This window comes from Takifugu rubripes, chromosome 1 (assembly GCF_901000725.2).
Source record: "Takifugu rubripes chromosome 1, fTakRub1.2, whole genome shotgun sequence".
Classification (NCBI taxonomy): domain Eukaryota; kingdom Metazoa; phylum Chordata; class Actinopteri; order Tetraodontiformes; family Tetraodontidae; genus Takifugu; species Takifugu rubripes.
The window spans coordinates 20,133,085-20,194,124 of NC_042285.1; the positions used below are offsets into that span (position 1 = coordinate 20,133,085).

At 44.8% G+C, this 61,040-nt stretch overlaps 7 protein-coding genes across 13 annotated transcripts in view; 4 read left to right on the forward strand and 3 right to left on the reverse strand.

Annotated features, from left to right (window-relative positions):
- Window positions 1–75, forward strand: part of LOC101076561 (potassium voltage-gated channel subfamily H member 7) — a 25,502-nt gene extending 25,427 nt beyond the window's left edge. Inside the window, exon 16 of the mRNA XM_029847504.1 lies at window positions 1–75. This exon is cut by the window's left edge and continues 213 nt beyond it. Within this exon, the coding sequence (XP_029703364.1) occupies window positions 1–75 (75 nt within the window).
- A 2,548-nt stretch (window positions 76–2,623) lies between these two features.
- ifih1 (interferon induced with helicase C domain 1) lies at window positions 2,624–10,141 on the forward strand. Of its 3 annotated transcripts, none has more exons than XM_011610265.2 (16): window positions 2,624–3,106; window positions 3,421–3,595; window positions 3,697–3,780; window positions 5,353–5,579; window positions 5,954–6,164; window positions 6,858–7,075; window positions 7,351–7,452; window positions 7,539–7,662; window positions 7,748–7,963; window positions 8,299–8,555; window positions 8,659–8,808; window positions 8,939–9,100; window positions 9,169–9,362; window positions 9,462–9,555; window positions 9,702–9,944; window positions 10,008–10,141. In XM_011610265.2, exons 1-15 carry the CDS (start codon window positions 2,672–2,674, stop codon window positions 9,894–9,896), a joined length of 2,844 nt encoding a protein of 947 aa, XP_011608567.2. In that variant the 5' UTR covers window positions 2,624–2,671; the 3' UTR covers window positions 9,897–9,944; window positions 10,008–10,141. The 3 variants fall into 3 exon arrangements, with proteins under 3 accessions (XP_011608567.2, XP_029695122.1, XP_029695126.1); XM_029839262.1 differs by having other exon boundaries at window positions 9,702–9,908; window positions 9,975–10,141; XM_029839266.1 differs by having other exon boundaries at window positions 9,702–9,884; window positions 9,951–10,141.
- Window positions 10,142–10,275: 134 nt separating this feature from the next.
- On the forward strand, window positions 10,276–17,012 carry fap (fibroblast activation protein, alpha). The gene is made up of 26 exons (XM_011610277.2): window positions 10,276–10,848; window positions 11,053–11,134; window positions 11,502–11,591; window positions 11,668–11,762; window positions 11,838–11,912; window positions 12,023–12,075; window positions 12,179–12,251; window positions 12,371–12,491; window positions 12,616–12,770; window positions 12,883–12,980; window positions 13,124–13,253; window positions 13,362–13,400; window positions 13,473–13,571; window positions 13,648–13,718; window positions 13,799–13,852; window positions 13,999–14,123; window positions 14,214–14,264; window positions 14,520–14,618; window positions 14,682–14,751; window positions 14,825–15,019; window positions 15,135–15,189; window positions 15,276–15,375; window positions 16,011–16,069; window positions 16,150–16,222; window positions 16,402–16,475; window positions 16,636–17,012. Exons 1-26 carry the CDS (start codon window positions 10,846–10,848, stop codon window positions 16,735–16,737), a joined length of 2,241 nt encoding a protein of 746 aa, XP_011608579.1. The 5' UTR covers window positions 10,276–10,845; the 3' UTR covers window positions 16,738–17,012.
- Window positions 17,013–17,361: 349 nt separating this feature from the next.
- gcgb (glucagon b) lies at window positions 17,362–18,635 on the forward strand. 2 transcript variants are annotated; one of them, XM_003961933.3, is made up of 4 exons: window positions 17,362–17,445; window positions 17,516–17,615; window positions 17,970–18,125; window positions 18,195–18,635. In XM_003961933.3, the coding sequence occupies exons 2-4, from the start codon at window positions 17,527–17,529 to the stop codon at window positions 18,313–18,315; spliced, it is 366 nt and encodes a 121-aa protein (XP_003961982.1). In that variant the 5' UTR covers window positions 17,362–17,445; window positions 17,516–17,526; the 3' UTR covers window positions 18,316–18,635. The 2 variants fall into 2 exon arrangements, with proteins under 2 accessions (XP_003961982.1, XP_011608598.1); XM_011610296.2 differs by having other exon boundaries at window positions 18,207–18,635.
- An 807-nt stretch (window positions 18,636–19,442) lies between these two features.
- slc4a10b (solute carrier family 4 member 10b) lies at window positions 19,443–34,966 on the reverse strand. Of its 4 annotated transcripts, XM_029849799.1 has the most exons (27): window positions 34,694–34,966; window positions 33,887–33,928; window positions 31,167–31,248; window positions 30,185–30,340; window positions 29,962–30,100; window positions 29,484–29,644; window positions 29,164–29,349; window positions 27,877–27,965; window positions 26,578–26,735; window positions 25,901–25,988; window positions 25,504–25,650; window positions 25,321–25,424; window positions 24,351–24,525; window positions 24,132–24,265; window positions 23,832–23,928; window positions 23,683–23,762; window positions 23,442–23,547; window positions 22,906–23,067; window positions 22,573–22,686; window positions 22,327–22,488; window positions 22,006–22,257; window positions 21,802–21,870; window positions 21,032–21,205; window positions 20,775–20,894; window positions 20,632–20,699; window positions 20,453–20,558; window positions 19,443–20,222 (listed from the first exon to the last, which is right to left on the reverse strand). In XM_029849799.1, the coding sequence occupies exons 1-26, from the start codon at window positions 34,925–34,927 to the stop codon at window positions 20,483–20,485; spliced, it is 3,375 nt and encodes a 1,124-aa protein (XP_029705659.1). In that variant the 5' UTR covers window positions 34,928–34,966; the 3' UTR covers window positions 19,443–20,222; window positions 20,453–20,482. The 4 variants fall into 4 exon arrangements, with proteins under 4 accessions (XP_029705659.1, XP_029705650.1, XP_029705654.1 ...); XM_029849790.1 differs by having other exon boundaries at window positions 23,683–23,928; XM_029849794.1 differs by lacking the exon at window positions 33,887–33,928 and having other exon boundaries at window positions 23,683–23,928.
- Window positions 34,967–36,312: 1,346 nt separating this feature from the next.
- tbr1b (T-box brain transcription factor 1b) lies at window positions 36,313–40,377 on the reverse strand. The gene is made up of 6 exons (XM_003961934.2): window positions 39,603–40,377; window positions 39,288–39,442; window positions 39,019–39,140; window positions 38,633–38,791; window positions 38,245–38,306; window positions 36,313–37,775 (listed from the first exon to the last, which is right to left on the reverse strand). Exons 1-6 carry the CDS (start codon window positions 40,292–40,294, stop codon window positions 36,932–36,934), a joined length of 2,034 nt encoding a protein of 677 aa, XP_003961983.1. The 5' UTR covers window positions 40,295–40,377; the 3' UTR covers window positions 36,313–36,931.
- Window positions 40,378–52,068: 11,691 nt separating this feature from the next.
- Window positions 52,069–56,549, reverse strand: tank (TRAF family member-associated NFKB activator). Its single transcript, XM_003961963.3, has 8 exons — window positions 56,386–56,549; window positions 55,075–55,216; window positions 54,849–54,957; window positions 54,659–54,726; window positions 54,060–54,118; window positions 53,858–53,976; window positions 53,022–53,419; window positions 52,069–52,499 (listed from the first exon to the last, which is right to left on the reverse strand). Exons 2-8 carry the CDS (start codon window positions 55,171–55,173, stop codon window positions 52,329–52,331), a joined length of 1,023 nt encoding a protein of 340 aa, XP_003962012.1. The 5' UTR covers window positions 55,174–55,216; window positions 56,386–56,549; the 3' UTR covers window positions 52,069–52,328.
- Between the last annotated feature and the right edge of the window lie 4,491 nt (window positions 56,550–61,040).

Sequence of the window (61,040 nt, forward strand, 5' to 3'; positions counted from 1 at the left end):
TCGCCGTTCCCCGCCGACTTCGGCACCGGTGACCTCCATCGGCCCTCCTCCGACCCCGACTTCCCCAAGCCATGAACTCTATTGTTCTGAAAATGGGAGTGGTATTGCTGTAATGACGGCATTCTTTTTCATCAGCATGCTGACACAGACACTTGTGTTGTTCATTTGCAATTGCTTGGTGAGATAGATAGATTCTTTTTTTAAACACATGCATGTGTATAAAATATTGTTTGCTGCAGATAACTGTGTTTTCTGCAGTCAGCAGTGCAATTTTACAGTAGTTACATATTGTAACAGTAGTTCTAATAACACCAAACTAGTTTCTCCACTAAATTCTACTTAATCAGCAGGATTCCTGGTTAAAGAAGCCCACCTGGTTGTGGTACGTTCACCTCTGCAGCACATTTCATGGGTATTCTTAATGTCAAGTCGTGCAAAACTGAATTCAGGGGGGAAAAAGGGCAGAGCCACAACTGAATCTTTCTGCCATCATTACTTGATAAGCCTGAATCCAGAAACACGCATCACATGAGCGGTCCTCACGCAGATCCGGGATCAGCTGGGCTCTGCATCACCCAGCTCGGAGCCAAGGTGTCACACCAATATGTGAAGCAGATGGAGGGTGTGTAAAAGGGAGCAGCAAACCATGAACGGAGCAACTGGAAGCAACCAAACCCAAACTACCTCTGGTTGCTGATCCAGCTTGCAAAGGATCAAGGGAAACAGCCCGAAATGAGAAATGATGCTTCAACAAGTCATCGATCTCTGTGTCTGGGTGCTCAGGTAGCTCAACAGGTGGTAGTACGAGGCCAGTCAGACAGCAACTGTATGTTCGGAATTTGTCCAGCGATGCCAGTAAAGATTCACCAGTCAAGCTCTTGAATGCGTTCAACCGTAAAGGGAAAGAGAGGAGCGACTCTGCAATGTAAGCAAATTCCCCGTCCAGAGCCGAAAGAGAATCTTAGCGTCACAAAGGAAACCATTTTGCTTTCACATTCATCTTCGGGCTCCAGTTTTGCTTTTCAGACCTGGAAAAAGTTCAAATAGAAAGTGGAATGCACCTGTATCTGTGGGGTGGTGAGACCTTTGTAGGGCCCCGCCCATTTCCAGTTCCCTCTCCAGAATCCTCCTCCCTTCAGTCAGAACAATGCAATGCTCAAACAACATGTGCAGCACTCTCACCAAGGGCACCTGTGACGCTGCACGACAGGAAGTGAATGATACGTCCCAAGCCATCGTTCCCCTACTGCAGGAGCACCAGAGGGCCAGACGACCTGGCCTGAGAAAAGCCACAATGCTTTCATTGATTATTATTATTATTGATTATTGCAATTACAGCCTGTCAGGGTTGGAAGCAATATAGAGACTCTGAGCATGCATATGAATATCAGTTCTTTAAGTAATACACCATGATTACAAAGTTGTAAGAAGACTTTTGTTACTCCTCATTGTTTGCCTGTCTTCTCTGAAGTGCGACTCAGGGGTTATGGACAATTGCACTGCAATATTGACAACAGTATCGAGCATACTGGAATATTCCTCTTTTCAACAATGTGCATTATTACTGCAGTCACAAACGTGCACCTACTGTCCAACACCGAGCCCGCAGAACACTCCGTATGTGCTTGTTCTGGCAGAAATCATATCAGGACCTCAGAGGCGGCCGCTGCCGTCCCAGAACTGGACCTCTGACCAACAAGTAACGTGGAGGTGTTTCTGCGTGGCCGTCCGTGTGTGTGTGTGTGTGGTAGCTCATCGTTGACTAGTTTTTCGCTGCTCAACAGCCCAAAGTACCACATGAGAATATAAAAAGGTGGCAGCATGCTGTCTCTTTAGTCACAGGTTTGGGAGGGGGTGGACGTAGAACGATGACCTGTGTATAATCAGGCCTCAGATATGGTTTTGTGCCTACACATTCGGTCCAAACACTAATTTAGCATCCTCATGTTTAATAACCATGAGAAAGTTCGTGTCATTTCCCTGCAGTGTTTTTGTTCGCACTGGATGTTTTGAGTTTTAATGATATTAGAAGGAATATATAGTCTTGCTAGATGTTAAAAAAAAAGTATTTTTTTAACTGAGTATATGAAAAAGTCTTTAGCAAACCAGTAGTGCAGTATTTGTTTTGAAGCTGTGAGAGCAATACAAATAAAAAAGATGAAATAAATTGATAATACTCTGAAAGATGAGTCACTGGGTCTTAAGTAATGACTATATGAGCAAACGAGAAACATACCATGACAGTAGATAATATAGCCGAGATTCAAAACTTAAAACTCTGCAAGAGTTCATTATTAAGAGGTGTGTGTGTGTGTGTGTGTGTGTGTGTGTGTGTGTGTGTGTGTGTGTGTGTGTGTGTGCACTGCCTTTAAAATAAAGGCAACCCTAATTTTAACCTTTTATCTGTACCACATTATTGACCAAGAGCATTATGAACTAAGACTCTTTAAAAAAGTCTTCAGTAAACTTCCAAAAGTGCTTTTTATTTTTACTATTTTGCTATAAATCGTGTTGCTTTGTGAGCTTCATAAGCTAAATCACACCAGACGCCTATACTGACACCTAGTGGCCAGCTCGATAACTTACTTTAGATTTTGAAGAAACGAAACCGAAAGTTTTCTGTGTTCGATAAAGGTGAAGCTCCGTATTCTCGGGAGATCAGTGCTCCACAATGGCGGCCGACAGCGATGAGATGCACGAACGGCTGATTAAATCCTTCCAGCCGAGGCTGCGAAACCTCATTGCTGTCCAACAGGTTCTGGATCTTTTGGACTTCGTCACGCCGGACCAGAAGGAGCGAATCCGACAAAAGAACACCAACGAAGGTAACCGGGCGGCTGCGGACGCCCTCGTCACCGCTGTCATCCAGAAGCCGCACCAGGCCGGATGGTTCAGGGCGTTCGTGGACGCGCTGGAGGGTTCGGGATGCGGATACGCTGCCGATTACATCCAAAACAAGATCCCCGAACCGGAGGTGGAGACCGAGAACGATAATTGCGTCCGACTTATACAGATCCTGTCACCGAGTCTGGTGGACATGAAGGTTGCAGAGGTGCGCGTCCACTGTTTATCCCAGGAGTTGATCACCCAAGACGACTCTGAGATTGTGAGTATTTCTTTAGCAAGAACACTATTGTACACGTACATTTACATCGTCTGCTTACACTTTCATTCATAGACCAATATTGTGCTTTTACCACTTTAGTATGTTGAGAGCATATAGAAAATGACTTCATAGTTAAAGAAGACGTTATTGGATGGATTCATTCACCTATTCTTAACTTGCATGTTCTTTAAGGAAAATCGTCTGTACATTTGTTCGGGTGTACTTCTGCGGATTGGCCACAAGGTGGCAGCCGCATCCCTGTGTTTGCACAAACCTTTTCAGCCAGCGTGGCCTCTGCCGTCTTCCTCTGTCAGATCGCTGCTGCGACTAGAAACCACGGAGCCAAGACGGGAGCCCGAGAACTTCTGGGAAGAATCGTGAGAGGGCGACCAGGATGGTTTTCAAAGTTCCTCAGCATTCTCCTTGAAACACAGCACACAAAGCTGTACTATGAGTTGACGGGAGGCTCCCCTGACTGTGACAAGCAAGGTGACTGAATTCAGCACAGACAGTGAATATCTATAACTGTCAGTTAATCTTAATACACAGATCTAAAAGGCAGAAAATGATCGTGATCTTTGCACCCACAGGAAATGAAGCTGCCACAGAGGTGAGTCAAGAAGCCGGCGACTGCTGCAGCGTCCCAGAGTCTAATGAGCCTGCAGATAAAGAAGGCACGGACCTCCGTCTCAAACACATTTTCACATACGCTGAGTGGCATCAGACCATATAGATCATTTCTAACTTGCACCATTAGATAAACGTGTCCATCAAACGTGATTAAAACGGAGCTGTCATTTCAGTGTCAATGTTTTAGAATCGACTTCAGATGCTTTGCTGAAGTTGGAGTTCCAGCACAGGCAGGTTCTAGCTCAGCACGCTGCCTTTCCAGAGCACCAGATTCAGCCCCTGGTCTCTCTTTGAAGGCCTTTACCAAGGGGCAGCTGCCAGATGGACTGTCTGACAATGACGTCACGTCTGTATTTCAGCTCAGCTTCGCCACAAACTCGCCACAGTACATCCACGCGTCTGGTTTTCTCCGTTCTGAACACATTCCGCGTGTGTGACTTGATGAACCACACAGCGGTCAAAGGGGAGAGCAGATATGCACTTCAAATCTGAAACACATGCTGACCTCAGTGTGGAGCACAACAGAATGAGAGACAGCTTCCAATCAACTCTGTTTACACCCCCCAGGCTCACAGCTTGATTTATCTGATTATTTCAGTCGCCGTGGCGGCAGCAACACACGGCCTCTGTATGCTCTGTCCCTAGCCGCAGGGTCCACGTATAAAGAACAGTGTTTTCTGTAGGAATCAGGAGCTGCAAGAGGGTTAATGACACAGAAGAAGCACAAAAGGAATAAAACGGAGGAAGAGTTGTTTGTTTTCTTAACAGGCTACGGCCCAGTTAGTCTGAGGAAAACCATCAGCCCAGCTGCTCACGCAGAACTGATTCCACGTACAATTGTTCCATCAGCGGCGCTGCAATCAGTGGCAGGGAAACATACGTTCGTGGAGTTTCTGTTCTTTTTGGAACAGTATCAAACACAGCTGAGTTAGCTCAACATCCGGCGACTGGAACACGTCTCTCCTGGACTGTGTTTGCTTCCATGTAGCGGTCTGAAAGCCCACTTTTAACCTCTGGCATGCTGAGTCTGGGGGGAAAATTAAAATCTGTCTGCACGCAGAGAGAAAATAAACTTTTGGGGGAAGCTCATAATGAGGGGAAATGTCAGACCTTGACTCCAGAGGAGGAGGTAAGAGTGAGGGAGCTCCGTGCACATTGTGCGAGGTAGTCCGGTTTTATCCCCAGCTGAGACAGAGCTGGTGAGTCAGAGACTCCAAGTCTGACTCAAGAGGATCCTTGCAAGTCTTCTGTCCTTGCAGGCCGGAAAATAAGACAACAGATACAGACAAGAGGGGAATATAAGGGTGAGATGTGCGGAAATAAACAGAACGGTAGTGGTGTGTGAAAGTTTAAAACAAGAGTCAGAGTGGAAGTCACAGAAGGAAAGATTAGATACACACACTTGTTGTTGGACTCTGTTGCGATTGTTAGTTTTCCACCCTAATAGCTCAGATTGGACAAATATTGGGCTGCAGTTCCTCTCAGCCAAATGATTTGTAGACACAAATGGGACCAGATGTGCAGCTGAAGCATGTGGTTTACGGGTGGGCTGTCAGTGGCGCATTCTGCTATAAAAAAAATAATCTAAGCAATAATCCTTCCGCTCTGTGTTTCAGACGGAGCTCGGTGTGCAGGAGCAGCTAGAGATGGAGAAGCAGACGACATCACTCTACGGGATTATCAGATGAAGGTCGTCAGACCTGCCTTGGAGGGGAAAAATATAATCATATGCCTCCCAACAGGATGGGGTAAAACCAGAGCTGCGGTTTATGTTGCCAAAAAACATCTGGACAGCAGGAAGGCAGCGGGCCAGACAGGGAAAGTGGCTGTGCTGGTGAACAAGGTACCAAAGGCCACAGGTCTGCACTCTTCTCATAACCTACTTTTCCCCCTCAGAACCCAAGAAGGTTCCGTTTTTCACTCTGCGCATGTGGGTTTGCTCGCGGCAGAGCTGGGTCATCAGCTCGGGGTGTTTTCCTTCACATTGTTGCAACAGCATTTCATCTGTGTGGAGAGGGAAACTGATGGGGGCTCAGTTTTAGAGAGACCAGAGTACAGTTCAGTCGCAGGGCTGCAGATGTGTAATCTGACCTGCTTTCACCAACCACACCCTGAGCATTCAAACCCAAACCCCCAAAGCATCGGCAGGGCTGTAGGAACGTTCAGGTTCCGCGGTCTGTACTCCATCATAAATCTCTGCTGTTTTGTTCCTGGCAGATTCCTCTTGTGGAGCAGCACTACTCCGCAGAGTTCCTGCCATTTTTGAAGCCCATGTACAAAGTGGAGCGAGTCAGCGGAGCCTCGCAGCTCAAGATCTCTTTCGTCGACACGCTGAGAAAAAATGATGTCATCATTTGCACTGCTCAGATTCTTGAGAACTACCTAGACAGGTCAAGAACGGGAGAGGACGAGGGGGTGAACTTGAGCGGTATGACGTTTCACGCGTTTACTTCGTCTCAAAGCAGAATCAGCGGTTCCGCTCAGTTAATTCTGGTCTGCATATTTTTTTTAAGACAAGAATATGAAAGCTCAAAACTATCCAAGCTGAAACCGCTGTCATTGACAGCTATTGGAGGGAGAAACGGCACTCAGGGGGACTCCTGATTTCCCCCCTGAGGACACCTGACACAGGCTCGTCAGAGTCTCCTGGCTCTGCCGTTTGCTCTTGCTGGCACTCACCAGTCCTGGGTGGAAGCTCCAAATCAGTGAAACATATGCTGTTTGTTAAAAGCCTGAGACAGCCTGAGAGCCTGTCCTTTATTTTGTTTTCCAGGGCACACGTCTGTTCAAGCCATCAGCGTGTGGATGATCAAATTCACAGGAGGCTCTCGCTTTTCCCCAGAGAGAGCTGGTTAAACTTCCTCCCTTTGAAAAGAGTACAGATAGCGTTTAAGCTAATTTGATAAAGATCTCCTGCATGTTATTGTGTGGTAAACTGCTGTGCTGTTCCAAGAAAAGCACTGGTTTGTGTGGGAGGAAAGATTCAATAATGTGGAATTTTAACTTTGGACATAATTAGGCGACACTGGTTACTTGAGAAATTGCGTGTTGGGATGTTTCTGCAGGTTTCTTTGTCCTTGTTCCGGGACCACGTGAGCTCTTTCTGTTCCATGTCGTGCAGATCTGAGCCTGATCATCGTAGACGAGTGTCACCACACTCAGAAAGAAGGCGTCTACAACGAGATCATGGTGCGCTACCTGAAGCAGAAGATCAAGAACGCCAAGCTGAAGAAAGAGCAGAAGCCCACCGTGCCCCTCCCCCAGATCCTGGGCTTGACCGCCTCGCCGGGGGTTGGGGGGGCCACGAAGCTAGACAAGGCCGTGGAGCACATACTGCGAGTAAATCCTGTTCTCAGTTTTGGCTTCTTTTCCACCTGGACTTTAGCTCAACTCTGTCTCCCACCCCAGTTATTCTGACGCAGTCAAGCAGGATCTTTTTCATCCATCCAAGCTGTTTCCAATGTTCTAATCTGAGCCTCCACTCAGGAGCTGCCAGATAGTTTACTACTGCTATAAAAGGGAAAAATTCAAGACAGGCCTGTGGCTTTGGTGCTGAATCAGACACGGAGAAATGGAGCGGTTCGTTTACCTGTAATGCTGTTAATCTGTCTTAGATCTGTGCAAACTTGGATGCTTCCAAGATCATGACATTGCCCCCCGATCAGTTGAAGAGGGACTCAAAGAAAACAGTCAAACCAGTGGAGGACAGAAAGGAGGTACGCCTGTGTCAGGAAAAAGGGCTGATTCTTTAATGGTGCTGTAGTCAGCAGCAGCGTGTTACATGTATTCTGGTGCTCCTCAGGACCCCTTTGGTGATGTCATAAAGAAAATCATGAATGCCATCCATTACCACGCCCAGCTGAAGCCCAACGGTGACCTCGGCTCTCAGATCTATGAGCAGTGGGTCGTTCAGATGGAGCGCAAAGGTCAGTGCGGCATTTTCACCTCGCCGGGACATCTACCTGTTTTCATAAGGACAGTAAAACAAGTCTGAATCGACTCGATCTGCAGCTGTGTTAGAGGGGGACCACAAAGTGCGTGCCTGCGCCGAACACCTTCGACAGTACAACGAGGGCCTGGGCCTCAGCAACACCATCCGCATGTGGGACGCCTTAAATTTCCTGAACAAATACCACGAGGAGGAAATGAAGAATAAAACAACACCAGATGAGGAGCAGGTCATTCAAATCACAGACACTGAGAGGTTCCTCTTCAATCTCTTTAAAGGTAAGGGGTTTTGTTTGCTTGTTTGTTTGTTTGTTTTGACTCTGGAAAAAAGCAAAGATTTTATTAATACAGTAAAAATACCAAAAGGTCTCTTTATTCAATACTGTCAATGTGAAAGTTAAGATGTAATAGCTTTTAAATAAATATACTTTCTGCCATGACAACAGGTGACAGTTGTGAAAGTGTAAATATACATTAGCTGAGAGGCGTGATGCTAATGAGCTCACCGTGTTTCATTTAAAAAACAAGGAATGCGGTTTGTCTTGGTCTAACTCTGCCTCAGCGGGAATTTCCTTGCACTTGTCTGGCTTCAGTAAATGAACTCTGTCTTGCAGAATACAAAGAGGAGCTGCACAAGTTGGCGAACAATCCGGACTATGAAAATAAAAGCCTGTCTATACTAAGAACCAAAATCCTACAAGAGTTTAGCACCAGGCAAGATGCCAGGGGGATCGTTTTCACCAAAACGCGCCGCGTTGCCATTGCTCTGACTCAGTGGATTCAAGAGAACCCCAAATTTGCTGACCTGGATGTGAAAGCGGCGTATGTGATTGGCGGCGGAGACCAGAGTGTTGTGAAACCAATGACAGCTGTGAGTCCCATGGCAGATGGGAACCTGCCCTGTGTTTGTTCCTGCTAGGCTGCGGTGATTCAAACCCAGTTCTTGTTTAACCTGAAGCAACTTTGTTGATCAGGCGGAGCAGAAGGACGTGTTGACCAAATTTCGCAGCGGTGAAGTCAATTTGTTGATCGCTACCTCTGTGGCAGAGGAGGGTCTGGATATCCCCAAGTGTAATGTTGTTATCCGGTACGGCCATGTGGGCAATGAGATTTCTATGATTCAGGTAAGAGTGGTTATTCTTTAAACATAAGCTCCATAAATAGGTCAAACGCCCCCTAGTGGCAGCCTATAGGAGGGTTATTTAGTCGTCGTCCAAATTTTGTTTCATGTGAATTGGTGATTGGTATTGGTAGACTGAAGGCAGAGGACGAGCTGAGGACAGCACCTACACTGTGGTGGATGTGAAGGACTCTGGGGTGGCTGAGAAGGAGTGTGTCAACGAGTACCGCAAAGACATGATGAACAAGGCCATTGATAAAATCGGAGCCTTAAAACAGGATGCCTATGATAAAAAGGTGCGTTAATCTAAAAACCTTCGGTCATGAAGGCCAGTGACAACAGTAACTTGTTGTGGTTTTTCCAGATCCAGGAATTTCAGATTCAGGCTATCATGGAGTACAGGTTGAGAATGAAAATGAAGCAGAAGGAGGACATTAAAAACGAGGACCCGTCGGAGGTGAAATTCAGCTGCAGGGGCTGCAGCCAAGAGGTTTGCACCGGCGAAGACATTGAGGTCATTGAGGACATTCACAGGGTCAACGTGACACCACAGTTCAGGTGGGAACGGCTCCATTCACAGGCCACAGCCCAATGCACTCGCCTGCATTTCTGCCCCTTCGGGCTGATTCGTTCAAACAAAAATCTTGATTCTTTCAGGGAACTTTTCATCCGGAAGGAAAGCACCAAACGTAAAGACAGTCTGTTGGATTATGAGACTAATGGCTACATAGTCTGTGGGAAATGTGGACAGGTAAGCTTTTTAGGATATTTAATGCAGTTCAACACACACCATAAGTATGTTATGAATGAGTGTGACTAATTCAGCCCAGTGTGGATACACAGGGAGATTCCCTTTGTGCATCGGTTCTGTTCACCCTCTTTTGAATTCTGCTGCAGAGGTGGGGTTCCATGATGTACTTCCGTGGGATTCAGTGCCCCTCCCTCCACGTGAAAAACTTTGTTGTGGCGATAAGTGGAAAGAATATGCCCAAATGCTCAAAGTGGACGGACGTTCCCGCCAGGTTTTCTGCTTTTGACTATGTCGCGCACGCCGACCAACTGGTGGAGAGCTCCGATGAGGAGGACGCGTAGCTCCGGTGAGGAGGACGCGTAGCTCCGGTGAGGAGGACACGTAGCTCCGATGAGGAGGACGCGTAGCTCCGGTGAGGCGGACGCGTAGCTCCGATGAGGACGCGTAGCTCCTCAGCACTGACCACTGGCTTCGGGGAGCGGGTGCCTGCTACAATAAACAAAGCATCGCATCATCAGTGGCCAATCGAGAGAGCAGTAAATTCGATTGAACTCATCTGAATGCACAATAAAACATATTGCAGTCATGTTTTGGCAATTGTTTATTCATTATTAATACTGCAGGATGAAAGACGGTGTTTAAGTATTCCTGTGGGGGAGAGATGAATTCTTTAAACCCCTGTGGTGTCATGAAACGAGGCTGAGTCTGTGATGGCCCCTCAGAGCCCACCTGTCAACACTCTTGCTGACAAGTGTTGGTGATTTTCCATTACATTAAACTGATAATGACTCTCTATTGTTCATGCATCCAGCTGTTCAAAGTGAAATCTGACTCACTGACCAAGGCAAGAGGCTGCGGATGCACGTCTCCCTGCGTTTATCCGGTCCATTATACATATGAGTTAATAGTAAATGAACACATTTACAAGTGTGAATTGTGAATCAACTAGTGATGAAATCGGAGCGTTTGGGTGTGTGTCAGAGAGAATTATGAAACTGGTCCTCGGTGAAGGGAAGGGGGAAAAAAACTCTTCCCCAATACCAGCAAGTTGCGCGCTCTTGGAAAGTTGTCCAGCCTGCTGACTTCAGGGAGTCAGTGTGGTTTTGGACTCTGCAGGAATGCAACGGGAAGTGTGAGAAGCAAGCAAAGCAGGACGGATCATACTTGTTTGCGTTTTTCTGTTTCGAGATTATGATAACCAGGCTGCGCGACCGAAAACAACTTTAAACTTCGCCTCGTCGAGCCCGGAGGACCGTGTCAGAGCGTCGCGGAGGCTTCTTCTTCAGCACCATGGTCAGTAATGAGATTAATCATCCTCCAGTGACTTGAAAAGTTAGATACACCCAGATAAACCCTTCGTGTGCTTTGACTGTGCATGGATCGGCGTCTGCGGACGGACCGAATGGGGCTTCACTGTGCGCAAAGCTGGTTAGGGGGGTTTGGAGCGTATCCGGTCATTTCTAAGACGTTTTACAACTTTTGTGTCACCTTTTGCAGGGCTGCAACAAGGTGGTGTTGGGGGCGGTGGGGGCGGCTGTCGTCATCACGTTGATAACCATCATGGCGGTTTATGTCAGCAGTAAGTGGAAACTCACGGGCCCGAGTGTGTGTATGCGTTTGACTGTCTGTGCGTGTGCTTCCAGTTGGAGAGGAGTGTATAAAGAAACAACCAGAGTTTTAAACAGATCCAATCTGGACCTGGATGAAGCGTGAATTCAGGCGGGGTTGGAAACAGCCTAATCAAACCTAATTATTTCCTTGATGAAGCAATAAACCTGCCAGCGATCAGACAATGGCCACATGATTCCTAAATTCCTTCTACGTGGATTAACCGGGCACGCTGCTGGACGTTTTAACCGTAACAGCGCCACCCCGTGACGCACAGCTGGATTCATGTATTGAGTTTTACGTTTCCTTAAACTGACTCAAAAGTGTGCTGGTTTCAGGATCTAATGGTGCTCAAAGGCCGTTCACCTTTGAAGATTACTTCAACGACAGCATCAGGTGGAAATCCTACAATTTGTACTGGATTTCAGGTATGCCAGCGGCGCCAGTGTGCAGGACGGGTCACACTTCCTGGCGCACTTCTTATTTTTATATTCATATTTACAGACAGAGAGTATCTGCACAAAGGTCAGGATGGGAACGTCTTTCTGCACAATGCTGAAACAAGCGAGGAGTCCCTGTACCTGAGCAATTCAACATTTGTGAGATGCTTTTAACGGCTACACATTACTCATAATGGAAAGACTATTTCAGACTTTTCCATCATTTCATCGCAGGCTCAGGTGGAGGCCACAGATTATCTGCTGTCAGGCGATTACAGATATGTTGCCTTTGAAAGTAACTACACGAAGGTGAGAAAATGTCCTTGATTTAAAACTTTTCCAACACTTAAATTCAAACATAAAGAAACAGTCCTGACGACAGTCCTGAAGGATGACACCCGTTTTTGTGTTTGCAACAGAAATGGAGGCATTCGTTCACTTCCTCCTACTCCATCTACGACAGGGAATCCTCGTAAGTGTTTAAACGACCTTTGGTGATTCAACAGTTTTTCCCTCCATAACAGACAAGCAAAAAGGTCTTTTGCACCTATACAGTTTTCTCCTGTCTTTCCCAGAACATTTGTTACGCCTGTTAACTTCCCCACCGTTATTCAGTACTTTGCCTGGGCGCCAAAAGAAAACAAATATGTAAGTTTATATCTCCTAATATTTCACTTACTCCAGGACTTCTGGACCGCGCACGTCCTCTTTTGTGTTGGATTCGTCAGTGAACTCCTCAGAAACTCAGCTGTGTTTGTGTTTTTCAGGTTTATGTTTCCGACTACAACATATTTCTCAAATCAGACGTAACCGCTGACGCTGTGCAGGTGACCACCAACGGTAAAAGGAACGAGATCCTTAACGGCATCCCCGACTGGGTGTATGAGGGTAAGTATGACACAACAGGGCAGCCTGATCTGGATCCGTTGGACCACTGCCCATACCTACAGCTGTGAGCTGTCAAAAGGATATTAACCTGGTCAAGAAATAAGACCTTTGCTTTCACTTTCAGAGGAGGTTTTTGCATCAAACGGAGCAATATGGTGGTCGCCAAGCGGGAGATACTTTGCTTATGCTGAGTTTAATGACACTGAAGTTCAGAAGGTGGAGTTCTCCTGGTATGGATCGGAACAGTATCCTGAAACAGTGGCCGTCCCGTATCCAAAGGTGCATTCTGACCTGTGTCGCAAACGCCGTCATTCATGTGTTTTCTGTTTCTAATTTCACCTGAGGGATGTAGGCTTTACCGTCAACGTGACGGCTTGTTGTGTCGTCACAGGCAGGGTCGGCCCTCACTAAGGTGAAGCTGTTCGTGGTCGACACGGCCGATCCTTCACGCCGGACGCAGGTGGCTGCCTCCGCGTCTGTTGCTTCAAGGTGAGTTTCCTTCATAAACAGGCACCTGGGAGTAGTGAAGTGCCATCCCAGATCCACACTCTGAGGCGGAATAATGATTCCGTACCGAACAGCAAGGGGAATTGTGTGAAAATCTTGTCACTTTCTGTTGCCGTTTTCCTCAGTGATCACATTTTGTGCTCGGTGACCTGGCCTACAGACACCCGCATCGCTGTTCAGTGGCTCACGAGGAAGCAGAACTACGTGATCGTGCAGATCTACGACTTTGACGGGAGCAGCTGGAAAGAAAAGCAGGTAGCTGTCACTTTTCAGGGAAGTTGTGGCTGCCTAACCACTGTCAATAGTGTATAATCACAGTATTAAGTTCTGAATAATGCAGCCGCTTGTATTTTCTCCCTCAAGAAATTCGAGCAAACCAGCAAAACAGGCTGGATTGGACACGTAAGTTACCCCATTGATGTTGTTTATCAGCTAGCTGTTTGGCTCAGATGATAAGAGCTCCTTATTTTCCAGTATGTTCCCTTACCTATCTTCTTTGCTGAGGACAAACTCAGCTTCTACAAAGTGATGAGCGACGCTCAGGGATACAAGCACATCCATTATGTGAAAGACGTAAGTGGTACCGAGGACACAGACGGGAGCTGCCCCCCTGGCATCTGCTGCCAGTTAAACTGACTCTTCTGTTCAGGGCAAAGCCACACCTGTTACATCCGGGAACTGGGAGGTCATCTACATTTCCAAACTAACAAAAGACTCCCTGTGAGTGATGATACGTGCACATTTCTGGGAATCACACCCAGATTTCTGAGGGCAATAAATGCATTTTTGCTTTTCCTCAGATACTTTGTGAGTAATCAGCACCAGGGCTCCCCAATAAAGAGGAATCTTTACAAGTAAAGAATTCTTAAATCTGGGACACGGTTATCTCCTTTTTTAATATATTAAAATGTATTATTTAGAATTAGCAGCTAATTTTAGCCTTTTGTTTGAACAAATCTACTGTAATCACATAAGCAGCTGTCACATGTCTGTTGGTCAGGCTCCTGATCGGTAGCGGTCCAGCCACCCCTCAGTGTCTCACCTGCGACTTGAATCCGGACAGGTGTCAGTACAACTCTGCTTACTTCAGCTTTGACGCCTCCTATTACCGAATGGACTGCTACGGTGAGCCAGGTCACCCGTGCTCGTCAGTGTTGGCCAGCACCACTGAACAATCGGATGTCTAATGTCCCGTTTGTGCATCTTCTATATCAGGGCCTGGTTTCCCCCTCTACACTCTCAGAGACAACCGGGGCTCAGGTGCAGGTCAGTGGCAGTTCTGCTCAAAGGCCCGTCTGCGCCTCCATCGCGGAGCTGCACGCCCGATTTACCCAGATCAAGCTAGGCCCAATTAACATGGAAAATCTGATCAGATACGTTGGGCTCAAATTTAAAATACTGCGATTGATTTTGGAATCAACCATCCATCCACCATCCACATTTATTTTTAAATAGCGTTGATATAAAGTAAAAGAGATAGAAACTGTCAATTTCAGAGTGATATTATATTATTTTTTCTAGAACTTGCAGTTCTTGAAGACAACAAGGAACTAAAAGATACCCTGGCAGAGTTCCAAATGCCAACAATGCAGTATGGCACGCTAAAGATCGCAGGATTTGGTAAGACACATAGAAATGCTGTGAAAATGACCACACATTTAATGTCCTTTTATTTGTCCCCAGATCTTTGGTACCAAATGATGTTGCCGCCAAACTTCAAGAAGTCGAAAAAATACCCTCTCCTGGTCGACGTGTAAGTAGCTCACCTCGCCTCACCCTGCGATGGCGCTGCTGTGCTGCCACCACCTGCGCTGTTTGCTGTGCAGGTACGGGGGCCCCTGCAGCCAGCGGGTCAGCTACAGGTTCAAGCTGAACTGGGGCACGTACCTCTCCAGCTCGCAGGGCATCATTTTTGCGAGCTTTGACGGGAGAGGAAGCGGATACCAAGGCGACCAAATCCTTCACGCGATCTACAAGCAGCTCGGAACGCTGGAAGTGGAAGACCAGATAACAGCTGTGAGGTAGAGGTGGACGCCCTTCCTCCCAGAAACCGAGCCAATCTGCTATAGATGAGTAAATAGTGCGGTTCCTGTTGGGGGTTGGTTTGGAGGTTTCTGCTGTTTTTGTGTGTTGCAGAAAATTCCTAGACATGGGTTTTATAGACAAGGACAGGATAGCAATCTGGGGCTGGGTGAGTTTTCATTTCTCCCACACGTTTGCATCTTTTTGCATGTAAGATCTCTGTGCTCGCTGACGTCCCTGTACTCTAACCTCCAGTCATACGGCGGTTACGTCAGCTCCATGGCGTTGGGTGCTGGAACTGGACTCTTCAAATGTGGAATAGCCGTCGCCCCGGTCGCCAAGTGGGAATATTATGGTTTGTGCGCGTCCCTGCATGACTTTACACACAAATGCAAAGATGTGGTGCTGACCTGGAAGTGATCTTCATCACGTGACCACAGAAGTGGGTGGCAAACAGTCAATGTGCAACCTCAAATGTTGTTTTTGAATATAACGGTTACCGTGGCAAAATGTGGTGGGGGCGGGGCATCTAAAGTCAAAGCTGAACCCCATATGATTGCTGTGAGGGTATCAGAAAGCCTCCTTCCTGTTTTTAAAATATAGATATTAGGGCTTCTTATAATTCTCTTTTAAAACAGGACACAGCAAACCCAAACACATCATGAGGTTAAAATGATGACAATGTATTTAAAAGGATCCTGTTGAATCAGAATAGTTACATTTTACCAATTAAAACAAGAGATGTGCCGACTTAATAAAGAACACAGCTCACAAATATGTAAATACAAAAACTACACTGAAATTGGGTTGATTTAGTTCTTATGTGTACTAATGCACACTGACTTTTCAATTTTCCAGTCTAATGAGGGAGTTCCTCAAAGCTGTAGAGATATGAAAGCTTTTTTCCTCCATGAATTCAATCAAATTTAATGTGCCAGACTTGTAAATAAGCTTTCAAGTGTCAAATCAGTTTTTGTACCAATTTTCCAGATGCTGTGTACACTGAACGCTACATGGGCACCCCCGCAGAAAACGGGGACTCTTATAAAGTAAGTCAAACTCTTCAGACGCGTATAATCTAAGCTATGACCTCCGACCTGAACTGAGACGAACCCTGCGGTCTTAACAGAATTCCTCAGTGACAGCCAGAGCCAAGAACTTTAAAACGGTGGACTATCTTTTGGTTCACGGAACAGCAGATGGTACGTTCCGTCGTCTCATCCACACACTTGTTATTTTCAGTTACTGAGCATGAGTGTATCCTTCAGTGCTCCTTCAGGGCAACGTGGTAAAAGCCTCGCACCGGCGAGCAGTATTTGCTTTGATGAAAGCATTAGCTTTGATGTTTGGTCACGTAGTGAAGCCACTGTGTTTCCTCCAGATAACGTCCATTTCCAGCAGGCAGCGCAGATCTCCAAAGCTCTGGTGGACGAGCAGGTGGACTTTGAGGCGATGGTAAATATTGGCTGAGGAAGCGGCTCTAATATTGGCCTTGATGGTGTTGATTTAATGAATGCTTCAAATGGGGGGAAAATACCTCCTGCAGACGGTTTTACCGATGGTGATTCCGACACCGAGAATCTGATTGCTTGATTGGATTTTTGCTTTATTGCAGTGGTACACCGACAAGGACCATGGCCTCAGAGGATCAGCCAGCCGTCATACGTACAACCTCATGAGCCACTTCCTGCAGAAATGCCTCCTGGGTCCCAAATAGAGGCCAAGAATGCGGCAGCATTTAGAGTGACCATTACCAGATTTTCCCTTTTTTTTCTCCACGTTTCCTTAAATGGCTGATGTACATCTGTTTCCCTGTGCGGCGGATGTTAGATTGCCTGTAACAGTGAATTTGTCGACATGTTGGAATTCAGAGTCCTATCAAATGCATGCATTTTCTGTTGAATATGAATCTAAATGCACTGGTTTATTGTCAAGTGTTGCCGTTGGTGTTGCTGTCATGAAAAGAATAAATATTGTTTCAATATTTTCAATTTTAGAGACCAAATGATTTTTCCCCTCCATCACGCATCAGAAAAGACACTATCACACAAATAACCTGCATTTGCGTATTTGTCTTCATAAAAATGTAATTTTGAGAGGACAGCGTGTAAACTGCACTAAACTTTCTGTATCTCCATAGCAACATGTCACATTTGATGAACATTTTAAGTAGCAGCACTGGCCTCACAACAGTATTCTTACACATAAAGTCAAATACAGTCAGACGGAAGGTGACTAATGGGCCGAGCGTAACGGCAGATAAGATGAGGTTTCTGTGACGGGGGGAGTCACCTGGGAGGACGCTGCTCAGCTCTGCTATAAAAGACCCAACTCACCAGGAGGAGACCATGAAACGGCTCCAGAAGCCAGGGGAGGAAACTGTTGAGCCACCTCAGAACCCAGCGCTCCACAGCCGCGACCACAGGTGAGTCTTCCACTTCTTTTCTTTCAGCATGAAGCCTTCATCCTCACCGTCTCCTTCCACCCCCTCTCAGAAGCTCACACGATGAATAGTGCTTACTCTTTGGCTGGACTCCTGCTCTTCATCACCATCCAAAGCAGCTGGCAGTTTCCCGAACAGGACAGAAACTCCATGTAAGATCTTCCATCAGTCTTTTATTTGAACTCAGCCTTCATGGTTACAAAACAATCCCAAATGAACATGACAGTTATTCTTTAAAAGGTTGATTTAAAAAAGAAAAAGAATGGTGTGAAAGCAGCACCAACAGGTGGAATTACAGCAAATACTTAAGATCGGGAACTTCTTTTTAGCTTTCTATCACTAATAAAGAAGGAAATGTTTTGTATAAAGTGTTGCATCTTGTTACTAATTGACTATTAAATGTGAATATTGAAAGTCACTTGTTATACTGGACCCTGCATGAGAGATGAGGGACTCTGATCCTGGGACAGATTGTCTTCAATGGTCTCTATAATGGTTACTTCCAGGCTACTGAATGAAAACTCGGTGCTGACTGAACCCAGTGAGCTCTCAAACATGAAGAGACATTCAGAGGGGACCTTTTCCAACGACTACAGTAAATACCTCGAGACGAGGAGGGCGCAGGACTTTGTCCAGTGGCTGAAGAACTCAAAGAGAAATGGGTGAGTCTGCCTCCGTCTCCAAAACGGCCAACTAGCGTGAGCACAACTCTCACCTGTGTGTTCCGACAGGAGCCTGTTTAGACGGCACGCTGACGGCACCTACACCAGCGACGTCAGCACCTACCTGCAGGACCAGGCAGCCAAGGAGTTTGTGTCCTGGCTGAAGACCGGCCCAGGCAGGAGAGAGTGAACCCGGCCACGTCCCAGATCTCCCCACCGACTCTGTTATCGTTTGTTTCAGTCTGTACTAAAACTTTTTTCCATCATGAATTACCCCCAGAAAAATTATAATAATAAAGAAAGAAAAACCGTCAAGGACGTGTCATAGAAAAGCACCACAGAAAGATGATGTCTCCTGTGTCTCCATCTTGTACGGAAGTGTGTCCCACCCTCGGCACCGTCATCTTCTTTTCCAAGGATTTGTAAGGACGTGTCATGTCATTAGATTTTCTTAATATGCAGATAAAAGACAAACAGTATTTAGTTTTCAATAAAGAAATGTGTACAATCCTCAAGTTTCCGCTTCCCTGCTTTGAAACGTGACTCTTTGAAGAATAAAAGATGCACTTCTCGGTCTGAACTACAGGCTGCAAAGAGTGCAGATGGAGTGATTCAATAATCATGATTGTGTTAAGCAGCATTCTGGTTTTAATCCCAATAGAGATGAAAGCAGCCCCATTCTCCAGGGAGGGCCGTGCTCTGGGACCTCCACCAGGTACCAGCATGAAGCGTGTCACCTGTCAGCGCTGCTCAGGCAGCTCGCCAACCAGGGTTACGGCAAACAGACGAGCAACGAAATGCCAATCAGCCCGGACCCGTTGAGCAGCGACTGGCCCGCCAGTCCTCCTGGCACCGAGACCAAGCAGCAATTCACATGAGCCAGCGTCTTGACACGCTTTGGGATGTGCCGCCTCTCCGAGCTGTCATCTGCAGCGCGTCACACCATCTGCTGGTTGCAGGAACCTCTGCCTACTTCAGTTTATTTTGGGATGGAGTCTCTCCAGGGGAAAAATCGGACACTTAGGATCCGCAACACTGGTAATGTATGTTTCTCTGGTGTCACCGTGTGTGCAGCTGTCTAATCAGCTCCCAACTCATCTGGAATGTGATTTCAAATGTGGATGAATGATTCTGTTTGCTACTGACACCAAATATGGACAAATGTGGTCACAAAAGCTCATTCTTATATCGAGTTGTGCTAAATTAAAGTTGATGGTAAAGACCCGTAAAAAAATAAAATTATATATGTAAACATATTTACATAAACACATACACACACACACTAATATATATTAGAACATTTATTTTAATGGACGATTTAACCAAAAGCTTTGTACGCGATTCATATTGGACTATATTTATAACAAAAACGAGCAAGTGATTTCATTCAACTTTATTTATCTTCAAATAACACTATAAAAGTGATAATGAAGTACAAATCTTTTAAAAACCATTTCAACACGATTCACTCAAAATGTGGCTGCTAGAATGTTTTGTGCTGTTTGGATGTGTGACAAAACCTGGGTCTAGTCTATATAGTCTACAGTATATTGCATAAATGTATATATGAACACCAAAACCAGTTAAAATATCATCTCATTTCATTCCACAATAAATATAAATATTTAAGCTCTCATACATGCTCTCATATAACAAAAGAGCTAAACGTGTTGGTTTATGCATTGCTTTTACAATAAATAAATAAATAAATAAATTAGGATTTCCCCGTCAGTTTTGGTATGATTTCCATACCCCTTTCGCATCTATAGTCTGTAATTACCACCTAGGTTAACCCTGTATTTTCATCACATACATTAAATGCTTATCTAGGAAGAAATTATGTGGAACAAATAAAGCTATCATGTATTAAATAAAAACAAAGCTCTAAAGTCGGCAGAAAAATGAAACGGGAAGATTATTCGGGGATAGAAAATGATCACAGCAGGTTTTACTGACGTACCAGATAACACAGGTCTGAGGGACAAGAGGGAAATGGACATTTCTTTAGGAGAGTTTACAGAGACCGAGACCGGGGATGTTGTCCTCCACCTCCGTGTTCTTACAACCAGCAGAGTGGGCGCCAGCGTTGTGACTGAGCTGCATCAAAAAAGAGAGACCAGAGTGTTACTAGCAGCAGATGTACGTATATATTTCAGGATATCATCGCAAACATAGAAGGAATATTGGCAATGCTTCTGAAGCTCATGTGTGTATGTTTCCTCTGCGTTGGAAGCACAACGCGACTGTTTCCTGTAGATGTCAGGGGAGTTTCCTCTAACAGAGCACCATCTTGTTCTGGAATAAACAAGTCAAGGTCAAAGTCTGACCTTCGACTTCTGAGGACTTGACCCTTTCCCTCAACCGTTGGCGTTCCAAGTGTTCCCAAATGACCCTTTTGACATCTCGTCCGTGATGTTGATGATGGGAATGCCTCTGCGAGTAGACGATTCGTATGGATGTTAGAGCTGAAGCGAGCGAGTCAAACTGTTTCACAAAGGAAACTCACTTGTAGCCCTCTAATGGCACTTGCACCCCTCCGTCCTCATCCTCCCCCGTCATGCTCTGCCCCTCCTCCTGCAGAGTGAGACACAGTTAGTGGGAGCTCACGTCTATGTGAGGAAGTGATGTTTCCACTGTGAGCGACGTCACCTCTTCAGCATCCTCCAGCTTCTTCTTCTTGCTCTCCGGCATGAGGTCGTCCAGCCAGCTCAGCTCTCTCTTAGTAAAGATGCAGTCCAGCAGCTTTCTGATGAACACCAGAGCCAAAACCTGCAGAAACAGCACACAGGCCACCACCATCATCATCATCATCATCATCATCTTAATCATCATCCTCATCATCATTACATTTCTATACCTGTATTTGTGACAGGAATGCAGATGGGAGAATTAGCATGTTTATTTACCATCATGGGAAAGACGATGGCGGCTCTGGAGGTCTTGATGATCCAGAGTAGAATCAAACAGCTGAGCTGGATGATGGTGAAGAGGTGCACCTTCCTCAGGGGTACGTGTCGCAGGTAGATGAAGTCTGGCTGGTGCTTGGCTGGCATGCCGAAAAGTGTGAGACGGTCGAAGAACTGGAGAAGATAAATCAACAAGCACATGGTTACTGACCTTTTCCCTCCACATGGGGGCGATGAACAGAAAAACAACAGAAAAGCAGTAAGCGGGGAAACTACACTGACGTATTACTGCATCACATCAAGAACAGCCTAAAAAAACTGTATCTTTTTTGACATTTTAATATTCATTTTAATCTGTGCCACATTTTTTTTAAATGTTTGTTTTAAATTAAATACGATTTTCAAAGACGACAAATAAAGCCAGTAAAATGAAGAATGTGGGGAGAAACAAGGCAATTAAAAAACAGTCTTAGGTGTTCTGTAAATACTAGAAACTCACAAGAGGCCAATTAACACTTTTAATCTGGGCAGCCAGACAATATGGAGCGATTCCCTACCATGGCTTAGTGAGAATTTCAAAGCTGCACAGATCCAGAGTGTCTATAAATTTAAAACTTCAGCATGCAGACCAAATGTCTGTCTCATCTCAGCGTTCACTCAACAAAAGTTTAAGAACAAGACTAAGTGCCTGAAGTCAGAGTGAGGAATGTACATTTCTTTATTTGCCAATTTGTGGGGGAACAAAAGATGACTAATGTAATAGATTTTACCTGAATGCCTTTGAGAGATGACGCCCCCATGTACAGGAAGACTCCATACAGCACTGGCATCGGAATGAACTGAGGAATCGCAAACAAGTATCACTGTTAGCAGATAAAACTTGCTGCTTGATGCTTATTATAAAGAGAATGCTCATCCGGTTTAACCACGGTGGTCACCAGGTAACTCGGCCTACTAAACACCATCAGTCTGACCTGCAGCACAGAGGTCATGAAGACTGAGGAGCCCATAAGGGTGAAGATCATGAGGCCTGTGAGCCGCTGCTCTCTGATTCCCAGAAACTTGGGCTGCTCCCCAGGAGCAGAACACTCCGATTCGAGCTTCAGGCTGTTGACGTGGGTGATGGAGAGGACGGTGGCTGCTACAAACCAAGGCAAGCCCATTAAAGAGCACACACCCAGCATGAGCCCCACCATGAACAGATCCAGGTGGTACCCACAGCCTTTCTGAATGGACCACAGAACCAGTTAGTGACAGCATAGTTACAGCAAAGGCAGCACGGGAACGGGCTTTACTTTGAGTTTGTGCTCCTTCCTGTTGATGATGACAGCTGTGATCTGCTGGTCCATGAAAATGAGGATGGTGCAGAGCAGAGCTGGGACCACGGTGATCACCGCAGTCCACCAGGGGTTGGGCCCCAGCGGGTTGATGAACCAGCCCCGGTCATCTCTGGTTGGCTGGTTGCAAACAGAAAGAACACGCGACTTGAAGCCTGTTTAAGAATAACGACAGCCAAGCTTTTTTTTGTTTCCACAGTTCACCTTAAAAACACTGGGAACCTTTAGTTTTGGAGAGGGAATCCCTAAAGAATAGTCGACTAAAACCATGGTAACGATGGTGAAGAAAACAGCAAAGTCACTGATGACGGACCTCACCTAATAAAACAAAGAAAAACTTGATTTTCTTCTTTTATTAAAATGAAACATGTATGTGAGCCGATGTAGAATCAAGCACTAGTTACTCCGCAAATGTTTGACATAAAAGTTGAAATTCATAGTTTTGACCACTAGAGAGCAGCACATTACAAAGTATGATAAAAAAAAGTTTGTTTAATCAATACAATAGATTGTGACGTAATAAATGACCACTGGTACCTTTGTGGGAAAGTAATTACTGAACTTGAACCCCTTGAGAAAGGCCGACATGATAACCGTGGAAAAGAAAAGAATGACACACCAGAAGAGGACGTCGGGGACGTAGGGGCCCTTGGGACCGCACGCGCTGCCGACAAACTCCCCACGCTTTTCAACACAGTCCTGCAGAATCATTTGGCAAGTAATTAGCAATATAGCAAAATCAAAGGGTGAGCATCAGTGTCAGCCCAAAACCTTGCTTTTATCATGATTTGCAGTGGGTAATCCAATGTAATCCAACCCGCATGGCCTTAATCTCTGCTGTCCATCTTCCTCCATCTGGGAGCGCGTGCCACTTTAAGGTGGGACGTGCATCTTTTTCAACAGCGACTTTTTAATTCTATGATATAAAAGCTGGTTTGTGACCATGACAATAGAAGACTGAAAGAAAGAAAGAAAGAAAGAAAGAAAGAAAGAAAGAAAGAAAGAAAGAAAGAAAGAAAGAAAGAAAGAAAGAAAGAAAGAAAGAAAGAAAGAAAGAATAGAGTAGATAATACCTTGACCTCCAGTGCTTCCCAGTAGATTTCAGAGACTGTGACATTGTTCATCTCCCAGTACTTCAGGGTTCCATTGGTGGGATCAGAAGGCTCAAAGCACGAACATCTGCGGAAACACATGAACATCTGGGTGACCCGGTAATCCCTCAGTTTGCACGGATTTACCTCGAAGAAATGAACTGTCCACAGCGATTATCTCCGCACTGAACAGTAGGTTATTGTGCGAGAACGGCCTGCATACGAGTACGTGGTGAGCTTGTCCAGGTTGTTGTTCCTGTTGAAGGGGTAGTACTTGTCCAGGTAGATCAGCTTCTCCAAGGCCTCGTAGATGAAAATGATACAGATGAGCGAGGCAAAGGCTTCCTCCGTGAATCGCGTGATGTAACACACCAGGGAGCTAGCATCGGTGGCCACCAGCAGGATGCAGAGGAAAGCTGTCCACAGACCGATGCAGGTCCTCAGTGACAGGTAGGACAAGCCGTATTCTCTGAGTTATGAGAGACAAGAAGGAACAATTAAAACTGCATCACATTCTGGTTGTTGAATGGGATGGCAGGAAGCCATCATTACAACGTAAGCAATGAGAGGGTGAGGAATGTGCTACAGGGGACCAGATGTGTCAGAGACGCTTCAATCATGTCTCAGATGAAGCTAATCAAACTCATCACGACGCAAAAATCAAGAACCTACTTGCAGAACTTGAACAGTATCTTCTCAAACACGAGCACGGGTCCAGTGCTGCCCAGGATGGTGAGAGGCTGCCCGGCGAACAGGGAATATGCTATTCCGGTCAGGGAGGCTCCAAACAGCGACTCTATGGCACTCTGGCGAACAAGAAGACACACAGCGTTACCTTTAAAACTGTCCCACCGCTTCGGAATGTCTACAACAGGACGGGGAAGGATTTACGATGCGGCCCTCCGTGGCCTCGCCCAGCAGTCCGCCGAAGGTGATGACGGGAGACATGCAGGCGCAGTAGAGGAAGAGGAACGAGGCCACACACTGAAGGTTACAGGCGTCAGTGTAGTCCGACAGATAGTGGGGAAACTTCCTCTTGATGTCCAGAAACAGTCCACCGAACCACCTGCCAATACACACAGGAAGACGTTTGCCACACGTGCTGCATCCATGCACGGACTATTTATCTCTAATCTGTCAAAGGCGAGATTATCCCAGTCTGGGCCACAAGGAGTTCAGGGGTTGCCGGGCAACAAGCAGTACCACACAAACCTGGACAGGTTACCAGGCTGACACAGGACACACACACACACACACCATTAGACACACAACCCCAGTAGATCAAAATATAGTCTGTGGGAGGAGGCTGGAGTACCTGAGAGAACCAAAATCACATCACAAAACTGTAAAAAAAATCACATTACAAACTGAGTCATTTAATTTTAAACAACTAAACTTAGTTTCTACCTTCAGAATTATTGTTTTCATCTGAATATTATATAATACTGAAAAAATCTCATCACCGTAAATAGAGATATTGAGGCAGCACGTTTCCATGGAAACTGCTTTGTGACTAACCGCAGACCCAGTCGAGCAGCACCTTGTGATCATTTCTTTCAATATTCCGGGTTGTAATGAAACTTGTGTGGGTAACAGACCAGACAACCGGCAAACATTCAAACCTCTGACAAGAGAAATTAAAAAGTATTGATGCATCACTTTGGAGCTTTTACATCTAACAACATCCCATCTTGATTCTAAACACTCCAGGACGCCCTCAGAGGTGCCCAGACCCTGTTCTGGTGGGTCAAAGCGGTTTTGTTGGCAGGAGAGGAGCAAAGACACTATTTGGTTGAGGTTTTGTAGCTCTAACGCTAAATGTGGTGATCTGACAGGGCTGTGCACGTTCTTGACTCCACACCTGCCAGTGCGTTGAAGTTCTGGACCACCGTGGCCGCCAGGCTCCTCTTCTTCCTCACCCTCCACTAATCCGTTAGGTAAAAGGTTACTTTTCTTCCTCTTCTCCTATTGAACAAACAATCAACAGCAGTTAAGTTCTTCTGGTTCTGAGGTCTAACAGCTCAGCTGCCGGGCTCGGACCCACCTGTGACGGTACGTTCTTTGGAGGTTCTATACGTATGGATGGGTCCCACTCTCCCGGAGGAAGGACGGTCACTTGGTCCAGGAATTCATCGATCCCGGCAATTAGATCGTTGCGGTCTTTCGCTTTGTAAGCGACATCGTGGAAAACCTGAAGATAGATAGATGAAAGAGGCTCAACTCCCATAGAGAGTAATGGCTGACTAATCAAACGATTGTCATAAAAACTTGGAGCCGCGTCTCATGCTGTGAAATGTCCCGCCACTTCAGAGATCTGTCACTTTGTGCTAACCTGTGAATTTATGCAACGCGCCTGCACAACCAAGCAACAGTGGACAGCAACTTTAAGACAGCGGAGCATCATGAAGAGCAAAGTGAAAACCATCAAGTACATTTGTTACCTCATCTGTCATCAGCGTCGCCATGGATCTGCCAATTTCATGATACTGAGGGCCCCTGCCCGAAGGCCCAAGGAGGAGGAACAGAAACCTGGAATCAAAAAGGTTTGGTTCAAATAAAGACAGATAATAAATATGATGACAAATGTTCTCTAATCAACTAAAATTGTCACAAATGCATCAGTATACGTTCCATTCATACAGCATTTGGATTAAGGTCAAAGGTCAATTGAGGTTGTTGGGTAAGATTATAGTTTTTTTTTCACAACTGAAATATGCAAAGTTTGTTAAATAAGCACTATTACTATGTAATAACAGATGCATTTCATATTAACATAGCGAAATGACAAATTAGGCAAATTAGGCAAATGATGCATTGATGACTCAGATTTGAAATTAAACCGTGGCCAAAAGGATTAGGACGCTGGAGAGGTCTCCCTTTTTTCTCGGTGAATTGGGCATTAAAATAAACATTAATCCACTGGAGGCAGAAAGAAACTACATGAAACATGTTTCAGAGGCAAGAAAATGTAAATATTCCCTATTCAGACGTGTCAGGGGTTCTAATAGTCCTGGCCACCACTGAACATGGAATAAAATATACTTGACCAAAGTATAGCAGTCCAGTTTCCAGGTTTTCACCACCATAATCCCGACTATATTTAGAATCTGCCACATACCTGGTGGTGATGGGGACTTCTGCCAGACCGCTGAGAAGAACCGCCGGCGACAGGCGGACAAACGCCACCATGGGCCTGTTCAGAAAGTCCGCCTCTCCCACTAAGACGTTGCAGGCCTCCGCCCCGGCCGGGATCTTTTTCATGAAGTGAAGATCTATCTGGAAGGAAAGCACTGATCGTTTAAAATATCCCCCATAATGCTCTCTGGCTCCGTCAGGTCAAAGCTGCTTTAACTTGAAAGCACATTATGAAAAGTTAGAACCAGCCACATTATGTCACGACTGAAATCTGTCAATAAATGAATCATTATTTTGCCCTTAATCCCCACATTAAACCTGGAATAAAAAAGAGGCATTACTGGATCTTCTCTAAATACAGTCGTGACGCTCCGATTTAACGTCATATGTGACGAACTCTGAAATTTCGACATTAGTTTGACCAGATCCAGATGTAAATCAGCTGACAGGTTGCATTTTCCTCCAATATGAAGCCTAGAAGCACGAAAAGCTGCTGGATCTCAACTGCTCGCTGATGCGGAAGGTTTTGGACTGTCGGACGTTTTCAGCGTTAATGATGTGACAAGAGATGACTGGAGTGTTGCCTGTTCCACATGTGGTCCTCCATCTCTGAGGCTGGATCCACCCGGGAGGAACATTTTTAATATCACGCAAAACATCTCTCACACACACACACACACTCAAAGATATGGGATTTGTTGCTTTTTAGAGGTTCTCAGATTATTCTGTGATGAGACACAACACATGAGACGCTTTATATACTGGCCTCAGCAGGAGGGTGAACCCGCAGATATTTGTGCCAGGAGATTTTATCTTTGTCTTTGCTGTGTGTGCTCATTATTGGCACTGAAGGACTCATATAATGGTCATAATCCTAATCCCTGACTATAGTAGATGACTGCAGGAGAAAGGGATGTACCGGAATTTGGGTTACAAGCCTGTTAAACAGTCACTCTGTGCGTGCATGTGTGTGTGTGTGTGTGTGTGTGTGTGTGTGTGTGTGTGTGTGTGGGTGTGGGTGTGGGTGGGTGCCTGCACATACTTGTAATTCCAATACTATTGCATATAAGATGAGTATACAACATTTTCATTGCAATAGAGGGAGAAAACACTTCTTATATTTTAATATTTGGTTAAATCTGATGATCCTTGTGTCCTAAAATAATGGTAATCAAATATTAATATTTACTCATGCAAACATATTTATTAAATGTGAAATTTCCCAAAATGAAAGCTCATTCAGCCTTTGAAGGTTGGAGGTCATCGGCCTACACGGCTTTACCTTACTAAAGTCCACAAAACTGTTGTCTTTGCTCTGCTCCGCTTTCCCCTCTGGACCCGCCAACTGGGACTGGGAGGATGTCATCTGATCTGGATGAGCCACAAAAGAGAGAACACGATCAACGGAAGGAGACCAGATACAAACATTTCCATCACTCCTCAGCTCCTTCCAGCTCTACACTTCATACATCAGTTTCAGCTAGGAACAAACATATCTGACTCCAACATATCACCAGGGATTAGGGCTCTCAGGGGCAGATGCTCATGGTCAGAGAGCATCGAATCACGAATGGAATTCTGATCTAGCCTGTGAGCTACTGTTAGCCTAGTTAGCCTATGGTCCTGGAACATATACAAAACTAGCATCTCCTTCGCTGGGGTTCAGGTGTGTAGTTCGGTCTTCTAATGTTTCAGCTGAAGAACCTTAACAAGGTAAATAAATAAATAAAGTCATTCAGAGTTTTGTCAGCAACAACGTCACTTATGGGATTTTCTTAGCAATATGTTATTTAAGCGTAAGCTGGTAAAGGAGTCACATATTGTATAAAACAGCACCTGCTGACTGCAGTGGGGCAGCGGCAGCTGGGCGGGCAGATGGCAGGTGCTGGATTCATCAGAAATCCAAAATACAAATATTATGACCAGATGACTCAGACACATGCACATATTCCACAAATATTAATTAACTACATTTTAATACAAACCAGATTTCACAATCCAGCAGATGAAAGCACTGGTTCCAAACCAGTTAAAGACTATTAGTGCCATAATGGTAAATGAAACATAATGGAATGGCACATGCTTGTTTATCGCTTATGGAAAGGTAAGCTCAGAAAGGTTCCATTATTTATACCATGAGCACATATAAAAGCACATTCACCGTAATACATTTGTGTTTCTCCAGCTTCAGACGTTACATGTGGAAAAGCAGGATTAAGTTCTTTATGGTCGAGACTTCTTTTTATGCGAGTATATTTACTATATGCGGGGCATAGGCGTGTCATCATTGACTTTAACGTCATGTATAGGTAAATGAAGGGTTAGGGTTCCTTGTTCCTCAGATGTAAGGTCAGGGAAGGGCAGCTACAGGATCTCTCCGTTTTGGTCTTTTAGGCCAATAGAAGGGCAGTGGGTGTCTCATATCTTAAGAATCATGCATAGATGTTAAATAAGCAGAGGTGTGCCTCTTCTGGTTTCATTTGACATATTTTGAAGCCTGTCAGATGGTCCTAAAGCTGAGTTTGGTGTCATTGGTGATTAATATGCTAGTGGTGTTTGGGTTCTTCACCATTTTTGTCCAGGTGGAGCTCTGAGGCACGCCGACCCATGTCAGCAATGGAACGGACAATCGGCAGACGATTCGCCAGCTTCTTCTGGTTCTGGTGATGATGGTGTTTCAGCAACGTTTCTCGCACCTTCTTTCTCAGCTCATTTCCAATGGGTGAGTATATCTCCTGGTGGTCCAAGACCATGTCTAAAGTAGAAATTTGGCAGATGGCATGGGTCCAAATGTTGTCACAAAAACAAGATGTTCACATCAAAATGGCAAGCCAAAGGCTTTATTTTTCCTTAAATTCAAACTCTTTCAAAGATCATTAAAACCATCACCTGCTATCTCTTCGATAGTATTGGCCCTCATGTCCAGCAGCACGGTGCCGCTGAAGATGCAGCTCCGCAGCTCAAACAGGCTGTGCAATGACAGCGTGGCCACATACGGTTTGCTCCATCGCTCGCCTCCATCCTCAACATCCTCCTCGAACTTCAGCCACCTGTAACAGGAGATTGAGTGCCAGTCAGCAGAGGCCGATAGACGACAAACTGGTCGGCCATCTGTTCTTGCTGTATCACCAACACTTGGGCGTGCTAATTTCTTGTAAAGAGGCAAGAAATGAGCAGAAAATGATCTTCCTTGCAATTACAGCCATGGGTTTCAACTACTTACTGGAATGGGACTGCACGTTTCCCACACATGGACATATATTTCATTAGCAGGAGTGGGATCATGGGAATTTCTGCTCCATTCAATCAGAGTAATGGTATGACGGGTCTGTGTGGGGGTGCCAGGTCGTTGTCTGGCTAACTGTACCTGGCGCTTTCCCTCCACTCTGAATCCTCCCCATCTCGAACACAGATTTCATCCATCTCTGTGAAAAGGTCATGAGGGATATGCTCCTCATCGTCATCTTCAGCGCCCAGCAGGAACTGCACTCTCTGCGAGGGAGTGTCTGTGGACGCAGACGATAGGACGGCACGTTCCAGGCTTAAATGCTGGTCTTAAATGTCCAAAGTGCTTAAAAACTCAGCTATACCATAAACTGGAGACTCTCTACCCTCCACCAGGGTTGGAGTCCGATCACTGCTCCTCCTTCTGTACTTGTTTCCATGGTGACGGTGTTTTCGGTGGCTGCGGCGCCTCTTTGTACTGCCCAGGGGGACATGAACACCAATATAGAGAGTCCTATGGCCTGGAGACATGTTTGTTGGTTAGAACACATCAGTGCAGTGTGTGTGCGTGTGTGTGTGTGTGTGTGTGTGTGTGTGTGCGTGTGTGTGTGTGTGTGTGTGTGTGTGTGTGTGTGTGTGTGTGTGTTCCATGTGTTTTCAGTGTGTGTACATGTCTGTGTGCTTTCAGGAGCTTTACATAATCAGTGTGAGTTCACTCATCAGGGTTTAACTGATATTGTGTTACTCCATTAAGCTGTGTATTATTTATTATATATTTCTGTGCATCCTGTTTACATTATGTGGATGAAACACAATCACATTAGTGTAAAAATACCTCCAATCTTTGGTTATTTATTACATCATCACAGTGCTGCCATCTGCTTGATCTATTTGCATTAATGCATGTATATTAAAATATTGCAGGCGCACAGTCAATCCTAGTTTTGTTGGGAGTGTAACTGTCTCAGCCTGTGTGTATTTGTGCATCCTGACTCATAATCGATGCATCAGCTCTTTTAAGCGTTTGAGTTTGTTGCAGCGTTCTGTGTGCATTTATACACCCGGCCCCCACAGCTCAGTAGACAGTGCACAGATGTAACCCCGGCGCTGCCTGAGCTCTGCAGCTGTGTCCAAATGCTCCCGTCAGGCTCTACAGCTTCGTTATTTTACATGGGGACATAACGGGTAAACCTTTCATTTGCACCGAGCTAATGAATCACATCATTTGATTGAAACCATTGATGCTAACTCGCTCACCCACTCTTTTTTTAACCTCCCACTCTGTTTCCAAAGCTGTTGGGAGTACGATCATCTGCTGGAACAGCCTGGTCTGATTTCTCCACGTACCTTCAAGATCCTCCTGCTCAAAGTTGGTGCCCTGCTGGCATCGTGTACCTCTCCTGTCCACAACGGCCTCGTCATCATTCCTCTGTAGTGACAAATTAAGAGATGTTATTGACATTTAGGTTCATCACTCCTCATCCATCATTCATCACACCAGCAGGAGCAGATTAGAGCGCAGGAGTAGCATCCAGGGGGCTCCATCATGAGGTTCCTCAAGGTTTTTACAGAGTATTAAGTGGGCGATAAATATGCTATATAGTTTTGTGAAAATTATGCAGAAATTGAGGCTGTTGCTGCACACATTGATTGAATCTTTACAACCATGTGCTGAGCCGCCCTCACGACTGTCTGGATGAGTAAAATTCATTTCCTGTAAGTTCAGGCAGCCACAACAAGAAAAAGAAACCAAACTCCTGAAAAAGGACTGGTTCAGAACACGCCTTTTTCTCGGAATCTTGCTCAACATCAGCTGTGCCACCTTGACCCCCAGTTGACCATCATGGCAGGATGATAATTAAAGGCACAGCTGCTCACAGCTGGCAGGCCACATGAGCTGGAGAGGCATGTTGCTAATCTGCCCGCTGATATACAGGATTTAAGCCTCATCAACGGTTTCCATGCTGAAGCTGCTCAACCAAACTGTCCATTTTTGAAAAATTGCCTTGACGGGTTTATTTATTTTTCTGTTTTTCTACTGTTTATGTAAATTCAGTTAAACAGCTTACAGTGTTGTCGACGTGTGCGTCAAATCGGGGATCACTTTTCATTCCATTGGCACAACTGCAAATTGTGCTAATGGAATAGATCCTAGAGTCCTCCTCCGATCTATTCAGTGCCAGCTAAAATGTATATAGAAAACCTATAACTGACAATGGACAGTGGACACTAAACAGTTGTGTGTTCCTGTAAAGACAACACCTGTAAAGATCAAGTCAGGTGAATCACAGAACTCCAGACGTGTGGGACAATGAGCCCTTCCATGGTTCTGGTTGACTCTGTCACCGAGATGCTGCCTGGTTTTTCTCTGTAGAGAAACCTTTATTCTTCAACCCTCTAGAGGGTTATGGTCACATGCATTTCAGACCAATAAATGGAGGATCGTTATCACCAACATTAAGACTTAACCCAGAAATACCTCAATCCTCCAACAGTCCAAAAATTTGTTTTAAGAATGTCCCAACACAGACCAGCTCTTATCCTGCCAGTCTCATGGGTGAAGGCTCTACATGTAGTCACACAACCTTCTGGAATCCCTGGATTTGTAGCTCTTTCTGCTTTCTGGCAGAGATCATCATCATCATCATCATCATCATCATCATCATCAGCAAAGCACAATACACTCGAATCCTACCCGATATGGATTTTACTCTGATATAAGCGTGCACGTGCACGAGAAGGTGTGAGGTGTTGTTGAGAGCCTGATCCCTGTTGTAACGAGGTTCACAGCTCTCTATAACCTGGATAGTTCAGTATAGTCTGGATTGCTGACGTCATCTGATGTCGGCAACAAAGATTATAGCAGATTTTTGCGATAACCATTTTGTCCCACAGAAACAGGAAAAAAGAAGATAAAGTAATGAGTGCACCAATTTGAAACAGAATATTGAGAATAAGTACTTTGTATAAGCAGGAAAAGAGCCCACGTTGTGGAGCTGAGCTCCTATTCTGAGATTCCCCCCTGACAGTAGTCGCTCAGTGTGAGCAACGCTAGCAATCCTGCACGAAGCCGTCTGAAAACGTGTGTTCGTCCAGCTTAGTCCGTGAAATTTTCCTTCATTTACCAGCAGGAGATTTTGGACACAACATTTACCGTTCACTCATCAGTAACCATATTTTAAAAAACTGCACTGGCAGAGCAGGCAGCCGAAGTGGTTTCACAGGATGTGGAACATATCCCTACAGATGGCGGTGGCAATTTTGGAAGCATCGGTGGCAGCAGTATCACTTAACTGCACACAGGCTTTCGTGTGGCACCGAAATCCCGACATGTTTCTTCAGTTAACTTCAGCATCTTGCACATGGACACGTTAGTTGAACATTTTGTAGAAGCTCACAGAGGCATTTCACAGCCTTGATCTCTCGATTTTGGTCCATGTCCATCTCCATAAGATGGATCAGTCATCAGCTCGGCGGAATTAAAGCAGGATTCCCGACATGAAAAATGCCTTGACCTTTGCTACCGGCGCAAATGAAGAATCATTCCAGTCAGAAACTCCACACCACCATCATCATCATCATCACCACCACCAGCACCAGCACCGCCATTCTAATGCAGTGAGGATCTCATGCCCTACCTGATGTTCAAAAAGCCACGGAGCCTCCAGTTTTTCCGAATACATGAGCTCTCCCTCTGTGTCCTCTGCTTTGGAATCACTTTAGTCAGAGTGCGACACAATCCCAAAAGCTCTGCGCTGCAAACTCCTGCTGCCCCGCTCACACCATGCCTGCCAGCCTCCGATGCCCTTCTGTTGTGTCAGACAACTGTAATTTGTGATTGAGCTCCTATCGACAGAACCACAGCACTCTCTCCTGCTGAGATTAATGCTGTGACATCATCACTGTTGCCCGGCAGCATGTCAACGCCGCTCAAGCCCGACGGATCCCGCGCGATCTGTTTCTCTCTGTTAAGGCCACGATAAGCCAAAGGTCATGGCACGTCGGATCCCTTTGTCCAAGTGGTGTTTCAGCTGCTGAAACAGTTCATGAGCATCGCGGTGACTCACCAAACTCCTGCGTCCGACAGATGACCCGAAATTGGAATTCACCTAAAAGTTAGGAAAAAGAAAAAAAGGATAACTGGTTCAACATTTTACAGCTGCAGTATTTAGCCTTAAACTGAGATATTTTCTTCTTGGGATTAGATGAAGATTAACACTAAAATGATATTTTTAGGTTTTTTTTTTTTTAATGTTCCCTGACTTTTAAGGTCAGTTTGCAGTTTTTCATTTTGACATCATGTGGTTGGTTCTCAGAAAGACTTTAAAAGCTCAGCCATCAACAGTAAAACCGGCTGCTAAGTGGAAAAAAGCAAATGGATGATAGCAAAAACACCAGAGATCTCTTCTGAGAGCCCTCATTACTATTGAGTCATTGTGAAGCTGGGTTTGTTGAGACTGCAAAGCATTAAGTTCCATTTTTATACCCAATCAAGGATACTGTTATTCAAAATGCCTATATTAATGAGACATATGGTAAGAGGAAAGCATGGAATAATAAATAACGCAACAGCACATCGAAGATTCAAATGAGCAAAATTGTGCCAGTATCTGTTCAGAAAATACATCTTAATCTGTTTTCATTCTTCTTCAGTGGAGTTGTAAGTTCCTCAGTAACTTTACTTTTATGTTTTCTCTGCAGAAACAGGCCTGGGCAGTGTGGCGCATTTCTTTTAATGTCAACTTTTAAATGTCTCCATTAGTCCCCGGGCGCCGCATGTCACTTAGATTACACATGACAGTCTGGATGAAGAGCCTTCTTTAAATATTAATCCACATAAGTAAATATTTGTCCCCGGGGATGTGTGCTCTTACCGTGGGCAACAGCGGCTCTGACTGAGCTCCTCGCTCCGCTGTGTCCATCTTCCTGCCAGCGGTTCCTGCACAAATGGAGAAATGGAGACTTGGACTGCGTCTGGTCCCACAAGGCGCAGCCGTAACTGAGCGGACCCGCAGCAGCCAGTCACGGCTATGATCATGGTCGGCCAGCAGCGCGTTTGCGCCCTGTATTGTCCTTAATGCGTCTCTGCAATGACGCGGCTGCGTCATTATTAATCTTCATTTTAGACGCGGAGGTGCGGAGATTGAAATTTAATCCGCTAAACAATCGTTTTGTACCGCGTAAAAAAATGTTCTGGAGGCTGTAATAATGTCCCCAATATTTAGACATGGAGAGAAGCGAAGCACAACACACAGATCTTCATTAAACAACCAGATATTTTATGTTATTTACTCTTGAAACACATTTGAAACAATAATGTCCTAAACCAGACTAAGCCGAATGTTACATTTTATTCTCTTTTAATTATTTTGCGTTTTCTGTCTCCTGGTCATGTGATTCTCCAGCAACCCTTCAAATGACTCATTTAAGTCACTATTTTAACAAATGTATAAAAAACGAGTGTGTGTGCATGCAGACATGTAACCACGGTGCGGAAGCGGTGCAGAGACGTGGCTCTGATGAGGTTTTATGGTTTAACTTTTACTTGAACGACCTGGTTTGGTGACAGGCTGGTTAAGCTGCTGAATTTACTAAACCGAACAAAAGTGATGTGTGTGTGTGTGTGTGTGTGTGTGTGTGTGTGTGTGTGTGTGTGTGTGTGTGTGTGTGTGTGTGTGTGTGTGTGTGTGTGAGATGCTGTAATAATAGTAAAGTATCGCCATCTGGTGTGGGTGTAAACTGTGGATTCCAGAGGCAAACAGCAACATCGAGATGACACACTAACACAAAAATAACCTGAATCTGGTGATATTAACGTGGAATAAAATAAGACGTGTTCTGATTTTTCTCATTGCCCATCATTAAAAAAAACAACAACCAAGTAATGAGAAGCTGGTTTGCACACGGTGCCGCATTCAGTTATCGCCATCTGCTGTTAATCCATGGAAGGTTTCGCTCTCCGTCTCCCTCTCTCACACACAGAAACACACACTCACATGCACACACGTGTGACTTGCGAGTGTGTCCTTCACACTAAAATTTGCTTTCTTCCAACAAAAACCCACTATTAAATGGAAAAGTTAACGCAGCCGTTGGCGTGTCGTCACATATTTATGAAAACCCCAAAATCACTTTGATACACTTAAGAGATCGATGTATTAATTCTTAATGCTTTGTTATTCGTAGTGCAGCGGCTGCTCTTAAACCTTTGTTTCATTTAACCTTTGTTTATGACTCTTTAAAGATGTAGAGTACGATCTTGTGCAATTTCCGGATTTATCAAAAAGAATACCGGCAGATTCCCGGATAATCCTCATTGAATATCATTTTTAATTTTAATTTTAATTCTTACGCTATATGAAATAGTCCCTGTTGACTGGGCCTGATTTTCTTTCTTTTTTTATAGGGGGAGAAGAGCTATTCGTGATGCGTTCACGGACACTTTCTTTGTTCTAACCACATGCCATCACTGCGCTAAAGAATCTCTTTTATCATCATTCTAACATTATTTATTTCGTTTCCATCACATTACAACATATACAGAGATTTTCCACAACAACGCAGCATACAAATTATGAAAAACAAAAATGGCGACGGAAGTAAATAAAAGAAAATAGACCCTACGTCTACATTTACCAACATGATTCAACTTGTACAGGTGTCAGGAATCGATGTCACGTCATTAACTTTTAGTAGCCTACACTTTTAAGTACAAAATACGAACTCCGCCTGCTGCCAGTATATGTGCTACACAAGAACATTTAATGGACTGGTTATATCTTTCATAAACAGTTTGGGCTACTAAAGATAGGAGATTTATTTCAAACACCACTAGTGAACAAACGATCACCATCACCAATATTATGTACATTATATTTATAACTGCAGTCTTTTTACTGAGCTCCGTGGAAACTCCCAACTACGACGAGTTGGAAAAATTACATGTTTTATCAACGATAGATAGATAGATAGATAGATAGATAGATAGATAGATAGATAGATAGATAGATAGATAGATAGATAGATAGATAGATAGATAGATAGATAGATAGATAGATAGATAGATAGATAGATAGATAGATAGATAGATAGATAGATAGATAGATAGATTTCTAACTGTGAGTATAGAAATTGTAATAACTGATGTCTTTAGTGCAGTTTTTCTCACATTCTCTCGGGGACAGCAGCTCAGACTTTAACGGGGACATTGTCTCAGATACTGGGGTCGGCGTGGGGGAGATCCTTCTCCGTTTGGCCTGTTCAAAGATTCCAGAGTCGCTTGAATCTATGGATTTAATGGAGGACGGCGTCTTTATCCAGTTCGACTCTGACGCTACGTCTTTGCCTTTGTTCTCCTCGGAGCCGCCAATGGGTGACCTCTCTGCCGGGATGGAGTCCCCCTCCTCGGCCAGGTAGCTGGTGCCGGCTCTGCCTCCGATGGAGTTGGAAGGCCAGCAGGAAAAGACCGAACCGGATTTGCTGTTCACGCCACAGTACTGCGGCGGCGTGCGTCCTCCCCAGCCCGACGGGTCTGCGTAATAGCCAAGAGGGCGGTTGGAGCAGCCTGCGGTCGACAGAGGAAGAGCCTTCACTCCGGCCGCTGCGTAGGACAACAAGGTGGCCGCGTTACCGGCGAAATCAGCGGCGTCGTATGCCGAGGCTGCGAAGTCCAGTCGGTTGTTGGCAGGGGTGACAAACCATCGCTGCGGGGGGGTGTCAACAGTGGGCTCCTCGCTTTGCTGCGGGGATAGCAAGCTGTTGCCGAGTGGGACGCTGCGCTCCGTGCCAGGACCAGTCCCCATGCCAGGGTGAAAGCGAGATTTGGCATAAGTGCTGACAAATTGGTCCTGCAGGAAAGAGCTAGGCATGGCGTATCTCGCACCCGGCACGATCTGTGAACGAGGAGAGTCACCCGGAGATGGAGTTAGGCGGTCGATGTCGCAGCCTGTGTAGACACTGCAAAAAACAAGGGAAGGGAAAAACACAGAAACAATTCAGTCACTCAGTTCTGACAGACTCTCCGGAAACAAAGACTTTGGGGTCAGAACCATTCAGCCAAACAGGCCTTCTGCTTCATGCGTGTGCTCATGGCGTTAGTCAACGTAAACCCCTCACACAGTCTTAGAAAAGTTTGGGTGTTTCATTTTACATTGAGGGGAAGAGGAATCGAAACAAAAATATTCTCGTAAAGTTAAAAAAAAAATCTTAAATTTTGATCTGTGCCTACGTATTTGTGCTTTAAATTTTACATTTCAAAATATCAAATCGGCCTATGTGCAGAAAGATTAATGTTAAGACCTGCAGGTGGAACATTTTTGCATAAAAAAACAAGTAAAAATTGAAAAGTGATTAACCTTCGTTTAGACATTTTTATTACAGAAGCGTAAATACAAAAAAAAGTTTGAAAAAAATTAATAAATCTTACGTGTCATAGTTGTCCCGAAATCCTTTGGCAAACGGATTGTGGTCGATTTTTAATTGCGTAATCTGTGAAGAAAGTCATTAATTAATCATGAATTATCGAGTTTGCAGGATACAGACTGCTGGCTGATCACGTGCTTTTTTTTAAAAAAAAAAATTAAACTTAGTTTTAAGAGATAAATGCGATTTCTATGTAAAATATTGCCAGAGAAAATCTTCAATTTATACTTTTTGCTTTCAAATTACACATCTCTCAGCCTCGTGGGAAAAGTACGGGACATTTTAGATAAAATTGTAAAGGCCTATTGTGAAACCGAGCTCAATAAAAATGAACGTGCGTGAAATGGACGTGCGTGCTGTAGCCGCCGAGGCCAAATAAGAAATATCCGTACGTCGGTGTTCTGATAGGCTGTGACGGCGACGAATTGCGTCTCTGTGAAGGTGAAAGTCTGGACTCGTCCTGGTTGGCTGGTGTCCTCTGTCCCATCTTCGTTCACTTCCACCACATGGAGCCGAGGCTGGTACTTGTGGAGAGACTGAAGAACCACCATCTGGAGAGCCGAGCAAAGACGCGCGTCAGAAACTCAGCAGCAAAGTTTGGAACGGTCGAACAATGCAAATGCTACACTCCTCTAATTCCATCTGATCTTCTGTGTGCCGCAAACACACCATTTTGGGCGCAAACGAGTTACTAAACTGAGGAAGACTCGGCTGGAATTTCATCACATTAATAATCAGAACATGTTGTTCCTGAAGCAGCTGGCATGCTGTTGCGTACCTGCCCCGTGTTGTTGGAGGCACCTTTGTTGTTTGTGAGTTTAAGCTTTCCAAACGAGATTTCTTGACGCATCCAGTGCGCACCGGTGTTTGGCGAATCCGGGTGCATGTAAACCCTGTTTCCTAAAATAAGATTGAACCGACAATTATAAAGAAACCTTTACAATTAATGTATATAGCGTAGATTATATATTATAATTAAAATTATTATTAAAAAAAAACAGGTAACCTTAAATTGGAATTTAAAAAAAAAAGAATGTAATATCGCACCTATGACATTGGTGTCTGCCTTCCCGCATGGCACCCACTTGCCTCCTTGAAACCGCCAGTGATTTGGGTCAGCAAGTATTACATCCACAAATATATTGTAATGGGCAGTTGGGTCAAGGCCAGAAATGTTGAAGCTTAAAAATGGAAACATCCGTCTGTGGGGAAAATGAGGACATTTAAAAATAAAAAATAACCATCAGGCAAAAATGGTTTAAATTCCAAGTTGTCTTTTATTTCGCTGGTGAAAACGACTCGACGCTAAAGTGTATTTAGAGGGACGCGGTGGCGTCTCCAGAAAAGTCGGCAGGCACTTACCGTCCTTGCTTTGTGATGATCATTTCTGTTTGATGCCTGTGGAACTTTAGCCAAAGGGCCCTGTTGCACAGATACACCTGCGCTTTCCCCGGAACCAGCCCTGCCTGCGCGGTCGAGAACTGGTAAAAAGCCCCTCCTTGGTACGTGTGTCCATACTGTTGCGCGTAAGGGTAGCCCGCCGCCGGGTAGCCTTGAGGAGAAGTGTTGGTCAAAAGGCTGTTGTAAGCTCCGTTAGATATGACCGGGTGGTGGGCCATGTAGCGACTCGGACTCCCGATAGAGAAAGCCGGGTGCGCTGGTCCATGCTGGCTCGGGTATGGAAACATGGCACTGGGAGCTGCTGAGACTGAGTGCGGCTGAGTAGACGGAGAAAAAATGCACCTTTCTCCTGCAGATCCATCGAAATTATGACGGATGTCAGAGACTCCGTGAAGATCAGGAGAGAGTTTGCCCCTCTGGACGTCCCCTGATGCGTCCTTAGAGTCGGGAAAATTGTCTGCCTCTGACTGATTCGTCATCTCCCTGGAGTTTTTTTTCAGGGGTGAACTTCTCTCCAGGTTGTCACTTGCACATATAATAGGATGATCCTCCAACGGAAGCTCTGGTCCATCGGAGCCCTCAAAGCCACTGCCCACATTCATAAATTTCTTGGACAGATCACTCGCGGGCGAGACGCAGCTCTCGACCTGCATAGCTTAATAAGACGCCACCACTAGTTTCAACATATATCACAAGCTGTTGTGCACGCCCTTCTTAATCTAACACTATGAACGCGCTTTGCAATCACTCGAAGTATCGAAAGCAGCAAATTAGCCAATACCATCTTGCAACCAGGAAGCATTTTCTATCCGTCCCTCTCTGCGCTGCGCTAATGAAACGAGGCCTGTCATTGGACGGTTGGAGGCTGTAATTTAATTAGACAGCTCTTAATTAGGACAATCTGTGGAGCGCTGCTGAGCAAATGTGATTTGTTTATGTGTCACACGTGTCTATTTTTGATTAAAACATATGGATGCATACTCTTTAATATTTGTCATCATGAAAAACACTCAAAAAGATAAAAACCTTTACCTGCTTGCAGAGAGCGGACCCTCATGTCAGCCGCGTTATTTACCTATTTACCGCCGTTATTTACCTATTTATGCGCCATGAGTGCCAAAGGATGTCTGCCGCGGAAGCCAAGATATATTATTAACACGCCAAAAATGACAGCCCATGACAACCAGAGCATCTGATGCCTTAAAATGTTTGTGATATGGCGTGAAATCACGGCGTCCCACTGAAGATGTGTTTATGAGTCGCGGTGCTGGTTAATATTTCATGCCTTAAAGTTACGAGCCGGCGGGCTGATAACAGAGCTGCTGAGGTGACTGCACCTCTTAAACTGAAAGGGGAGGTTCTGCAGAGCAAAATACGATTTAAAAAAAACAAAACAAATAACTTTGATGGTGACAATTTAGCGGCGCTGCAAAATTGACGGTGTTTTACATCAAACTGGCTAAAAGTGCATTTCCCGGCACACTTTAATAAATCCATCCATCCTTTTTTTTCCAAGGCTTCCTGTGATAAATAGTAAGTGGTGCTGATTTTTAGTGCCCCAGAAAAACACGGGCATTTTTTGATTAAAACGACACAAAGAAATGTGATAATTTAACATTATTTTCACCACTGGTATTAAAGTTAAAGTGCTGGATTATGCGTTTAATGGGACTTTTGAAAAAGTTTTGCATTAAAAATGTTCTCTCAGGACCACACACTCCAAACATAACATACACAGCCACAGATTAAGGTCCTTTATCAGCACCCTGTGGATTAAACATCACCTCTCTTATTATTCTGCACTAGATAAATGATTAAGAAGGCGAGTCAAGGCCTTTTTCAGCTGTTTGTCTGGTATTTGTAATGAACACCCATCTACAGCAAACAAGAGGGGTCATTATAATGAGGTTATAGGGTCCAGCAATCTATTCCTGTGAATCATACAAGCACAGGCTTGTCTGCGCCTGAGAAAAGCGGATTTCTGCTCTCCTCATTACAGGATTAAGGTTCACTTCATCACAGATCTATAATAAGCACAGCGAGCATGTTTTTAACTCTTCGATTGAACAAACCAATTGTTGAACACCCATGCAGAAACTCGGTGTGCTCCCCCAGGTGTTCCGCTGCCTGTTTTTCATCCTAAACCCCCCTTTCTATTGGCTCAGCCAGTGACCGCGGACAGAACCAAAGAGGAGAGGGGCTAATTTGTTATGCTTGTGGCCAGCCATGTCCCTGGGGGGTACCAGGGTAGCGCAGGTTAGGAGCTCTGCCACTAACGTTGCATAAACCCCCTCTGATGGAGCCCCACATCCCAGTATTCTGCAAAAAAATACTGAAATTTTCACTCCAACGTGGTTTAAAAAGAATCCAAACAATGCAGATTTGCAGCAAAAAGCAAAAGTATCATTTCAAAAAATCGGATCAAAACCACAATTTCACAAAAGCACTTCTGGACTTTTATGAGCCGTTTTACATCAAAGATGGGCTTTTACTCTACACTCTCGCCATGTTTACTGTTGTGCCAAAGAAACGCGCTCGCCACCTGGGTCTAATCTAATCAATGTGAATGACAAGGGGAGAAAAAGCCTGAAAGTGAGCACCAGCTTAGGGACTTTACCTAATGCCCAGCACTGTCACTTCAATGATATGATCACAGCACACAAAATGACAACAAAATTATAGCCAGCAAGGATATGGGGACATAGTGTGCTACTCCAGTCAGGTGAAATTGCTTTTTCCGACTATGAAATGGCTTGTCTCTTGTCGGATGGGTAAACATTTCCTTGTCAGGCCAGTAATAAGGAATGAGGCACACTGGGCTGGACTAAGAGGATAGAGCCAAGGTTATTTGGGATTCATGACAGGTAGTGGCTTATATTACAGCGGCACTAAAAATTTCATGGGAATGCATTTAAGATGGCCTTTAAGTTATTTATATGTTGTTTGCCACATGTCATTGCGATTTCCATCAATAAATCAAACTATTCCTTCCTTCTTTCTTGCTTCTGCCATTTAATAAAAAAGGAGGCAGAACTAATATTTTCCTCAAGTCTTTAATTAATGGGGCAGGTTGGTTCAGAAGTGCTCTTTTGCCATGTTACCATAACTATCGCCCCCTGTGGTTTCCTGCCATCAGTGATCTGCTCTGTCACAGGGAATCAGGGTGCCCTGTGACAGAGCAGACAGCTGGAGGCCTGCTAAGGGGTGGAGTGGACAGTTGTGGCTTTTAAACCCTTATTAGTAGCCGTCCCTGGACACACAGAGACACGCGTCCTGGCAGAAGTGCACTCCTCCACCTGCTCATTATTGATGCCCTTTAAGGGTCGCCGAGCCAGGCCAGCCGCAGCCGTGATTTTTTTTTTTCCTTACCACAAAGCACCCGGCAAATTAACCTCAGGACAGCTAATCATGCTAACTGGAAATTTGAGTGCTGATAGCAGCATTGACAGATGATTTGTGCAAAACAACTATTCATACCGGAGCTTCATCTGGTCCAGATAAAAGCAGCTCTGCCTTGAATGTGCCTCTATCTTCTGCTGGATGCCGTTTGCAAGGTCACATTGCTGCCTTCAGGGAAAAACATAAATCCTCTGACGTTGTTTTTAATTTTTTTTCTGCTAACCAAGATGTTCGATATAACAATCCTGCGGTAGAATGCTGGCACAGTTTCCCGCACAACTATACTGGGATCTTCTAAAACATAAGAGCAGAACTGTTCTTTTTTACGAGTAAACAGCCAAAATACAAATTTACGCGCAAGAAACATGAAATCCGACATTTCCCGATTATTTGGCGCCAACAAATGTTCAGGATCTAATGTCACAAAGTTAGCAAAAGGGCTAATGTCGCTATGAAAACTTCTTTTATCACCTGCTTCTGACCTGTTATCAAGTGTTTGGTTTGATGCTGGTCTCTTTAAATTTTAACGAGGCTGTGTGACCCGTGGAGTGCAGTTGGGGTTTGTGACCATTTTGTTATTTCTGCTGCCATGCACTGTCAGATGTGTGCGAGTGAAGAACGTGGCCACCAGCCCCAGTAAGCCCACAGCATGAAAAATTCAGACTAACTCTACTTTTTAAGCCATTTCCTGATGAAAAGCACGCAGAAATGAAACTGACTTATGCCAAATGAATATCATTGAACTGCTGTGATTGTGAGGTGGATGTTTGTGACTCTGAAATTATTTATTAAACATCAGTTCCATTTTAAAAGAAGCCATGAAGTGGGCACTTGCTCCTGTGAGAGTCCTCTGAGGTTTCATCCGAGTGCCATCAGTCGAAACCTGAACAATAGATAATGGAAGGTTCCAGTGGAGTGAGCTTTGGATATTTCTGAGGCTGTTTTGCTCTGTTTATACAGAATAGAGATGATGAAATGCGCCAAACAACAATTCTGAAAACCAGATCCAATTTATAAAACACCTGTAATTAATCCACAATGAGTTGCGATAGAGAGAGAGAGAGAGAGAGACAAAGAGAGGGGGAGAGAGAGAGAAGCAGCACAGCTGCCTCAAAAGAAACTAGACTTCTTCTATTAGAAGAAAATATATTTGGGGGAGAACAGGATCAAACAGGCGACTGTCGTGTTACAAGAATATTCTTCATTAAAATCACAGGCAACAACACCAGGCCAACACGCAGCTCATTGGGAATGCGGTGTGAAAAGAGAGGCCCGCAGATTATCACTCCACGTAGCTCATGTTTAATTTATCCTGGAGCAATATTGTCGGAGGCTGCGATGAACCAAACGCCGATAAAAGCTGGAACGACAACTTGGTAGGGCCCAAAAATAACCCAGGCTTTGAGTAAAATGCTGCAAAATGGAGGGAGCGCAGTCGAGAGTGGAAGCCATGCAGACGCCGCTGATGTGTTTAGCGCAGCTTCACAGCAGTGTAATATAGCTGCTTTCAGTTTGTTAATATTTCAAAAGAAGGCCTCTAAATGGAGTTTACTTGACCTCAAGGAGCAATTAACCCTAGAAACCTGCACAGAGGAGCATTAGATGACCCCTAAATCTGAGTAGGATATGTCCACAAAGGCAAATAATCTCACTTTCAACTGTACAAGGAACCCTACACCAATTTATGTGTGTTCGGCTTTGTGCTGCTTTTCTTTTTTTCGCTTCTTCATCCTCCTCCTCCTCTTTGCCCTCCTCCTCCCTATGGCTGAGTGAAATGGAATTGCCTCTCACATTCAAAGACAGCTCTAGGAAGGTGATAATAGAGCTACTCCCTGCTGTCTGCAGGCAGGAAATAGGAAAGTGGCATATGGGGCCAGGAACCAAATAGACAGGAAATGTGACCAGGCAAGGGAAGGAACTAAAGAAAAGGTTAATGATCAGTTCTGAATTCTACAGGGAGGAGAACTGTGTTCCAAGTTGAGAGGAAAAATAAAAGTGACATAATTTGCCATATATCTCTTCCACTCAGGTCCGGGGCGTCAGAAAAAAACCCCAAAAAACAAACACGCTGAAGGCGTTCCTGGATAAACTTCACCAGAAACAAACGGCAGAAAAACGAAATAAATCGGGTTCCTGTCTTTGCCACAAATGTTTAGTCCGCACGAGCCTCACAAACGATACGCGCACTGTAAAATTCACAAACGCCTCTGAAAAGGAATATATCACACGGTGCCAAAATTTCACACCGCAGCGAAGATGGGAAATGGACAGAACCGGATAATATAACAGAAAATCCGTCTTCACAGCCTCGCGATACGCTCCAACAAGTGTGAACTATTGGCTGCTGTCCTGCTGCTGCCTCTAACCGTGGCCCAGCACCCCTGACCTGAGACATCTCCAAGAGCATCCTGAAACACGCTTGAAGTGTCCGGAATGTGTGCGGTACGCCGGGACAACGTGGGGACCGTGCGTGGATTATTAAGAAGAAAAAAGGAAAACGATTACACAATGGCCAAAGAACGTTTCACACAAACGTGAGTGAAAACATGAAAATTAGTCCCGCAAGTGCAAAACAGCGGCAGTGTTGTCATTAGAGGCTATGTGAGCTTTAACAGGGAGCGAATTTGCTTTCAAATTTGCACCCTGTTACCACACCTTCGTTCAAAGAGTTTGAGCCCTTTCACCACGACGTTGGATTCCCACTTTTTAACTCTCAGCTACATCTGCTCCAACGAAGGAATCAATTTTGCAGCAATTTGCACTTGGTTTGAGCCGCTGAAGAGCTTTTGATAGCATTTATTGTATGCTGTCTATTTTAATTAGTCACACTAGCATGAGAAGACTAGCTTTAACTTTAAGATGACAGCCGACTCGGACTCGTACTATGTAGGGAATTCTCATTTCTTATGAGTCACTTGTGTGTAAAGCTAAACTAAAATGTCCACCTTGTTGACGTTTGAACTTCTGAAACAAAGAAGCATCAAGTTTCCCGGGGTGTCCCAGATCTGACAGCCAGATCATTTACAGCTGACAAGATAACACTTAAATGCAAAGGTGACGTGACAGTGTCTTCAGAGCCAGGCGGATCAATACACAGCTTGGCTCGTCAGGATCTGAGCAGTGGTTCGGCTGCCTTTTTATTTTTTATTTTTTAGAACGAGCGAACGCTGTCTTTGACAATGTCTGCTGCGTTATCACTGAGCAGATTTCCTGCCTTTTGTCGCAGCTGAAATATTGATATGTGAAATGTTACAAAACATCTAGGGGGGCGGGGAGGGGGGCAGCAGCAGTTACAGGTGGAGCTTCTGCAGCTACGAAACGATGGCGATGGCAGAAAAGAAAGCAAGGGAGCCGGTACGTGAGTTCTAAACTAATTGGCATTTGTAAATATGAGTTTAGAATAATCTCCTGGTTGCTGTCAAAAGGTGGTCAAAGAAGCCCATATTTCCAAAATGCCTCCCAGAGCGATGGCCAAGAAGGCCCCTGTATGAGTTTGAAAAACTCGGCATCTTGCCTCGTTGGCCATCCAGGCTGCGCCGGCTGGCGACACATTTACCCCCCTTTTCCCTTCCCGTCCACATCTTTACACTTAAATAAAAAATCAAATTCTATCTTTCAAATATTCAGCAGGCTCCTTTTCCTGGGAGAGCTAGGGAGCATTGTTGAATAATGCAGCCAGACAGGGATCTCCCGGAGCTGGTCCCTATCGCAGGCATCGCTGAGTAGGTCTGATCCCACTGGCATCTCTCACCGTGACATCATCATTCACACAAAGAGATATGAGGAGACGGTGCTACACTACTCTACCGCTCGAGCCAACTCTAAAACAGGCAGTGGTGTTACTCATTTAAACCAATCTACCGGCCATCTGTTGATGCTAAAATCATGGTCTGAGTGCCATTTGCAAATCACCATCAGTATGTCTTCACTGCTTGCTCCTGCACGCTAACATATCTACAAAAAAAAAAAAAAAAAACACACATCGGTGGCTTGCGAGACACTCACAGATCCTGCCTTACGTCGTGCGACTCTGGTGGGTGTGTGGATGTAAAAACCACAGAGACAAGCAGCTAAGGACGAGGAAAACAACATCTCCATGCGGCAGCAGCAAGCCTCTGCCTCACAGATTAGGGCACTGGGAGCACTTTGCAGGGTGTTGTCACAGGTATGACGAGGGAGACCTGGGGCCTGCTATCCCCAGGTTATACAAGGTGTGAACAAAATATGCAGCCAATTTGTTTTTGCACCGAATTAGAAGTGTGTGTGTGTGTGTGTACGCGCGTGCGTGTGTGCTGGGGGGTGCTTTGTCTTCCTGCCCCCCGCTTGCTTTTAAACTGGTCTTCGGGGTTTTATTTTCTCTTTTATCAGCGCTATAAAAATCCCTGACTTAATTATAACCAAAGTTCTCGGAGGTGAGTCTGAACCCTATGTTATTTTTACTGGTCGGTGAGGGAAATCGACAGCCGCACGGTAGACGTGGCATCGAAGACAAATCAGATCCAACAAGCTCGGTCTAATCAGAAAGACAAAGAGATGGGGTTGGCACGGGAATGGTCGATCTTGGGGGAATTGGCAAAACCAATAGCAAGCAGGAGTATTACATATGGCGTGCCATTTTCACAGCTTCCACAAAGAGAACACAGAAAGTGTTATCTCCTACTATCTGGGGCTAGTAAACAACCAGACCGATATGCTGAATAGGTTTTGTCCTGCAACAAAAAACTGGTGGTAGACGAGGCTAGGTGGCCGCGAGGGCTGAGTCCGAGCAAAGATGGTGAATGAGGCCGTCTTCCCACCAATTCTGCGAGGTGTCAGTCAGGAAGATGACCTGCCAGGTTGACTTTCACCTCTCATCAAGCCAGATGGTTTCTCGACGCCGCATAAATGAATTGATTTGAGAGCGGCGTCACTCGCGAGGCTCGTATCCTGCAGACGTGGCTCAAAGATGGGAGCTGTGATTTGCTGGGCTGGTGAGGGGACACCGCGAGTGTCCATCCATTTGTGACGATCACTTCTGTTGTGTTTGTGCCTCTGAAGTTGCCAGAGCGCTCGCACAAGGCCTTTGTTGTTTTAACTGTACACTGAGCACACTCAGAGTGTTATCTTCCGTATTACGGCCCATTGCACTTCATTATTAGAGGCGTTTTCCCCGTAGTGTGAGCTGCTATCAATAATGTAACAATCTTTCAATTATTATATATTGTTAAACAATCTGCTAATGAATTGTGAAGCAATTTTGTCATGGCTCAAAGCTCCATTATCAATTAGATGTGGGTGATTTTTGTGCTTCAGTCATTAGGCACACATGGTGTAAGAATGTCCACCTTACACTTAGTCAGAGGTGTTTCTGCAGTTTTTGTTATTAGCGGAGCAGCATTTCCAGCCCCATGCAAAGCTACGGCTCCATGTAAGAGGACCCCAAGGACAGCGCAGGAGGATCCACTGCCATTTTCACAAGGGATTTCGATATTCACACCTGCGCTAGGTGTTGGTTGGGAGTCTGATAAGCATGTGTGAAACCAGAGGGTTGGCTGCTCCAAGTGGATGTCGTTTTCCTCTATCTGTCTTTTTTATTGTCTGTTTTATGAAAAAAACAATAAGAATAAACAAAGCTACAGCTAAGCACGGTGTATCTTAGCTACCAGCCAAGGGTCTAATTGAAGACGCACATGACCATATGGACACGTGACAATTTTAATCTCCAACAGCTACATGCAGACACACGCAGCACAGGAAATATTTTCCAGTATAATTACCAGTCTGTCCGACAGCGACTGCAAATGCAGCAAAAATCATTGAGAATAACGGCTCTTCGCGCTATAAAATAACAGACCTTTTTTCCACGAGATCAGAGGCAGAAAAACAAAGTGCATGAGAGCTGCACCTCCTCTCCCTACATTGGTGATGTTCAGAGGCAGCCTGTTTTTGGAGGTGTTAATTGGCAAATTCAGTACAAGTCAGGAGCATGTTCCCTGTCGTCCTCGGCCAGCAAGGCAAGGTCATTAAAGCGAGAATGGATTCTTTCATGCCGCCTTAACCCTTGAATTGCAAGTTACCATCGTCCAAACATCCCCGCGCTCCATCCGTGAGGAAATAAGATGGCACGCTGAAATAATAAGACCATTATATCTCAAGAGACTGTCTTTGAAATTGGCAGCGAAATGTCTTCAAAAAAAAAGTTCAGAAGTTTACAAATGTTGAAAAGATATGAAAGTAGCCTTTTAGTCGGTGGCGATTTTTCTGAACAATGGCACATTTACAAAGAATTTCTTTGTGTTGTGGGTATTGAACGAGCCCCTCGTCCGCCTGAAACGCGAGCCTCCTTTGGGGTTCCGGGTGCGATCTCACCACTGCCTCTGTCATCACTTGCTGTGACTGCCAAATCTCTGCTCCGGAAATCAGGGCTCTCAGACCAGCACTGAAGCAAACACAATGGAGAGGTGGTGGTGGTGGCGGTGGCGCAGGGGGGGGGGGGGGGGGGGGCTGTTGTCTGTGATTTTGCACAAGGCAGCGACGGCTTCAACACGTTTAATCGGACTCAAAAGCCAGTTCCACCACTTCTGCACAGAGAGCGCGCGGAGCTCGACGCATGGCAAGACAACTGTGAGGTGATACTCACAGCCCGTGACGCCATGAGAGTTGGCAGTCTCTCGTGCAAACGGTGACCAGTGCGCAGGCAGCTGAATATGCTTCCCTCCAAAGTTGTTAATTACCGAGGTGACATTGATGTGAAGAGGCCATTTTAGCCAGGTGACCTTAATCCACTTGCTAGCTCCCTGTTTTGTTTCTTTTTGATTAAAGCCTTTAACAATTTCCCTTTTTGTGCGGCGGTGGCGTGATCTGATCAACCTTGTTTTGTAATATTTAGATAAGATAAAGGCTTTGTGGATGAACACCTTATCAGTGTGCAGTTATAATCGACTTAAATGGCAATGGAGGACGGTGTAACGAAGAGTCTTTGGTTTCCTTTTACTGTGTAAATTCATCAAATGCATTTCAATCACTTCTTCAGAATAGACCATTGCAGCGGTGGATGAAAGAACTAAAATGTGTGAATAAAAATATTACGGACATATGAGTGGATTGGATTTTTGACTGCAACTCCGTCTATAGTCCAAAGAACATTAATCATACTTTGAGTCTTGCTGTGTATTTTTATGCATTTACAATGAACAGATCAGACTAGAACAAGAGACGACATTATTGGCCAGTTCCAATAGTCTTGACCTTCTTTTGGACATGATTTACATTTTCCTCTCCTGATCAGAATCAGTCCACTTAAATAATTTGTTGCTACCCAGTATCCCTGCTGTACAGAGCTTCAAGCTGCTGTACAGCATCAGTAACATCATACAATCATAAGAATATTATATTAAAGCTGATATTATGACCAATATTCGCATTAATCTTTCCGCTTCTCCATTTGATGTGAATTATTATCACAGGCCTCATTAGGTTACAGACAAATGTGGTACATTTAACTGTTACCAATATATATTACACCATCTCTCCATCTATGCACTCCAGAACATCCAGCAGATCTTTTATGTTCAAATAAGTCAGGCTAAAGCGCCGACACCTCCAGCCTCAGCCTCCTCCTTCCCCTGTCCACTCAAAAATGACGGCCGTCCCTTATAGCCGCTGACTTCTCCATCTTCTCAAACCCACTGGCGACTGGAAGCAGCGCTGATTAGCATGCAGTAATGATGGTGAGCTGGGCTCCATTGTTCTAACACCTCCCCTCTCCTCCGCACCAATCTGTCACCATTCAGCAGGCTAGAGCTGCCTCCAATGCTTCTCTCCACAAATGAGATGGATAATTAGTTGCCCCTCACGAATGCTGCACTCTTCCCACCCCTGATTGCTTTCACCTCCTTGCTCCTGGCAATTTTGACACCTTGTAATCAGCCTGCTACTCCTCCATCTTGATCCATATCCTCTTTTCATTCGCTTTCATTTTGACGCTCCCGAATCTCCTCCCAATCTGCGGCCTCTGGGAAGCATCCTGAGAGGACAGAGGGGACAGAGCTGATGGTTCACAAGAGATGGTGGCAATCACAACCTTTCAAAGGGGAGGGAGTTTTCTTAATTAGCTCAAATTACTGCATATGTGAGTAAATTTACAGTGCGTGGAAGTATGCACAAAAAAAAGCTAGCTGTCATCGCTAGTTTCCTCTGCCAAATAACAATGAATGACAATATAATTATGAGCAAGCAGATGTTCATGATCCCAGAGAGAAAAGCACGCAGGCTGCACAATGTTCAGCTCTTCACAGATTAACCAGAGAGGATCATTAGGCCTGTGTATTTGCCAAAAAACCTGACTGTATTTTTCTCCTGAGTGTTCCTGACGCGATGGAGGTTTTTTAAAAAATGTATTTAATTCCAGAATAGATGGGCAGCAGCTTGTGGGCACTTGCTCCTTATTTAACGGCAACGCGTGAGAGAAATGACATAAATATGCGAGAGCTTTCCTGGGCGAGCCAGCAGCGTTGTTACAATTGTTTCACGCGTTTGTGAGTCATTGTTGAAGCTGTGAAACACTGAGAATAAGCGTCCTCTCCAGCGTTTGAGGTGAGTCCAGAAGCAGAGCATCTACAGCTTTACGCTCTGCCGCTGAACACATCTACAAAGCTGCCAAAAGTAAGAAACTGTGTTTCTAGTCCGTGGTCATCACTCTGACACTGCAGTAAAACCTCACGTGTGGTTTTGTTCCTACAAAATAAAAGATTTCTGTATAAATACCAATTTTCCTTTCACAACTAACCGTGACGTTGCATCCAAGGAGGGGTGTTGCCACATGCGCTGAGGATTGAACACATGACACTCGTCCTGTTCCGCAGACTTTGTAAATAACAAACATGGTGGTTAAAAATGTTTAAAAATGAAAATTCTCATCTGTGGAAAAAGTGCTTGCAATCCATTTTTTAACATAAAATACACATCTGAATGCAAGCAAATAAATATTAGGCCCTTTTGGATCTAACAGCATCCCAATGTGCTTTATGTTTACAAAATGATTTCAATATTTTTTAAAAAGTGCTGTAAGAGTAAATGGTTTTATTTTGCTCATGTAGACCACGTTTCTCACCGCAGCAAAATCTCAGTGAAGTATTAGAAAAATAAAATACAGCGAGGAAAGCAATGTACCACTTATTTCTTCAACATTAAATAAATTCAAGTCTTATTGCAGTGTCATTTCACTGACAGGGACGGCGCACTTAAGCCGCCGCCGCCGCCGCCGCCGTCGCCGCCACAGTTGTGGCCTGTCAGTCTCTGCCTCCACAGTCACTCATGGGCTTCATTCTTGGGGGAGAAATGCAAGTAAAGGTGGCTGTTCATTTGGTCCTGGGGAACCACGGCGTGGCAGAAGGCACATTTATCTGGACTGCTGCTCTGAGACTCCGACGCCTCTGTCCCCATGCCGACGGTATCGCACAGCTCGGGGCTCCACAGGGGCTGCACAACCAATCACAGGAAACGACCTATTATTATTATTACTGAGTAATAAATACATGACGGAGCAGCTGACTGTCCGTGTGATACAACAATTAAAATAATCATCACTATTGAAGTATTTTTGTGTTCATCCAAAGCATCCTGCTATAAATACCTGTGTTAATGTAACCAGATGGCAAATATTGATATCTTACTGTATGTCACTGGCAGTTTTTTACACTGACATCAGCACACGACATCCAATTTCTCCAGCAAATTTGTTCAATCAGATTCAGACACTGGTAATGTGCTTCCATCTGGCTCAAGCCTTCCAGCAAAAGATGCCAAATATAACCAGAGTGTCCATGATTAAATAAAAAAAGAATCAGCACACATTACGCAGTAATATGGTTCAAGTTAAGCCAAGGGGTTTTTTTTCTCTCTTTTTGGACTTCACACCATTTTACTCCTCCATTAGCAAAGACCAATCAGGAACTGCTAATTTCCTACCAGTTTCTTCAGATCTTGTCCTGTGATTCTCACCTGCTGGGGTCCTCGCACCATCTCCTGAGAGAGCGAGGGCGATGATGAGTGGGAGGGGGATGTAGGGTAGACAAAAGGCATGGGCAGCTCCACAGGCTGCTCCTCTGTCAGTGTGCCGGGGACCATGGTGAGGGGCCGCTTTGTGGGCATGGTCAGACCGAGGTTCCCCTCTGGAGTACTGTTCAGGAAGTCATATTCACTGTCTGCAGGGGGCGGGAACTTCAGGCTCAATTTGCTGAGAGAGTCCACTAAGTCCCTGTCCTCGGAACTGGCACCACAGGGTGCCAGGGACGAGGGCGGGAGCGGGATGTCCACCGCCGGCCTCAGCCCCGTGGAAAAGGGTGTCTCCACCTCTTCCGCACGGTCTGTGCACTGGATGGGCATGGAGAAGCGCTGATCTGACGGACGGTGGAAAAACACGAGTTTTTCAGTCTTGAGGAGAATGATGACATAACCGAGGACATCTGATGTAACCATGCACGTTACAAACGCCATCCTATTGTTTCTAATGACCGTGAGCACAGGAGAAGCATATTTCAGCACTGTACTGACTTTAAAATGAATAATCCTGGCGCATGATTAATTATCTGGATTGTATTCGGAGCCAGCATCACTCAAGCCGCACTATTTTTACTAAAACAGTCAGCCGTGGTTCAAAAGGTCAGCGTAGCGTTCAAGATTATCCCTACTGTCATCTCATTAGCGTAGGAAACAAAGAAAAAGTAAGAAAATCTTACACTTGTTATGACTGCAATAAATCCTAATTTACTCCAACACATTTTCTTCAAAATAATTAAATTAGGAAAATAACTGGTTATGATAAACTTTAAAATTACCGTTGGACGTCTCATTTCCACCACGGAACCGCTTCAGTTGGTCTTTTTGTCTTCTAGTTAGAGACTGAATCTGTCGGAATTTCCCCTGAATGGCTTCAAATGCGTCCAGCATGTCCTGACTGACAACACGAGGCAAAGCGTGACGGAGACCACACACATTTACACGGACTCAGGTGGTCGCCACGCACAGGCAGATACTTACGAGTCACTGTTGCTGTTGACCAGCATGTTAGGAGTCGCAGCAACCGTCCCCCTGTTCTCCTAATAAAACATAAAGAAAGTTTGCATTAATTAGCAAAGGTCTTGTAAAAATCATTCGTAAATATGTCATTCCATCTGCAGGCTTCTAGCGGAAACAATTCTAAGTGCAGCAAACTCAAGCCGCTGAGCTTTGCAATGATGTTATCCTCTAGCACCATCTGGTGAGGTAAAGCAAGATCCACCTTTAGAGAAGTCAAACAGGGTTGACGCCATAACAGCAGCAGGGCAATGATGTTTTCCTCGGATGATTAGGGAAAACCTGAACAGGGGCAGGTTAAAAGCAATGAAGTTTGTTCCATGTCATTTTTATGCAGATAAAGACCAGAAAGGTCCGTGTCCACAGGTTCACACACGCGTGTGCTGATTTTCCTTTGCTGTCTTATAAAGGGCATCAAGCTACGATGCTGTCAACACATGAGAACAAGCTACAAGGTGACTCGGTGTTCATTTTTAGCACGAGAACTGTGCAAAAACTAGTTTCACAGCCGTCAGATTTCAATGGTAAACACAATCAGGAGCGCTGCCGCTCAGCAAACGTACCAGGTACTGTATCTTCCTATAAGCGCCGGCCCCATCGAGCAGATGGTTGCAGGGTTCACATTTCATCTCTGCTTGGAGAAAGCGGTGGAAATTCACAGTTCAGTGAGGAGGTAAAGTCACAATCGCAAACACACGGATCTCCACGGGGACTTGCTGACAGCAGACGGATGATCAGGTTCACCCCACTAACCTGGACGGTTCCTCGTCGCTGATAACCTCGCTTCAAGCTCTGAAATTAGCAGCTGCTGCTCCTCTATCTGCTTCTGGAGCTTTTGAGTGTAACGCTCGTAATATTCAGTCTGTAAAAAAATGTGGTTTACATTATTTTCCTGGCATCATATTTGCGATTTGTTTAAGCAGAAACTGCAACTAATCGGATTCACAGTTTGACAGCGAGTTCGTCACCCCGCCGTTACCTTTTGCTGCAGCTCTTTTTTAACATTGTCCTTCTCAATGGAGACCTGACGATAAGCCTCAAAAGCCTTGTTGAGCTGATCTCCGATGTTCCTTTCCATGCCGTGTTCTGCACGAACATCACTGACGCAGCAGGCATGGGCCCTGGGAGGGGAACAGTGCATGTCAGAACCAAGTGGCAGCACAAGAGCTAAAATGTGAAGTTGCTCTTAGAATATTACTGACACCAGGATGCAAAAGATGGAATAAATAGATAAATGTGCGTGTCCATAGAGATCCAGTTACTCTGTCAATGTTTGCACCCTATAACAAGTGTTTAGCCTTGCAAGCCTCAAGCCCACACAGCTTACGCTTGAGCAAAATGTGATAAAGAACCAGGAGCAGTGTAACTATAAACTCTTGAAACATCTGTGTAGGAACATTTCAACCCAAAACCATCTTTTAAAATGATAATGGTAATATTTTCAACAATAATAACACACGCACGACTGCATGTAATGAGGAAGGCTGACATTTCGACCAGTTCCTTTGTAATCATCAGTAAACTTGAATTATTTGTTCATTATAATGAGTGATCACATACTATTTCCCATGCAATTAAATGTTTAAATACTCACTTTTTAGGATGGAAGAAGCAGCTTTAGTACAGGGAGAACCAGAATAAGCTTGCTATGCCTCACAATTTAAAACAACTTTAAACTAGAATTCATTTAAAATAGAACTACTTTGACATACATCTTCATGAGGATTAATGAGAGCCACTGATGCACTGAGGTTTGGAAAGAACACTGACAGTTGTATCATCCATGACAACGGTGATATCCACATTTTGGTCAACGCCTCGCTGCGACTCCTGATCGCCCGGTGACCATTAATGGCACCAAGTTGCCCAACGCATTTGCAGAATCTTGCTCAACTGGTGGAAGACCACTGACGCAACCCAGACCGACTTGGGTGTCTTTTCCTGAGCGGTGCCAGAACCTTTTCAGCAACTCTGGCGCATCCGGAGCGCCTGAGCCCCCGAAGGGCGACGCACGGAGACGGACGCGTGTCCATCAACAGCACGAATAATGGATGTGACCCTAAAGCCGCTGCTTTCTGTTGACACACACACAGTAAAGCCACGGTAACGCTGGAAGCCTTCGCATACACAACCTTTGAGCACTTTAAAGCGAACTTCTAAACCCATTCCACACAGTTCCGTATTCTCTGAACTTCACGACCGGCGAGGCTGAGCTCATTCAGCCGGTGGCGACGAGGAGCGACGCCGTCCGCAAGTTGCCCTCGCTGCCGGAGAGTGACTGTCGCCTTACCTTCATTCGAGTAACTGTTAAAATCCCAATTTGTGTTTCTGACACCAACGCAGTCCAATCCTGTGATACAGAGATACCAAACACCGGGGAGAATATGGTAGTGTATGTGTGTGTTTTACATAGCCCAGTCGAGCTGGGAACTTCCCTCGGGGAATCCCCGGCTCGCTGCACTTCCGCCTTCACCCGATTCTGACCAATCAGCGCGCAGCGGGAGCGGAGCTGGGTGGTTTGCTGGTCGAGGGTTCTTCCAGGCTTCGCGTCTGCAAAGCGACTCTTGTGCATGAGAATATTGTCCCTACAGCCTTGTTCTGCGCTCATGTTACTCGTCGAGGTACTGAACGTGTAATTCCTCTTGGTGTCCACCTTTTGACCAAGCAGAGTTGCGCAAGTCTCAGCTAGGTATCGAGGTCTTAAATGCAATGACTGTACGAGTTGCAGGTCAGATGTAATAGTGATCCAGATTCAACGTTGGTTTAATAATGTATCCCACTTTTAGCTTTAAAAAGATTTGCCCCCAAAAGAGAAGCAAACTACTGCAAATCTAGGCCAGGGCTGGAGGCCTAATTCATCACTTCTAAATTAATATTTTTCAGTAAGCTTTACTTATTTGGACATTTGCTCTACTCAAAACGTCCTCATGATTGGATTACATTGGGATAGTTAACAAAACCTCAAGTGTCTGCATTAAAATAGGTTAGATGTAAAGTAGACGACCAGCAGTTAGCAAAATATGAAAATGCATATGAAATATATCGTGGGACAAGAGAAATTTGTCACTGCCTAAAGTCAGAGCAGGAGATGGCAAAAACAGTCCTGCCTAGCTGAGTAGACACCAACCCTCACCAGTAGATGGCAGCTGAGAGTAAACTATCCGGGAGTCTCCTTTTATTTACGGTTGCCTCAAGAAAAGGCGTTTTTCCACCCAGAGGAGCAGTTATGTACACCCACTAACTCTGTAAAACATTCCATCCATGCACTATTTTTTTGTTTGTTTGGTTGAGCTGGTTCATCCTCCTGACCTTGTTTGTGCCAGACACAGTAAACTGGCCTTTAAAGAATAAAACGGTCTAGTGTAATTGAGAGGGGTGTAACTAAATCAGTGACTACTGCATAGAAAACACATAAAAGCCCATAATACACAGATTCTGGGACAGTAGGTTGTGTGACCAAATGAGCACAGTGGGGCTTCAGTGAGACGGCTCCTCCGAGGAACGCTTTCCTACAGAGATTTTTCTGACCCTCGCTTACATTTCAGTCTTAACCTCTGCTCCAGATTAGAATGGCTTTTTACACTTCCACGGTGAAAAGCAGCTGTGGATTCCACTCCCCTTATTTGGAAATAGCTTTTGCTCATATGAAGCTACCAGTATATCATATAGAAAATATGATCTGTCCCACAAAACTTTTGTCTCGTGACTGGTTTTTAAAATGAGTTTATGAATAGACACTGGATGCAGCGTAAGAGTTATTTCCACATCACTGCAATCATTTATCGGAAGTACCATTTTTTCCCCTCTACGTCCTGTCCTCAATAATCCCTTTGTTTTCTTCTGAGGAGGAAATTCTATTACCCAGCCAGCTGCTCTGGATTTTAAACTGTTACAGCAGATCAGGACTGTTTGGGTCTTTCCTTCTCCCTCAGCTCTGAGAGTCAGAAAACAATATTAGATATGAAGAATGCGCAGACACAATGAGACAGATTTATGGCGGCTTTGCGCCTTTCATCTGGACATCTGCACCATTTGATGCTCACCATAAACTAGTCCTCTCCAAAAAGCTTCAGTGAGATGTACTGTTCCTCCATTGTGATGCCACAGGTCAGTATATCAATTTGATTCCATTCAACTTTGTATAAATTCCGCCCATTAAAAGCAATATTGTTGCTGGGGATCAATCTTTCCAGCAGTTATGAAGTTCATGTGTAATGGAGACAAAAGCATTCTTCTGACCGCCCACAGGACATCAAAAACCTTTAGAGGCCTCATAAAGTTCAGCATAATTTATCCCTGAAGAAATGTGGTGTTGTTTCCCATTACTCTCCTGTTATCCTGGAGAAACATGTGACAGATCAGCGTTTTTATTTCACCTTTCTCTTGTTTTCTTTCACACCCCTGGTGTATGTGGATTATTGAATTACTACTGCTTTTATTGCGAGCCGCTGATAGGTTTCGTGCAAAGCTCTGTTTTCTTTCCTTTGGTTTTGGGCAAAATCAAAGTGCGGCAAACTCCCTCTCAGAAAAAGGAATGAGGTCTAGATACACGTCACTAGAGGGTGGTCAGAGGTCAGCAGTAAATCTTGAGCAAAGAGTCCACGTTTCCTCCTCATCCAGCAAAATAAACAGTGTGCTGTAGGTCTCGGAAACATGAGATCAGACAGAGGGCAGAGCAGAGAGTTCTGGCATACCAGGGGGAGGAGGAGACCAGCGGGACAGCACGGATCAGATTTCAGGAGCACACCAAGAGGTAGAGAACCGCGGTGATAAGAGGCCGAGCTGTTCGCAAAAGAGGTGGATTACTCCGAGTTCTTTCTAGAATTGTTTACATTACTGTTAGCTATTGACGTGTCTGCACAACTGAGAACGGCGCACAGTGCTCGTGACATCAGAGCGTGCCTGTGAGAGACTTGGACTTCCATCAAAAGCCAAAGCTGCACACAAAACTGTTTCGGTTCAGACTCTGGCCTCGGGGGCTTCCTGGTATTTGAAAAGGATGGGGTGGGGATGAGCTCGGTGAACAGAAACTGCGCGAAAAGTCAGTGAAGAAGGTTAAAGGAGATTTAAAGGAGGAGGTTTCTTGTTCTAGTTTTAAGTTTTACGATTAAAAAAAATCAGTTGTAAAAACTACTTGTCAGATCCATTACTGATCTTAGTTTCATAATTATTAACACACACACACACACACATATATATATATTTCTTATCTCTTTGAAGAATGGATCCACTGCACATCCTGTTATTTAAGTTTTGGATCATTTTAATGATCTGTTCTTCTAAGAATCACTGACTTCTATTCATGTGTATTTTTCTTTCTGTTAGAGTTTTTTTTTTATTAATGCAGATATTAAATGCCCTGTATGGGCCCTGTATTGACAATCCTGTTCTCTGAAACTGATTTCCTATTTGTCACTATAATACAAATGTGTTATGGCAGCCTGTGGTCAGGCTGCTCCGTTGGCCATATCACCTTTGAAAAAGAGGTCTCATTTCATTTCCTCCAAGATATTAAATAAAACGCCGTATAACATTCGTGTTTATGCACCTTTGTATACCCGTTATTCTAGAGGTTGGTTTCTAATGTTATTATTATATCAAATCAAAATGACCTTGGACGGAGATACATGGTTCAAGAAGTCCCTGTTTCATCTGCAAGCTTATTTAGGTAACCTGGAATGCTCTTTGGGATGAAAAGGATTGAAAAGAAGGCCAAACTGGTCGAAATGGATTGTTTCTAGTGGGACAAGGGAGGCATTCACATTCAAAGTTATGCTAAAGTGTGTTTTGTGGAAATCATTTTATGGAAAATTAAGATTTTATTTAATATCCTGTTGACAAGAGGCTCATTCATGCATCCCATCTCTCATGACTAATGAAGATTTTTCCGAAATCATTCTGCAGGTCGTCAGATGACTGATGTAGTTATCGGTAAGTGCAGAGCAGTTCAGGCTTTTTTGGGTTGGGTTGTTTCTGATACATAAATATTACAGTTGTGATAGGAATTTGATGCAAATTTGGTCTGTAACAGACTCTGGGCCTTTTAGTTTGATGTCACAACAAAATTGTTAGAGGACCTTTGTCAGGTCAGAAATGAAAGTTATTAAAAAGCAGAATCCACCCACCTAAAGAACGCTTGGTCTTTGTGATTCATTTCAAATTATTACCAAGATGACGACCTGTGTGGAAAGTGGAAAATGTCATTGTGCTGAGACCTGCCAGCCCAGTACAATGTTTACAATAAAGTTTGGAGAGTTGCTCGGTAGCAGAATGTACACAATGAAACAGCCCTGTAGCGCCACTCTTTATGTCAGCTTTTGGCCTGAAAGAACTCCCTTTGTACACATATGCCTCTCATTCTCAGGACTTATGACATGGTGGGCACCGAGCAGCACATTTACACCCTGGATGGATGTGTTGCATGGGTGTGATTTAGTAAAGACCACTAAATGCTGCCCCTCAAAAAAATCCAATAATGCACAAAACACTTGCATCATATTGTTCTCTTTATTTTTAAAATTCTGATTTCTGTTACCTTGCATCCATTCCATCTCTAAGTTAGAGCTGAGACTCAGGGGAAATAAATCTTTTGTTGCAGGACAAGGAAGGGACCCATGCACCAAGCTGACACCTCTACACAGACAGGAAGGAGTGACATGTTACTTCGAGCTTCCTGCACAACGATGCATCTCAGGAATCTAACAGAGGAAGTCTCTGGTCAAGGGCAGTGACATCAGATGGACTGTCCCAGGTGCAATGTCTCAATATATCCTCACTCTCTTATTTCCCTTGGAAATACCCCTGGTATATGTGAGAGAGTGTTGACAATGTGTTGGATCCGTGCATGTCTGTACCTGCCAATTGATCTTTTATTTGCAGTCAAAGCTGTGATATGTCGATTGCAAAAGCAGCTTGACGTCCCTGAGTCTCTCCTTTATACCAAGT

Coding starts and splice junctions, on each gene's coding strand:
- tbr1b (XM_003961934.2), bottom strand. CDS start 40,294: ATGCAGGTCGAGAGCTGCGTCTCGCCCGCGAGTGATCTGTCCAAGAAA. Junction 38,792..39,018: donor CCTCCAACAACACGGGGCAG/GTACGCAACAGC, acceptor TCGGCTCTCCAG/ATGGTGGTTCTTCAGTCTCT. Junction 38,307..38,632: donor CAGCCTATCAGAACACCGAC/GTACGGATATTT, acceptor CTTTCTTCACAG/ATTACGCAATTAAAAATCGA.
- gcgb (XM_003961933.3), top strand. CDS start 17,527: ATGAATAGTGCTTACTCTTTGGCTGGACTCCTGCTCTTCATCACCATC. Junction 17,616..17,969: donor GAACAGGACAGAAACTCCAT/GTAAGATCTTCC, acceptor GGTTACTTCCAG/GCTACTGAATGAAAACTCGG. Junction 18,126..18,194: donor AAGAACTCAAAGAGAAATGG/GTGAGTCTGCCT, acceptor GTGTTCCGACAG/GAGCCTGTTTAGACGGCACG.
- ifih1 (XM_011610265.2), top strand. CDS start 2,672: ATGGCGGCCGACAGCGATGAGATGCACGAACGGCTGATTAAATCCTTC. Junction 7,453..7,538: donor CAGTGGAGGACAGAAAGGAG/GTACGCCTGTGT, acceptor GGTGCTCCTCAG/GACCCCTTTGGTGATGTCAT. Junction 7,663..7,747: donor CGTTCAGATGGAGCGCAAAG/GTCAGTGCGGCA, acceptor CTCGATCTGCAG/CTGTGTTAGAGGGGGACCAC.
- fap (XM_011610277.2), top strand. Junction 13,401..13,472: donor AAACAGGCTGGATTGGACAC/GTAAGTTACCCC, acceptor CTTATTTTCCAG/TATGTTCCCTTACCTATCTT. Junction 13,853..13,998: donor ATAAAGAGGAATCTTTACAA/GTAAAGAATTCT, acceptor TCTGTTGGTCAG/GCTCCTGATCGGTAGCGGTC.
- tank (XM_003961963.3), bottom strand. CDS start 55,173: ATGGAAAGGAACATCGGAGATCAGCTCAACAAGGCTTTTGAGGCTTAT. Junction 54,119..54,658: donor ATAGGAAGATACAGTACCTG/GTACGTTTGCTG, acceptor ATGTTTTATTAG/GAGAACAGGGGGACGGTTGC. Junction 53,977..54,059: donor GTCAACAGCAACAGTGACTC/GTAAGTATCTGC, acceptor TCGTGTTGTCAG/TCAGGACATGCTGGACGCAT.
- slc4a10b (XM_029849790.1), bottom strand. CDS start 34,927: ATGACGCAGCCGCGTCATTGCAGAGACGCATTAAGGACAATACAGGGC. Junction 30,101..30,184: donor TAGAGAGTCTCCAGTTTATG/GTATAGCTGAGT, acceptor CTGCGTCCACAG/ACACTCCCTCGCAGAGAGTG. Junction 27,966..29,163: donor GCTCCACCTGGACAAAAATG/GTGAAGAACCCA, acceptor TGGCTCATCCAG/ATCAGATGACATCCTCCCAG.